This window comes from Channa argus, chromosome 17 (genome assembly GCF_033026475.1).
Source record: "Channa argus isolate prfri chromosome 17, Channa argus male v1.0, whole genome shotgun sequence".
Lineage (NCBI taxonomy): Eukaryota > Metazoa > Chordata > Actinopteri > Anabantiformes > Channidae > Channa > Channa argus.
Window position 1 is genome coordinate 2,153,827 of NC_090213.1, and position 56,407 is coordinate 2,210,233.

Genomic DNA, 56,407 nt, shown 5'->3' on the forward strand with positions numbered 1-56,407 from the left:
TTCTGGGGTCCATAAAGACGCCGTCACTGATTTTGAACTGGCTTCTTTTGGCTCTGGTTTAAGTAGTATATGCCAATAAACTTCCCTCTAGTTTGAGCTAAAAAACGCCTCCAGATGACATCACTTGGAGGAACCCTCAGTTCAGATTATGTCATCTTGTTGCTCACAATGTGGAGTTTGTAATCGTGGCCGATCTGCTCCTCCAGGTGACATCATCTAAACTCATAATGATGAAAAACTCCGCTAGAAGCAGAGACATTTTTTTTATTCAGTGAAGTCAGAGGGACGTTCAAAAACCATTCATGTACATTTACACCATAAAATAAAGCCATAGAAAGCGAGTTGAAAATTAGTGAAGTCGCCCTTTAAGTGGGTTTCATAAAGCCGTTAAATAAACAGAGCATCAGTTAACTACACGTTGTTACAAATAAAATTCTATTAAAACTCACAATACATTATTCTGGACAGTGTTATTCTTTCAGAAATATATTCTTCTAGAAATCTTGTAAAATGTGCAATTTGTCATCAGAAAGTGTTTATACAACTCCAGCATTTTAATACTCGATGTAATTTTGCATGATATCATCAGTGCCAAAGCCCAAAAGGTCAGTGTAGCACTGCTAACTTTAGTCTGGCGTTTTATTTATGAGTTTTATAATAATTTATCTGATCTGTCCGATAAAGAGAAGCCCAAACCTGTTGGTGCATCCTTGAAATGTATAAAAATGTAATATAAATTTCACAAGCAGCCCCCCCAAATCATAATCCCAGTTTGTGTCCTGTGCCCATGAAACCACCCCCAAAATAGGATAAAATACATCTTCACAGAGTGATTATATGTTTGTAGCTTTCTCCTTTCATTTCTTTTTTGAATAACCACAGTTTGTTTAATCTGCCTCCAAATTTGTTGCCACAGCCCAAACCCCAAAATGTTGCTGTCTGAACCTCCTAAAACCACAACATCGATACAATGTTACATGCATGTTACATGCATCGCTTTATTGAACTTTAACACATTTTTGACAAAGACATTAACAGTCAGACCATGTGGCGCCCCCTGCTGTAGCTCAATTGGTGAGGCAGTCGTCCACGGGGTCCGGGGTTCGATCCCCGAACCGCCCATTCCCATCCCCAGGTGTGCAGTGCTGGTCCAAGCCCGGCAGATATTGGGGAGGGTTGCGTCAGGAAGGGCATCCGGCGTAAAAACTGTGCCAAATCAACATGTGATCCGCTGTGGAGACACTGAACTCACAGGATAAGCCGAAAGGACAAAAAAAAAAAAAAACGTGAGACGTCTCCTGCCAGCGTTCAGCGGCATGTAGTGGAATTTTATATATATATTAATAAAATCAACACAGCTCTGTCAGAGGTATGTTAGATTATACAGCAGACAAGCTTTGTTTTTAATTTCTGAGTAGACATTACAGTGTTAAATAATCAGGGGAGGGTGTGGACTGATAGCACAACAGGCCTGGAGCTGTCTCCTTGTTCACTCTGAGGTCAATTAAAACAGACAACAGAGAAGAACCCACCCAAGACATTAAACTATATATAGATATAATATGAGGCCAAATAATCATATATATGCTGTAAGCATTTGTGTGTGTTTTCTGTTCTGCACTTAATAACATCTGGGCAGGTTTAAGACTGTGATGTTTAAAGGCATCAATCATTAAATTCTGTGAGCTGGTCCCAGAGTCTCTGGGATTTCTTTGGAAACACTTCCCTCTAGTGACGGGAACCTCCACATTCACACAGCGAAGGCTTCGGTTTATTTTGGACCTGGCACCTTTGCAGCTTTTGTTCAAAAATTATTTAACATTTTCTTACACACAATGTTTAAAAAATATTACACTTATGTATTATAAGTATTTTATTAGCATCTTGCTTGTTTTGGATAAATACCAGAATAAATTTTAGCCATACAGGCAAGAAAGTATGTCCTAAGATCCATAATCAAGTCCGTAAATTTACTGGCATTTTACATGCCCTTTTCAGAACAGTGTTACCCAAAGATCTAAATTTAAGGTTATTAAAATAAGAGAACGGAATCAACACAACTGTAGATTTTCCATACATTTTGAAAAATCTCACATAGAAACATACATATAGCAACATTATTCTCGCCTTCAGAGTGACTGTTGGCTTCTTCCATTCCACATGTACTGGGGCCGACCTGCTCATGGGAGAACTCAAAGCTTTAGAAATGGCTCTACATCCTTTCTTTGATTTTGTTTTCAATTTGCAACATGTGGAAAGTCGAGTTCTAGATTGATCCGGAGGCAATTTACAGCAAACAGGATGCACCTGCTCAAAGTTTGGAACCACATTGAACTGTCTACATAGTTTTTGTAAATGACAGCTTCTAAAAATATGTTTTCACTTTCACGTTATGTGATGTTGTGTGTGGATGATAAGCAGAAATTGTAATTTGGTAATGGCAGCAAAGTTTGCAAATAATGACCGACTGTTTATTGATCCGTTCAATGGTAGAGTATTGGTTTGGGAAGCAGAAGGCAGCAGGTTTGAATCCAAGCCCACCAGGTGTGGCCCCGCCCAGCCATCACCCTTGGGAGGGTTGCAGCAGGAAGGGCGTCTGGTGTAAAAACACATGTCAAATCAATATGCAGAACACATTCTGCTGTGGTGACCCCTGAAGGGACAAGCTCAACGGCATTGATCCATTGATCTGTTTACAGGACATGTCCTAGATTTTGTGTTCTGTCAAACAGTGTTTCTCAGATCAAATCAGCTATAGTGGATTTTTGCAGTTGAGAAAAGTCCTACAGCATTGTGACATTAGGCCTTTAATGATTATAGTGGAAACCTTTGTGGGGGGAAAAATTGCCTTTTTGACTTTTATCAAATCCCAAAAAAAGAACTATTGAGGAAATTCCCTTCAATAATTCACATTCTATTTTTGAAGATTTTCTCCCAGTTAAACAGTTAAACTCAGTGAGAGTTTTCCACTACATTAGAAAATACTGTTATTCTTTATATTTTACTAATAGTCTTTATCCTAAACACAACCAAGTTTAGTTTTTGCTTATGATAATGAAGGTGTGGCACATGACATGGAGCCGATGAGCACAGAGGAGCTGCAGAGTGGCTCTGCTGATGGAGTGATAACATTCAAAACAGGTGCTTGAATAGTTGTCTGCACGTCAGCCTCCACTTTGAATATAAGGGCGTGTACTGATACTACTTACCTGCCACTCAAACGCACCCTTCATCTTCATTTGCCTCTGAAAGTCAACGTTTAAAGTTTCGCCTTTAAATTCAAAAAGAAGGCCACGCCCACAAACCGTGCTGCATTTACGTGCTGTCGCACATATCAACAAGTGAGACCTACTGATTGGTTCCCAAACTTTACATACCACGTGAAAAGTCCACACGCAATAAAATATCACGATGAGTAAGACTACGATATATTCATAACTCACGGTAATGTTCTCTGTAACACTTTCAAATTGTGGATTGCGTCAAGATGTCACCCTCTGGGTTGGACTTTCATAGAGCTACACAGCTTTAGTGTAACCACACTGTCATAGACTGTTATTAGCAACAATCCAGACATACATAACTGTACTTTTGTGTTTTTGTCCTACTGACCCTAACAGCCCAGGGGTTGCACCTAGTTTGAGTTTGTTTTTCAGCTAATTACTTCCCCGTTTCCATTTCTGAGCCGTCTCGCATGTGAGCAGAGTAAAATATCCTTCCCATGGGAAACATCTGCAGACCCTAAAAAAGCTTAACAAGCCAACACCCTGCACACATGACAGAGCTGCTGCAGAGCCCAGAAGATGAAAGATCTGATTAGAGACGACATGCGATAAAATCCCACTTGAAGGCCTTGTTTGATACACAAGTCTGGAGGAGGACAGCTTGGATAAACACTTTACCTCAGTGATACTTAAATTCAACTTACTCAACAAGTACTCAACAAGAAATACTTGCTTTAAAAAAAAACCCTTCCAATTTTGTAGTCTGCAAAAGCAGTAAATACAATTTTACTTTAAGAACAGATGCAATGTATTTCAAACATACTGAAATTGATGGTGTGAACAACATAACCAAATCTAGTCCAGATTTGTATGAAAAATTCCCAAAGTTGAAAAATATGGTGAACATTGTAGAATGAAAAAAAAATCTCAGGTTCCTATGACTTAAAGAACAAGCGCAGCAGTCAATAAAAGCCAAATGATTACACCTTTATATTCTGACGTATGGTTCATTCATAACAATACATACACTTCTAAAGTTTAGTTTTTATGTTAGAAATACAAATTCCACAGCTAAATTGAAGTCGGATTGGATCGACAATTTGTTTGTGTCGTTTTTTTGGCTGCTGTTAAAAATAAAGTCCAGATGTTTGGGTTTCAGAGCGTTTTAGTCGCATTAGCCGCACATCCTAATTTTATCTATATGATTTGTATTTGGTTATTTTCTTAGTTTAGTTTTTCTTTTAAACTTGAAGATTCTTCTAAGTGCACAGCCTTTTAGGACTAATGCAATTTACTGGTGCACATTGTATTGTTGGAAATAGAAACCTGCTTGTAGCTGTCGTGTGACCCTTTATATGAGACATTATTTATACAGAAATATTACTAAAACCCAAACCGTGTTTTGGAATTACTACAATAACAGCGTATGGATACACTCACGTCGTTCCCTCAGCACGTAAAGGCAGCATGCGCACGTGATTGGGGGTGACAGGGGAGAGGGGCGTGGTCAGAGTTTTGGTAACTCGACACCTTTCCCACGCGCTGCTCGCCTCGCGTGTTCTTCGTTTGCTTATAAACTTTCTGCTCGAGACCGACAGTCAGTGAGCAAGCGACGGCCCGCGCGGTCTGCGTGTGAGTGTTTGTTGCCGCGTTGTACCGACTTTCTTCGGATTCCACAATGAACCTGTGACGTTTGGATAATGAGCTCATTCTAAGGTTCAGACAGGTGACAGTCGGGTTGTATAAATAAGGGAAAAGCCGCTGGTCGCTGCGTTTTGAAGAAATGGAGTCAGTGAGGACGTGGACTCCGCAGCAAGTGCTGGACTGGATGCGAGGTAACGTGTCCAAATGTTCCCTGTTGATTTCTGCACCGTTTGTGTCTGAGAGGAAACGAGCTCCCGCTTCGCGAAGTGAACCGCGACTAACGAACGTGATCCTGCGCGTTTGCCGGTGCGTTTTTTTTTCCTCCAGCGCAGAAATAACACCGTGACTTTACAACTGAAACGACCAGTTAACAGTCGATTAGTCTATAAGTTATTTAGTGACTTTGGAGCAGTTCTACTTATCAATAATATTTCACTGTCAGAACCAACTTTTTGCTTGTTTAGTAGTTTACATTTTTACTTAACCCATTATTTTGGGAAATGTTTTAATAGGCTTCGATCTATCAGTCGATCAGCATGAAAACTGCTGAGTTGTGTGGATGTTGGTGTAACCAGTGTGTCTAACATGAGGATGATGAAGGCTGCATTACATCTGTTTTAGGACTGGATGTCTTTGGGAATTGTATTTATTGGTATTATTTCTTAAACAATATTGGACAGTAGCAGTTGTAAAATGTTATTGTTTGACTCTTTCTTTGACACATGTAAATGCGTTCTTATTTTTATTCCGCAAAATTGACGAAATTGAAAGTTGAATGTTGTCTGAACATATAAATGCTTCCAAGGGCTTTGCCTAAACCTATTCAGTATAAAATTCAGAGCACAATTCCAATATTTATGAGAAAATATCATAGAATGACAATAAGGGAGTAAACTGTGTGAATTACAGTCCAGGTTCATAAGTCAAGTGTGACTTCATGATTATAAACCTCCATCATTATAAATGTGTCATATTCATCAGTTGCACAGCTGATGGTAAAAAACTTTACCCACACAGCACTGTGCCAACTATTCATCTTCATTATGGTGTCGCTAAGCAATAAACAGGTTTGACCAGTTAACAGGCCGTAAAATGACAATCGAGCAGATTATTCTAGTTTGATAAGCACCTGTTTTTTAATTACAACAAGGTTTGGACAAGCAGCTGCAGCAGGATAAGAATTGTTTGTAGTTGAGTGCGTGAAGCTACTGTTTGTGTCTCTGTGTGATCACCGTTTTTAATATCTGAATTTCTGCCCAGCTGTCATCAGAAATAAATGGGAAGCTATGTAATCACATTCACAATGTTCCTATGCAGTGTGGACTGGAAAACCTTACCAACAATAACATGGAAACTATTGAAAGGGCCCCAAAATGATGATGGTTAAAAAATGCATCTTGTGAATATTGTTTTTAGTGTTCTTGCTCCCAGGGGCAGTCGGTAGTGGCTTGGTGAAACAAATGTGTTTTTACAAATTAAATGAAAGTAGATGGTGGGCCGATTATTTCAAGCAGTAAATGTCTATACATATGGTCTTGCAAGTGTCCTGTTGGAAAATAAATTAAATTGGTGAACAATTGAACCAGGACAATTGAAGTGATTTTGCTTTCTCTTGACACAGCCGAAGACGGCAGCTAGAAATGCTTACGCTCTTTCGGAGCCCGAGTTTTGCTATTAAACAGAGAAAACTTGTTTGCTCAGATAAATGTGTTTACACTGCAAGTGAACCACTGATGTTGATACACCAACAGGCTACTGTTGAGTAACAGAAAAGCCCTTATTTCCTTTCTGAAAAGCATTGAATCTTAAGTCTCTTGTTCATTGTGGATCCCTGACCGTCAGCGTGTGTCTCTGCAGCTTTATTCTCCCTTTGTAGGAGTTTAATTTACTGTAGGGAGGAGGTTTGCATTCACTCAGCCCCGCTTGGCCTCCAGCAGCACACACTAGAAGCATAGTAATACATGTAATTTAGCAGCGGAGACAATGCAGAGCTGAGGAATAAAGACCCAGACAACAAATGCCCTTCACAAAGGTCTTCTGCTGGTTTTAAAAGGTCAAAAGTCAAAGTGACACTTGTCTGGGGTCACGCCGCCACCATTTTATCAGATCTAGCTTTTGTTCTGCGTGAAATGAGAGACAAACACACATTGGTCAGTCACATGATGTCGATGTTAATTGTTTTTATTTATTGTGGCTTATTAAAGTAGGATTTTTTTAAAAGTAGGATAAAAGAGCCCGAATTGTTAAATGATGTCTCAGCACCATCTCTCTTTCTAATTGCTCTGCGTGGACGTCTATAGAAAACAAATCTACAGTATATTTTTGTTAGAAAACGTCATCTTTTGAAACCTGTCACTGTGGTAGGGAACAAACAGGAAGACGTTTTGCCATCGTTGGCAACTGTCTCTCAAACCAGATTTTCGTTGTTAAATGCTGAATTTTCTGTTTGCACTTGTGGTTTTATGAGGGAAAGTAGAAGTTGTCCTGTTGTCCAATCAGGTATAATCTGAAACTTTTCACTCACCATTAAAAGTATTTTCAAAGTGATAAACAGACACCATTAAAAATGTTCTTTGAGACTCCAGGTTACATTTTAAACTTGTTTGTTCTGATGCATTGTGCCTCTTTGTCATTGAAACTAAATGTGTCATTGACCCATATGCTGCTGTGGTGTTTACAGTGTAAATGGTGTGTGTGTGTGTGTGTGTGTGTGTGTGTGTGGTCTCATATGACTCCAGTAACGGCGTGTTTTGTTTTTTTTTTTTTTCATGGGAGTTTCAGTCAGTCACATTACATTACTTCTGTTTGATCTGAAGCTGGTTCCCACAAGTCGACTGTCACTGGGACTCTCCAGCTGACCAGAAACACCTAAGCTCAGACTGGACTGAAAATAAATCTGGAGGTATATTCCAGGGGAGGGAAGTTTCCCCATTTCAGATGAGAATGTCATAAATGTCCAGTACAAAAATAAATAGTTTTGGTTCTCTAGTGTGGAAAGTCCTCTTTCACCTTTTTACAAAGACAGCCAGACAGAAAGGATCAATAACAATGGTTAAAAGAATGAGACCCCAGTACTGGGATTGTCCCACAGCTTGCAACAATCCTTCCTTGAATGAACAATGCTTGCTGTTATTTGTTTCATGTGGGCCTGTTTAGGTCCCATTAGTCGGTCCCTGAGTAGGTCAACAGAGGGTAGAGTAGGTGTTGCAGGAAGAATGCTGGTTCCAGCTTCTCAGCTGATGAAGATTCGACGCTTTTGTTAGTCCTGTTTTCATAAAGTCAATTTATGTATCTTTAAAGGTGTAATTATTCGAGTACATATCAGCTTCATTAATAATGGACGTAGCTGTCAGTTGTTGCCCTATTTTAATGACCAACTTTTTATAGATTGTTTTGCATCAGTCTCTTAATCTTTTCTCCATGCAGGCAGCTCTACAACGTTGTCACAACAAATGTCATGTAAAATTAGAATAGAACTTTATTAATCCCTTGGGCAAATGCGTAGTGTAGCACCATGCAGTGCATGTATACGTCATTAATAACAACAGTTAAATACCGTCACTAGTAAAATATTTGCTCAATAAATTAAGGGAGCAATAATCGCTCAAAGAGATGGAAGAAGTGTTTGGTGCCAGCTTCTGACGCTGGACAGCTTTGGTACACGGTGCTTTAGGCGAGTGTTTAGGTTTGACGCTGTCAGAATTAGGACACCGTGTAGGTCTTTAAGTTTAGTGAGAGTCTTGCTGTGACTAAGCCCTGGGGCATTTTATAGTTGTCTGGTGTGACTGCACCGAGCCGCTCGGGGGTAAACGCATACATCTCAGGGACTGAACCAGACATGTTTGGACAGATCCACATTCTTCTGTGCTCACTTGGCAGGTGCATTTGCACATCACAACATAAATGACAACAAGCTGCTTGAGGTAAGGCAGCAACAAGAGTGCATCCAGTTTTCTGTGTGGAAAAGAGGAAAATACACAAGTGCAAGAACATTAAGTGAACAAGTTTGTTTTTTACTGGGTTATTCAAGTTAGGAAGATGTTGAACGGATGCACTGAGTGTTATTACAAGATATGGTGTTTGTTAGAAATATTAAACTTGACTGTCCTGTCCCTCCCGCTTGATGCCGTTTTGCCAAAATAAACTAGTTTTATTTCTCATAAATATCTTCAAAACAGCAGAGAATGCTCAGCATCACTGTGCTCTCAGATTGAGGAATTGTATATAACAAAGACCTTTTTTGAGGAAGGAAGGTCAAAGATGTGGGGGACAAACACTTTTTCATTTCGGTTAAGAGCCACATGGCTATAAATATTTGTCATCTTTAATTTCTTCATTTCACAGATTGTACAGTGTCCTGTTCACCACAAAGTGATCAGACCTGGAACTTGTTTTTATTGGTTAAGAGTGGGAAAGTTCTCTTTTAGTCAACACTGAGTTTGGAGGCATCCAGAGTCTTTTAAAAAGTCCCCCGATTCACTGGAAGACTTGTTCTGTCTGTTTATCAAGTCTGCAGAAACTGAAAGCATTCTCAACGGCATCGGTCTTCTTCTCCCCATTGTTCTGCATCCTGTATCTGAATCCACCTGAGTGAAGGTAGAAGCAGGAAAGCTGAGGTTTGTGGACTGGTGTCGTGCAAGAGGCAGAACAAGGGACTCAGTGTTTGGACTTTCAATAGCTTGTTTTGTTCCACAAATGCTCAGAAATATTCAGTGCCATCGTGTATGATGAAGAAAAGCATATAATCCTCCTATGATTACCATGAAACTGTACTAATTGAGCTGTAATGTGATTTTGATGCTGGCAGATATGTAGGTCTGACACCCAGAGTTTGTCTTATCGGTGAGTTCGCCGACAGAGCTCGATGAATCAGAGGAAGCGGCCGGATTCTCTCCACTGAGCGCCTCTTCCTGCTTTTATTCCATTTGTGAGCAACAGAGATATCGATCAAGCTAAGTTCTCGCCGGACCAACATAGATCCAAAAGTATGTCCCATTTGAAAGCTACGTGACATAAACAAATATAAACTATATTTTACGCAAACATGAGGTGAACATATGAATCAGTTCACAGCCCTAGACTGAATTTTTAGTTGTGATTTGGTGATAAATAAAATTAAATTGAAAGTCAACAGATCTGCCTACTGTATTATCTTACAGCACTTACAACAGCGATGCCATGAAAAGAATCACTAAGAAAAAAACACAAAAGTATTTAATGCGTGTAAGCATTTTTATTGTTAATGAGAAAGGGGTAGTTTGGAACCATAGAACCATAGAACTCCATAGTAAAAAAAGTAAAGAAATTCCTTCTAATGTGCGTCAGGGATCTTTTCCTTCATTAATATCCCCATGTTTCCAGTAATGCCTCATTAATGGACACCAGTAACCCCAGATCGGGGCATTTGTTCAGCTTGCCTCAGAGCTAATTCCTCCAGCAGCTTGAACGTCATAAAGAATTAAAACCTGCAGAGCTAGTCTTTGTGAAATAACCAAATATAGTGATGTAATAGAAGGAAACGGCAGGATCACGAAGATGGTAACAGATGTTCACAGCAGCAGGATAAATATCTTTTCACTTTATCACTTTGGTCTTTTCTTTCCTTGCTACCTTTTGAGACAGTGGGCTGTTGGATGAGTTTGTCTCTGTCTTCCTTTTCTGTCTCTGGTTTAATGTATTAGTTATCATGCAAACGTATATGAGGAGCTAAGTGCCACTTGGGGCTGTGGGGTCACAGCTCAGCTCAGCTCAGCTCTGCACACAGTGAACTCCAACAATTCCTGTTTGTTTAGTTTTATAAGACTGCTGAGCACAGATCTGCAGAGTGCTCAAGGAAATCCTTTTTCCTCTTGAATAGTGTTTGTTTGGCACAGTGTGCCCCCCCCCCCCCAAACACACCACCAGCCATGTAACAATGAGATGAATGGTGTGTGTGTGTGAGAGAGAGACGAACAAAAGCCAAATGTAGCTATGAATAGTCTCACTAGTCTTTTACCACTTTTCCTTTTTGCTCTCCACCTTTGTCCTGTTGTGATGCACGGGGGCAAAACATTTCTTTTGTTGCCCCCCAGCAGGGGAGTGTCGGGTCCGCACTCCGTCTTTGTGCTTCAATAACACACCTGCTAAAATGGACTGTTAATGCAGAATTCAGCTGGGACCACAAAGCAGGATCATTTCAACAGAGCAGAAAATGTCCGCCAACACCAAGTCAAACTAGACATGTGATGTTTCGCTTTAGCGAGAAGCATTTTTAGGGTGTGGAGTCTTGTCATAGCTAAGAATGGACATCTTGCTTGTTTTGAACTTTATGATAAATGTTTAACTTGACTGTTTATGAGCAGCTGGAGTTTTACCTGCAGCTCATTTTAATGACTTCCTCAAGTGCCACTGATAATGGGCAGGCTTCACGATGACCACTCATAAATACCTTTTAGGAATGTGGGAGATGATTCATAACAAAGAATATTTAAGAGATAAAACCTTTTGAATACCCCTCGTTTTGCACGAGCGCCGGAAGGTAAAACACGAAAGTTTTTTAAAAGTATTTTTGCAGCTAATGTTAATAAAAGTGTAGTTGCTTGAATTGGTTTGTGGTTGGTTGATAATGTCAGTTGGTAGAAAGACAACTTCAACATCTAGCTGTGCTAATGTGGTGACAGTGTCTGGAGCAGGGTTCCGTGTTCAACCACTGGTTTTTGTTGCTGCGCTATGAAGTCAAACTTTCTCACCCGGAGCTGCTGCTGCCTGCCGGTACACAGAGACTTTCCCACCAGCTGTTGACTGACAAGAGGGCAGAGGTCCAGAGTCATCTGCAAATACAAGGCTGGATGGAGACAAGACCGGAGACGGCGAAATTAACTTTTGTTACATCTGTGACTAAGGCAAACTGTGGAAACTGGGCCTCTGGAAGTGTACTGCAAAAATCTACGTCCTTTAGAACAGTTTAAAGACCTCTACTCACAAATGCCTGTGATTCTTAAGAGTATGAGGCTTGGTCAGTTCGCCGATGTGTGATCGGCTTCACTTTAAGGTATTTGTGAGAAAGGACTCAGCATTTAATGACTTGTGCAGGAAGTCTGTGGGAAAGTCGTCAGGGTGTCTTAGCACTCAGTCTCTGACTCGCTTTCATGTTGGGTCAAATTTATTCTGTCAACAAACTGGTTGCGTTCAAAAAGCTTTACAGAGGGCAAAGTGCTGAGATCCCGATTAAAACTCATGTTTTCTCATTTGAACTGTACTGTAATGTTAGTGACCTTGAATCTGGTTAGATTAAGAATAAGGAACATAAACAGAAGATAATACATCAAAAAGATAATTGTTTAAATGTATATACATTAACTAAATAAAAATTGGCAAATTAAAAAGTTTTCATTTTCTCATTATGCATGTAGTAGAATTCCACTTTGGTTTTTCATTTTTTTACAATGCTGTAAAATGTGCAAACTGTAAAAGTATAAATATAAAAATAATTTTGCAGGTTATATGATTTACTGTGTAAAATGTATTCAACATCCAGGCAATCAAATCAGCTGTAGACAAGAAGATGTGGCATCTGGTTCACTTCTAAAGATTTAGCAGCTAATTCTCTTGCCTTTCTAGCAGCAGAACTAGCTTGAATATTAAGTTGGATATAACAAAGGCACAACATGTGTAGATACTGTAAGAACATGATTTAAAAACATTTGGAACATGCAGATTTCTCTCTCTTTGTGTCTGTCTCACAGTTATTGAATATTTGTTGCAGTATTTGTGCAAATCACCCCAGTTTGACAGCTGATCCTGCTTGATTTTGCTTTCTTCCAGCTGCTTAAAGCCATTAACACGTTTGGGCCGAGCTCCAAAACCTAAATCAATGTTTAAGATGCAGGAAACTCTCAAATAGTTACATTTTTAATTCTCATGAAAACACTAGATCAAGCTCTGAATGTTTGGTACTGTGTGGAACTTATGAAGGATATTAATATACTGTTATTATCAGGTACTGGGATGAAGTCTCTTATTTAAACTGTAACTACACATTAAACCATGTTTTCAGTTTTAAAAGTGGACACGGCGATTTCAAAACAAGTGACTAAAGCCAAAAGTCTGTTTGAACATGAAACAGTGAATTTAATCCCCTCGGTTTGTGTTAAAGCCCCCACACACTAAAGAGTCCTATCTGATGGTCAGGCTGGTCATTTGCTGCAGTGTGCTCGGGAGCAAGGTGTGGCCCCCATGTTTTCATTAGCAGGTGATTTGCCTGCTGACTTACATTTAGCCGACCCTGCTATGCAGATGAGATTATTTGCCCCCTCAGCTGTCAGTAATGGGATCCAGGCTGTGGCTTACACATTCCTGTGGACCACAGACTTTCACCAACCATCCAACTTTGGTTTACCAGTGAAAGGAGTTTGGGAATTTTCATATTTGTGGCTTTTTCAGGACTTGGCATGTGGTTTGACTAATACCATGGAAATTTTTTACTTTGCATCTTTTCAGGAACAAAACAGAAGAGAACGTCAACTTACATTGACAGAACAAAACAAACCAAACTAATAAAGAAGGTATTGTTTGGTGTAGAGGTTCAAGGCTCCCGATGTATAGAAGTATTTAGCACAACACATGGCAAATGACAAAGTTAAGTGTAATTGAGATTAAAATAAAATTTGAAATGTTGCATAATATTTGTTATTGCCCGACGTTACTGGCACATATGAAAAATCTATTGATAAATGTATGTTCAGGTTTTCCCAGTAGATATTTTTCTTTTGAATGAATGACTGTGTGTTCATTGTAAATTGAACTAACTATAATTAAAATGTACCAGCTGTGCTGTTCTTTGTTCCTATACAATCAGTGCATTTATATAGAGTTAAGTAAGCTGCTAACAGTTAGCTTCCTCCATTAAGCCAATTTTATGTAAATGATACACCTGGTTCCTGTGACCAGAATTGGGGATTAGAAAAACCTGATTTCCACAGTTTTTCTTTTTTTGATTTGTCTGTAATGGTTAAACACTAACCAGGTTTTTATACATTTTTCTTTTTTACAACAGTGAAAGTGCAGCACAAAAAGCTGCAAACGGGCCAATCAGTGGACAGAGAGGCTGATCATTATGATGATGCCTCTTCGTTTATTAACCAAAGCCCCACCACCAGTCCAATTAAAACTAACACCACTCTCTATAATAAACTTTCGACATTATTTCAAATCGAGATGTTTGTGCTGTGAGAAGAAGCTCAGTTGTGTCTGTGTCTTGTTCTCTGTTGTTAATAAGTCATGGATTTTTAAAACTGTTCCCACTGTGAATCAGCCATGTGAACGCTGCTCCCCGATTGCTCAAGACAGCCGAGTTCTCCCGGTTACTTAAGTGCATGTCAACACAGTCTGTGCTATCAGTCTGGTTTGATACACAGCAAAAGACTAAAAGTCAGAGAGCAGTCTCTTGTGTTACTGTACACTGAAAATCTGTGAGCCAAGCTTTCGAAATACATTTTGGGTAGAAGAGAAATCAGATTTACTGATCTGCTGCGGCTGTTTGGCTATTTACAGTAACTTTAGCTTTTAGGTGCAGACAAACACAGTGAATGACTTACCCATAAAAAGTAAGGCTGCAATAATAAGAAATAACCTACTACATATTTTTTCAGGTAACTGTCTTATCATTTTGACCTTATTAGATCCAAAAACAGTTAAAAACATCAAGTTCACTGAACCTGAAGAAACATGTTCTCATGGTCTGTTTTGTCTGGTGTCAGAAACCTTTTATTTAGGACACAAAAGCGACAAGAGTCAGAACCAGAGCATGTTTGGCGTTTTTTTTTCCTTTTTTAGTGACTGAAATGGTTGGTTGCGTTGCCAAATTGGTTGCACAATGTTTATCTTTCTGTCAACTAATGCTTTTGTTGACAAAATCCTTTTCTTTTTTTTTTTTTTTTATGTATTTATTTAGGAAACATTTCAAATATCAAAATGTCCAAAAGAAAAAGTGTTAATTTTAACCCTTTGCAGAGCAACTTAGTTTAATAGTCTAACAATGTAAGGTTCTTGGTGTCTGCTGTGTCAGAGGTGTTAGCTGGTGAAAACAAAGAGGTGACACATCACCAGTTACTTAAGGAGGAATGTTCCTCCCTGCTGTCAGAGCAAGTGTCGGCCATCTGTCGTGCTACGTGTCCGTCCTAAAGACAAACAGGAGTCTGACTTTCTGGGGACACTTTAATGACCACATACAGGGGCAGTTGTTTTCTTCTCCACTGTTCACACCAGCTCAGCCATCCTGTTGGACAGTTGCTGGAGCGCTTCACAACATCTGCCATTTGGTGGATGCTTGTTTCCAAAAGCTTTTCTCAGTGAAGCGTGTTTTTGGTCGTCTTGTAGAGTCAAACACAGATCCCCCAGGACTTCCTGTCCCTCTCTACAAAGTTGAGTATATAGAAATAGCTTGTTTCTGAATCAATACTTTATCGAGAATTTCCTTCAGAAACACATCTCAAAACAGAGGCTGAAGATTTTGTTTGGATTTTACTGAAGTGTCAGTAGAAATATGTGGTGGATGAATGTTTGTGCTCGTCCATTGATCCAGCTACAGGAGATCTTTTATCTTGTCCCCTGCTGCTGTCCCTCACAGAGAGGTTAGAGGTCAAAGTTCAGGGTGTTGCGCAGAATGGCGCCACTGGACCTAGTGGTGTCTTGCTCAAGATCAAAAGGTCAGGCCGACTGAAGCTGCGATTCTGGTCCAGGGTCCTCGTGTTTTATCTGCTGATAGTATAGAATGTAATAATTCAAGGGCTGCAATAATAATAATTATTATTATTATTTATACATTTTTTTTAATCACTTAATCTGCAGACTTTTTGTTGCTTGTTTATTCATAGTACGGCAGAAAATAGTAATGAAAATAATTCAAAATTCTTCTTTTGTGTGACAACAGTCCAAAGCCCAGAAATAATAAGTTACATCAAAATGTCCTTAGAGGCTGGAATTAACAAATTAACAAATGTTTGGCTAAATTGCAAAGCTAATTATTCATATCCAAATAGTGAATAACTAAAAGATTAATCAATTGATTATTGCAGCTCAATTTTAAGAAAGTACTGCATTTTCCTGCATGTTTACAGAGAAAGCAACAGGTTCATTGTACAAAGTATTATAAAGTACTAATTAACAACATGTTAATGAGGAAGAACTAAACATGTAAAATGTTCATTAATGTAATTTCAGATTATCACTAGTTTTTAAAGTCTTTTATTTCTGTGAATCTTAATGTTTGATATGATATTGAAGTCATGACAAACCTGTAAATTCAGAAATGTAGAAAACTGAAAGCTGTGGTTTTGCTGTAATATTATAGGACATCAAGCTCTTATTAATAAGGAGATACAGCACAGTGGATGTTGATGACTGTAACACATCAAAGTGGAAGCGGCATCGCTGACCGACTGCTGCGTCGGCTCATGTGGCTTTTTGTCTGAACTTGAACACACGGCAGAGACAACAACTGACAAGCATGTAGCCATCATGCTCTGCACTTGTGTGCGAGGACGAGAGGGTGGGAAACCTGTTGCCGTTTGTATAAAAAAATGTAAACAAAGCAGCGTTGGATTAGTATTTTCATGCCACTCTCGCTCATGGCAGATGGTTTATAGCTGCTTCCACTTAAGGCAAGAAGAAGTTGCAAATTGTACTGGTGTTAAAACACGGTTTACTCTCGGGAACTGATTTGCTGAAAGGTCAATCACAGCGGTCGCTCGCATCAATGGGAGCAGTTAGTGCTGACTGTGCGCGGCTAAAACCAGGTGGACAGCTGACCGCTTGTGTGTCGGTCTGCACAGAGCCACAGTGAAAGTCACTGTTCCAGGGCAGAGGCGTGGTGAGGTCGCAGGGCAGCGTGAGCTGTCGGCCATCACAGTGGCAGGATCAGCAGGAAGAGTCAATGAGTTGCTGTTGACTCAGCAGTTATTTGCTGTCACGCTTGAATGGACTATTGAAAAGCCACTTTCACTGAAACTGAGTGAAGGAAAGGAAATTCAGTCTAAATATCATTTACTCTTTATATATTGTACTTTCTGTCTCCTATAGCTGAATGACTTTATTACTTTTCCTAATGAACTCGAAACATGGAGGGGGCCTGGTGGCTCAGTGGTAGAGCATTCTGTTTAGCTGCAGAAGGCCGCTGGCTCAAATCACACACCACCAGATGTGGCCCCCCAGCAGCTCCCAAACCTGGATAAAATGGGAGGGTAGCGACGTAAAAACTCGAGCCAAATCAACGTGCGGAACCCGTGGTGACCCCTTAAGGGACAAGCCGAAAGCCGTTGATCTTGCTGTTGGGTTGTCTCTCTTTACCTCTCTGTGTCTTGTCTGTGTCTCCGTCCCTCAGGTCTGGATGACAGCCTGCAGCAGTACATCCCGTCTTTCCAGCTGCAGCAGGTGGACGGGGAGAAGCTGCTTAGGATGTCCCACCAGGAGCTACTGTGTCTGGGTATGTCGCGTGTTGGGCATCAGGAGCTGCTGCTGGAGGCTGTGGATCTGCTCTGCGCGTTGGTCAGTAACACATCACAGCATCACATGACAAAGTGGATTTTAATTATGAAAATGTGCAATATTATGCAATATTTTTTATTCCCATTATTAACTCACGAAGAAAGTATCAGTGTAACAAGGACATTAACAAGCTGATGGGGCAATAATGGTAAACAACACTTTTATTTGTATACGTTACATTTTTATTGGAGCTGAAGATCGTGTTTATGAATTATAAACCTTTATTCAGTTTCATTGCCCCCAGTTGTTGACGTGTTATCTGCTAATATTTAATATTTAGACTGTTACTATCAGGAGCCGCTGTGGTAACAGCCGAGCAGGGCGCTGCCATTTTCAAACGAATATAAAAAGAAATACGTCACGCTCAGTCTGAATACGTGTGTTTAATTTTGGGAGGACTTTACGCTATAATTAAGCTCAAACCTTGTGATCTCAGCAACAGTTGTCACACACTCGCTGTGAAAAGTCGTTTGATGTGTCCCACTAACAGATGCTCTCTGTAATGCTGTAATGCCAGTATGTTTGATGAAGGTGTTTACGGAGAAATACTGTTTCAGGAGTTTATTTGGACAATGTTGACTCACAGTTTCTGTCCAGTCCAATGTTCCTTGTTCCGTGTTAATGTAATTTACTGTCAGTTTATTGTACAGGCGTCGTTATAATAACCAAGACGGTGACAGAAAATTCAGGGAGGATCTGATAGTCCTGTTTACCAAATTCTAAGCTCTGCATTAAGCATGTTCCCAAATACTGCGGTTAGACTTAACTGGTCCAGTACTCCAGTATCAAATCATCTTAGTGGGCGTTATTTATGCATTTCCAGCAGCGATGAAGCATCGCTGTGTTAATAGTCGTGTTAATATATGAACATTACTCCAGATAATCTTTTGGTCACATCCCAATTCTGTCAGCATGCTCCAGTTTGTAGTTGCTCTCTGCTACTCGGTGGACAAACGGTCTTTGCTTCCACTGTGTCAATCTTTGTAAATCAAAGATCGTGAAGCTGGACAAAGTAATTACATGCAAAAAGAAAAACCAAACGGAATTTAATAAAATTGTCTGTCACCCAAAAGTATTTGATATTTTAAATATGAGGGCACCAAAATATGTGTGCATGTCCCTGCATGTCTAATGAAGCTCTCCTCATCTTTACATACTGTCAATGTGTAGATATGTAGACTGTGAGCCATGAAGTTGCTTCATTTCACTTTATGACATGTTCTGATAGCAGTGGTTTACTCTGGGCCAGGGAATGTGCTGATGTAAATAAACACCCGCAGTGCTGCTTTTATTGCTCCCACTCTAAAAAAGTGTGCAGTGACAGACTTAAACGAGCACATACATGAGTAGTATTACATTTCTTTATTACATACATTCAACACTTGATTTCTCAGGGTTGCAGTTATATTATATAGACAAAATTTGCAAAATGTCTTCATGTTTTATAAAATGTTCATTGCACAATATTTGTCCTCAGCTGAAACCAACTCTCCATAACTTAAACAGAACTTTTCTTTGTCCCAACAAAGTTCTTGTTTGTTTGAAACATAAGTGTTGAGCTGCAGACAGAGCCTCTCAGTCAGCTGTTTATGAGCTGCAACTGTGAAAAGGAGGATTTACAGTCAGCGCTGAGGTTTAATGGTGCAATCCAGTTAATCCAGCAGCCTTTTTAAATGAAGCCTGACAACAATGAAAATGAGAGACACCGACCACAGCAGTGAGACAGTTATGACAGGATACTGTATACTGTGACTACTGTATACAGCTGGATAATAAAGCTTCGACGGTTATTTACTCTTGTGTCCAGCAGCTTCGACAGTACGAATATGTAAAGTCAGGCTAGCTGGCAGAAGACAGGATAAAGATCTGCAACATATTTGATATCTGATTTCAAGTTACAACTAATTGAAAAGAGCAAAGGTCACATTTCTTGGATTTGTGCTCATGTTGTCAGTCTGTTTTTAATCAGTAAGTCCAAAGTCTTCTAATGGGGTGAAATAAGCTCAGCTTGTTGGAAATTAAATTATTAGTCACAGGTCACATTGAAGTAGTGGTGCAGGAGGTAGAGCGGTAGTCCATCAATCCCACAGTATTGTTGGTTCGATCCCTGGCTCCTCCAGTCAAATGTCGAACTTCGCTCGAGCAAGACATTGAACCACTACTCAGTTGCTCCTGGTGAGTGTTGACCAGCTGCATAGTGTGTGTGTGTGTGTGTGTGTGTGTGAGTAATTTTGAGTGTGAATGAGAAGCAGTGTAAACCACCAATAGGTAGAAAAGCGCTATAGAAGTGCAGACCATTTACCATTGATCACCAAAGTTTAATCAGCGATTTAATCAGCTCATCCTAGAGTCCAAGTTGACTTTAGTTCTAAAGTTGAAGATGAGATTTCACATTCATGAGAACTGGACAGACGGAAAACCTGAAAACAATGCTTCAGACCACGGACCAGCGTGGAAACATGACAATAAAATGTCATGTAATTCCATTCAGATTTAAACAATCATTTATCCCTAATCAAACATCAATCTAATCTAATCAAACTCCCTAATTCTATTTACATTGTTCTCTGTTTCACAATCAATTAAATGAAATCTAAACATCTGTTTTATTACATCAATTTTCATTAAAACGCCACATCACCAAAGCTGAGCGGCGTCTGCGTCGGGATGAGGGACGTGAGAGACGGTGGGCTCATGTTCTTAGGACTTCACAGTGAATGTGACGTCCTCACATGTTATTGTGCATTTACTTGGGACAATTTTCTTTTAATCCTTTGATCATATTCACATGGTGGCCTCTGTAACAATATGGATATGACTTCATAAAGAAGAGAGTCGTGAATAGAGAACACAACAACAGTAGCTTGTGTGTTTTAGGGAGAGTTTTCCTGTAAGACTGAAATGAAGGTCAAGTGACGTGTTGTGGGTATTTTTTGCATTGGAGAGCTGCGTTTACTGCTCTCCGGTGTGGACCAGGAAACAGATGTGACCCCACCCTCCTCTCAGAGAGACCCCCCACCCTTCCTCTGACACACACACAAACATACAAGCATTCAAGCACAGTGTAGAAGCATGTAGCTGAGGAGCCATCGCACTTTTGTTCCTGCAGTTTTATGCTTTATGTCAGATGCTCGGCTTTTCATCTGAGGCTTCATAGTTCAAAATTTTTTTTACCTAATTCACTTCAGGTTTATTATCATAAAGGAGTTGTTTATAGAGGTTTGCTACAATATCTGCTCATCAGCCCAGGGAGACTCCAGGGAGAATGGAGGAAACGGAGCACCTTTTAAGTTGGGGCCTTTATTTTGAAAAGAAGCCTAAAAGATAAATAAATCTCCTGTTCATGTGTGATGTCTCTCTGCCATCACTCTGTTCAGCTTTACAATGTAGCCATAACACGTTCGGCCAAATCAGACTCATTCACTCATGTTGTAGAGCTGAAGGTCCAACAACGTAACTGCACAAATGTCTGTCACAACGGATATGACCACCGAGCCAAAATGTAATGTTATTAACTATGGACTGTGATTCAAATGTCAACCTCCTGTAAATCGTCATTTTCTTTTCACTGACTTGCTTGTTGACATACAAGTCGATTCCAGTGATTAGTTGAAAGATGATTATTTTGATTATCATGTCATGTTTCAAACAAAAATGCCAAACTTTGGGGTTTATTCTATTGGTTGGAGAAATCAAAGACATTTAAAAGGTTTTTTGGACTTTAGCTCCGATGTTTTTATAGATGATTACACAAGTACAAGAAAATGACGACCATATGACTTAGAAAAGTTATTAAAATAATCAGTAGTTGCAGCTGTAAAGTTGCATTTCTGTAATTTAGAATGAAGTTTTTCTTTTGTTTTATTGGAAATGAGATTGAAACTTGTGTTTAGTCCGATTAACACTTTGATTCCACGTTCATCTTTGTTTGTTCTGTTAATGTGAATGTCCTTTTTTTACAGTGCTGTCAGTCAACAGGTTAAATGTTGGTTTGGCTGCAGGTGCTTTAATTCTCCTATTTCAATTTATTTGGTGTAAATGGCTTTACGCAATTAAGAAATATGGACAAACCATGTCTGATTATTGAATAAGTTTAATGTTTTTGTTGATGTCAAATTTGGGCATCCAGAGCTGATGGGGCTGGTGGGAAATGTTTGGATGTACAGGAACATCATGCTACTGATGGAACATGAGAAAACTACAGCAGCACAGCTTCCAACCCTGCACACTACAGCTGTTACAGTCCCGTAGATTGATAATGTGCAGATTATGTTTAAAATGTAGCATCTGATATTTTTTAGAACTACGGCGTGGAGTCGGACAACCTCAAGACCATGGTGGGAAAGATGAGAGCGGCTTACCACAACCTGAACAGCGCTGTGTCGCAGCGTCGGAAGAACCCGGCATATCACAACAAAAACTCCCATCAGCCATCCAACGAATTCCTGACCGCCGTGGTTGAGCTGATTGGGGCTGCCAAGAACCTGCTGGCCTGGTTGGACAGGTAGACACAAGATCATTCATGAGGTCATCTTATTCTGTCTCCTTATACCCACGTAGTGTAATAATTCCAAGATGCCCAACATTATTTATCATTTGTATGTGTTCAGTTTGTGAATCCTAGATCTGTGTGTCCTGACTGGCTGCGAGTGAGATTTACATGAGTGTAACAGTGCATCACCACATACAGTCTCACACAGTTACAGTATGAGTGCTGGTCCTCGATGAAGCGTCTGTCAGCTGTAGATGCGTTTCTCTGTCTGCAGGAACTTGTATCAGCTTGGGGAACATTCCTGCTTCACTGCAGCTGTTACAATCTCTGACACGCACAACACACCTGACATCTGAAAGACACACATCTGAATCCGCTATTGAATCTGTTTGTTACAAATGGATTATTTTAAATCAGACCAATTTCAGCTTTCAACATGTGAGGATTCAAAGCTAATGAAAACATGCAACGATTAAATTCAGATGTGTAAGGCAACAAAAGCATTACACATTAATCAGTCTCTCCAGGATTTTTCAGACCTTTTTTTGTGACTGGTGTGGTGTAAAACGCCTAATAGCTTTACTTAAAAAACAAGAGAAAAAAACGATACATTTTCCAATGGTTTTTGATGTTCTGCATTGCAAGGCCATGCAGAATTCAAGGGGGCTAATTGCTCCAAATCCTGAAGGTCCTGAGTCAAAACTATTAACCTGATTATCTTAGATTTGGTGTATGATATGCTGATTGTTTCACCTGAGAGGCTTTATCAGTGTCGTGGCTCAAAATGTACAAAGTGACGCTTCTTTTCGCCAAATTGATTCTGATATGCAGAGTACAGGCTTGGAGAAAGTAGATTAATGAGACAGTGGCCAAGCTGACAAAATCTGCTGCTGGTGGCATTTGTCATTGCAACAAGCGAAAGCAATTTTCCTTTGATGCTATTGGAGCAAAGCTCTGATGGCAGAAAATAAGTACAACATACTGGATTTCGTTTAAAGTTCTTGGCTGCGCTGTGGATATACCCACTCATCTAAACGTTACTATTTAATATTTACTCATTTAAAAAAAGACTCATGGATTAAGCATCTCCTGTTGCATTAGCAAGTAGCCGCAAGTCCAATGTCAATTTACTCTAAGTGCATTGGCTTATTTGACAGAAGGTTCAACTCGAGTACACAACTGGACCAGGGTTTGAACAGATTTGGCTACTTGTTACCCTGTATCTTAGCAACCAGAGTGGAGCAGGCTTTTACAGCTCAGCCCTCTGAACTCCTGAACCACCAAACAGGGTCCATGGTTCATGGTTTCTTTACCCATCACTCCACTATAGCAATAACATCCTCTCTTTCCAGGACCCCACTGACGAGTGCCAACGACTTCACCTCCACCAAAAGTAGAATCATCCAACTGTGCCTGGAGCTCACCTCAACTGTCCAGAAGGTCAGTAAGGCTCTAATACCACTGTGCTTTCGTCAGCGTTATTGGGTGTTTGACCTGCTGACCTTCATTAACATCATGGCTACATGACGCCTTGACGACCAAGGTTGTGAACTGAAATGAAACTTCTTATCTCACTATCTCTGTTATTCTTAAGCTTTGATGTTGTACCAGACAGTTGCTGTTTACATGAACAAAGTCCTTTTGATGATGAAGCTTTCAGATATAAGTTTATGTACAGGTCCATAATTTTACAGATAATATCTTGGAAACCCTTCTCATACTTTTTAATGAATAAACTGGTATAGATCTGTTAATTAGCAGGGTTAAGGTTAACAAACAGAAAGAAACTGTTGCGACAAACGTATAAATATAAAATGTTAAAAATATGTAACTCATATATAATGAGCTGGTAGTTAACAACTAAAGCAATTTACACTTTGCCTCATATTCAAATTAACAACTAAATAACAGCAAAGATTTAAAAAATGCTTACTATGTTAGAAAATGATTAGGCCAATGTAGAATGTGTGAAATAAAAGTGTTGCTCTCATTTTTTTAAGTTTAAAAATAACTTGTGCATTATTCTAAAAGCCTTTTGTTAAACTTCCCTAAGATATTAGCTAGAATTCAAATGTAAACACCAAATATTTCGCTGATAAGAACCAATTCAAGGGCAGTGGTAAATGTCCGATCACATTGTCATTCTCCGTGCGTTTGAAGTAATTCCACCAGTTTGCAGTTTAGTCCATAAGCATCACTTCGATTGAAGATTTTAGTTTCTAATATCCGCTGGGTTTTCAGCTGGACTCCACCACAGGTGGGAATTCTCCTTCACTCATCACCACCTTCCTGACAACACACGTCCATGCAAACGCACACACTGCAGCTGACAAGCTGCGACATGGAAAACCTGGAGACAAGCGGGCGAATGCAGAAAGAAGCTCTTTGAACAGTTGTTTTAGTAAATCTTACAGTCTGTGGCTTTCAGCTCCAGGCTCATTGTTCATATCAAAGACTTTATTACTTTTATTTTTAAAAAATGCTCTCATCTGTTTTTTTTTTTTTTTTTATCAAACAGGAGGATGGTGTATTTTCAGTGGCCATATTACCACTAGGGAAAAAGCAAAAGGGGAAATGTAAAGATTTTGTATTAGGCGTCATGGTTGAAGTGAAGTTTTTGTAGCGTTGTCACTTCCCTCCATGTGACTGCAGGGTTCTCGTGCAGTGTTGAGGCGTCGCCCTGCCGCACTGTCATGCAATCAACCTGTCAGCGTGTTTACAGGCAGCTGTTATTTCACCAGCCACAGGAGGAATCCTCAGTGTCTCTGGGAGGCGTTTGCTGTCACTCCCTCGGGTTTCACTCTCCTGTAGGCTGTCATTTCTCAAATATTTGTTTTCCCGCTGTTTCCCTTTGTGTTTTTTTTTTTTTCAATTCCTCTCTGTTTACCACACTCACAGTTCTACAAACTAATTACTGAAGAGGAAAACTGCCTCAGTTCACAACAAAATGTGTCTTAGTTGGTCTCTGGTGTTTGGACAACTTGAACTCTGTTTCCATTTTCTTTTAAAATTCTTCTTGAATTATCTTCAACCATTTTCCAAAGGGAATTAAAAATGTCATTAGCATAAAACACCACAAATGGTAATATAACACGTGAAGGTCCTACGTAGGTTCCTACATGGTGTCACTGAATCTCCTTTATTCCCTGAAATACTAACGACGACATGACAGTGACGGCTACAACCCTATATTTCTGTAGGTTTCCTTCAACTAGACCCTGAAGTCATTTTGAACATTTGTTCAGCTCTCGTTTGAAATGAGGAAACAGTTTCTTTCTTTTCCTCATTTTCATGGCTTGTTTAGTGCCGTCAGTTATCCCTTGTTTGTTTCAGTGCTGCTGTAAGAAATTTTTAGATACAAGCTGCACGCTCAAGAAATAAATCATGTTATTGATTTAACTACAAACCTACCTGTGTTTCACGTGTTTTAATTGTGCTCCCTATGACCTGGTACTGGTTGTGTGACATCTCTGTGTGTCTCTTTAATTACAGGACTGTACTGTTTATGAGATGGAGGAGAAGATTCTGGAAGTGGTGAGTTCGGCTTCTAGTTCTGATGCTAGAGATGCTAACACACATTTTCCTTTTCCTGTCTTGTACTGTTTCCCATAGTGTTGGTTACTGTGTGTGTGTGTGTGTGTGTGTGTGTGTGTGTGTGGCTGCAGGTTTGTTTATTCAGCTCAGGGCCTTCTACTTCCTGTCTTAGATAACACTTCCTGTTGGTTGCTCAGTTGTTCCCAGAATACTGAATCAGCTGATGGTCACTCACTTTCCAAGCTTTCGGTTTTTAACTGCCCTTATGTCCTCTGAGTTTCCCATCACGCTTCTTTATCTGTACCCACTTTTTGCAGGGTGACAGGTTTTAATGTCTAGTCAGTGTAATGAGATGAGACTGCGGTGTGTTTGTGCAGGCCTCAGGCTCCTGGAGGATCCTGCTGCTGGTTGATCAACAGAACAGTCTAAGACCCCAGCACTGCAACATTTAGACCCTTTTAGGGGACCCTGTTCTGATGTGGTTGATTTGGTTTTGACTTTAAATTGCTCATTTACCAAAGCCACATAAATACATAAAAATATCTCACAAAACATAACAAGGTCCCCCTCAATCTGTAACTGAATGTATTTAGCATTTTTAATTGAGGGGAAATGTTTCCCCAATCAAACCATTTAGTCATTGATCTTTTTTTTTTCCCCTGTGTGTTTCAGTCACGAGCACTAAATGGCGTCTGTGAGAAGACGGTCCAGGAAACCTCTGACCCCTCAAAAAATGAGATGGCCTGTCTGGAGGAGGTTCACATCACCAACATCAAGCCTGGAGAGGGACTGGTGAGCCCACACAATGTTACATTCAAACCAAACAGAGAATGCAAAGACACGACGGACATTATTTACGTTCAGACCACATCAGCAGCAACTACTGTAAAAAGATAAACCCATTTAACCCGACTTCCAGTGAGAAACACTAACAGGTATTTCATTACTGCACCATAAACCACAATCAGCACAAGACAGAAACAGAAACAGATGTGGGTACAAAAGGAAAACCCCACAACCACCACTGTAGCTAGGAATGACAGAGAAACCACGACATGTTTTTATACAGAAAGATTCACATGTACATCCTCAAACACTGAGCGCTTTAAATGTGTTTAATTCTACAGGGAATTTACATCAAATCCACCTACGACGGACTTCATGTTATTACAGGAACAACAGAGAATGTGAGTGTTTAGTCGTTAACCTAGTTTTGTGACACTTTCAATTTCTACAGTTTGCTTTTCAAACATTAAATCTCTGTCTGCCCTTCAGTCACCTGCAGACAAAACCCAGAGAATTCACGCTGGAGATGAAGTCATTCAAGTCAACAAACAGACAGTGGTAAAGCCAAACATCCAAACAAACAGTTTAACATTTGGAAAATGAACCTACGTATGTATGTTCTCATTAAGATTTATAGGACATACATGTAGTATTGCCATCTTGCTCTCGCCAACAAAGTGAACAGGAATAATTACTATTCTTTTTAATGTATGTGATTTGTCCAGGTTGGCTGGCAGCTGAAGCACCTGGTGGGGAAGCTGAGGACAGAGTCTGGAAGTGTCGCCCTGGTGGTGAAGAAGAGACCATCTGGGACCTTTGGCAACTTTGCACCGGCTCCTCTAAAAAACCTGCGCTGGAGACCACCGCTCGTACAGGTGAGCTGCCCCGACCGCAGGTCAAACATCGAGCCTTTTCTCCTCGGTGGAGAAGTCTCATGTCTCATGAGATTTCTCATGTTTCTGCGAAGCACTCAAACCCACCACACAGATGCACAAGCAGCTGCATATTTTGCTTTTAATTTTTTCTTTCAGTTTTATTTTAGTCACTGATAAAGCACTATCTTGGGGCTTCAGCCGTCACCTCCATACATCTGCAGCCCAATATGGAATCCTCATCTGTTTGAAAACAGCATTAGTCATGAAAACCTTCAGTCCCTTCAGCTTGGTGCTATTGAGCCAGGCCCTAAACCTGTGGAGCAGATTATTTCATTAACCCTTCTCTTAGTTACTGGTAGTCAGCGTAAACAGCACTGGACATGTTACAGTATCCACCCAGTGTGCTGCTCTGCTGAGCTGTGTGGGTGAACAATGGGCTCCTTCTTCCCATTTCCTCAAAGAAATAAAGGGTAGAAAACACTTGAAATATGAGGCTTTGTTGATGTCAGATGTTGGTGAACCATAAACTAACTACACTAATGTGACAATTCTGACTTCACCTAATTACCCCCAGGGGTTTTTGTACTAATGGAGGTCCAGGATGTGTGTGTTTGGAAAATATAGGGTCTTTAAATGCCACCTGACAGCCCGGTTGATGACCTCAGTGTCTAATCTTGGATATCAAAACGGTCCTTACCTCACCCGCACTCACATCATTCAGTTCAAAGGTCTCTTGCATCAGCATGTGCATCTCCATTGTTAGTACTCAGCCCAGTCATTACTTTATTATTGGACTGAAATCATTTTGGACGCAAAATAAACTTCCTCCAAATTCTGTAATTATTAGAGTTGGGTGAATAGATCATTCAAGTGAAATAAAGTATCAGTATCAGATGTGTTTTTACATCAAAGGCGAGACAAAGGTCTGTACGGCGAAACTCTTGAGGGGACAAAGGAAACAGAAGAGCTTCATAAGCTGTGTTCTGAGTTGCAATATCTTACTGTGGTTTTATAACACACTAAAAATGGCCTCATCACATCCTCCATCTGCTGTGTAAAATAAAAGCACTACAGAGTACAAAATTCACAGATTTGAAGTAAATGCAGCACATTTGTCTGCTTGGTTGCAATTAAGGAACACTGGGCATTTGAAAGGAGGGTTGGTTGGTTGGTTGTTCAAAGGGCATCTACCAGCTGCGCAGTAATATGTTCCCGGTCACTTTTTTTTTTTTTTAAATTCTAGACCTTTCAGGGAGCTCCGGGTCTCTACAGATCTCGACAGCCAGAAACCTCAGATGCTCCAGAGAAGAGAGAGAAGACACCCATCTTGGATTTGTACATCCCTCCTCCCCCCGCGGCACCGTACGAACCAGTGTGAGTGTCAGACCGATGTAACAGTGCTCCAAGGAAACTTGAGAAAAGCATGTGTAGTTTTACTCTTCTACTTATACATTGAAACACTGTTACTTAAAACAGGTTTCTTTAAAAGTCGTATTAGTAGTAGAAAAGTAGTTTTAAAGAAACTAAAGAGAAGTGCTGCAGTGGCTCAGTAAATCTGCACGATGAAATAATTTCCTGTTTTTCTTTCACAGAGATGGGAGCGTGAACACGTCTGCGGGTGTGAAAATAAGGCCAAAGTCTCCAAACTCTTGCCTGGATTCAGACGTCCGGCGACGCTTCACTTGTGAGGACAACAGAAGGACGCATGTGAGCCCTCCATCTGAACTAAACCAGGCAGGCCCTGTCCGCCTCCGACAGCGCCCCTCTGCACGCTGTAAGTGCACGAGCACGTAAATAGATGTATAAGTTCTCTCACTTGTAACTGCAACCCAAAAACCAACCTCCGTAAAATCACCATGTTTATACACAATAACCAAACGACATCATGCATGGTGATTTATAGATTTTAGAGGTGGGGGGGGGTCCGATAACGCTAGGGCTGGTAGTTTCTCCTTGTTTCCATGTTGGTGTTAAGTTATGCTAGTTTGCCGCTAATGTGCTATAGCTTCACATTCAATGTGCAGACATAAGAGGCTGATGATCTGTAACTGCTGGTACTTTTCAGGGTCTGGTTTCTGTGGAGAATGATTGTTTGTGTCCAGCGATTCCATTTTTAGATTTAAACATGTTAATGATCTGAATATAAATGTAATGATATGGGTAAAATCATAAAAATATGAAACTTCTTAGAGAACTTCATGGAGGTTACATAGAACAGAAGTGGTGCTGCACACTAAAAAAATATTAGTGAAACATTGTGAAAAGGCTCATGTTAACACGATGCTGAGTGGGAGCAGGAGGGAGAACGTTTCAATGTAAACACACAAACAACATGGCGGCATTTAAAACTCTGCTGTGTCTGCAGGTAAAGCTCGACCCGTCTCCATGCCGGTGGAGTCGTTTTCAGGTGCGTCGGACTCGTCCTCCAGGCCGGGGGCTCCGGGGTGTAAAGGTAAGCTCCACCTGTCCATCTGAACCAGACGCAGCCGAGCGCCTGTAATCTGACCGTTATCAGTTACAGCCGCCCGTTGGCCTTATTAAAGGTCGGGAGCTGCGTGCTTTGAATTTTTACCTTGTCGATAATTAACCCAGGAGGCTGATGCTGCGTTGCTGGAGCTGATTTCAGTCACATTTCAGTTTGGTTTCTACAGAGTTTCACCTTGATGAACAAACTGTGGGTTTTCAATCTGTGTGTGTTGGCAGTTTATCCAAGATAAGAAGCTGTTAATGGGTTTTAAGTTAAAGACACATTAAGGACCGTGTTAAAGTCAGTCTATAACTTAATATATGCCAGGATTTCTTTGTTCTAGAAGTGAAGAACTTTAGTTTTGTTTAGAGATTAGAGCAGAGCCAGTGGCCACCATAGTTGGAGGAATGGCTACTCAAAAATGTACACGCAGAGTAGGACCCCATGTTAGGACCCCAGGCAAAAACCGGAGGGGATTTCTACATGTATTTGATTTTGGAATGTGATTGATAAAATTGTGTTTTCTCCTACGCGTTTCTAATGCAAGGCAAGATTTTCATCACCACTGCTTTAACGTATGAAAAAACATACACTGGCTCATCAAACAGCTGGATCCCTGCATCGTAGTTTCTAGCACAAAATGAGTGAAAGGGTTTTAACACTTACTGTAGGCAGTTTTGTCTGGTAGGCTTTTTAAAAATCTGAACAGTCCACTGTGTTTCTCAGCATTTGTTTTTTTTAAAGCCAACATTTCTTTCACAACATGTTGTGCTGTGACTTCCAGACGTAAAAAGGTATAAGCTGACTCTGAGTCAGCCAAAGCTTATACGCATGGTTTGCTATTTACTCACGCAACTTGCTGTTATACTGCTTGGTCACACACAACTTCGTAACCCATCAAGGCTCAGTTCAAAAAACGCTGAAAATTGTAGACAGCAAACCGCTACATTTGCGTTATTGTAAAAACCTGATTAAGTGTAACATTTTAGACTTGGACAGTTACTTTCCCCACCACCATTTAACCAATTTTATACAGAAAAACTATGGATTACTATGGACAATGAATTAAATACTAGAACATTATAGGGGATATACGACATACAATATACAACAGCACAGGACTTAATTTAGCTAAATGGTGGTTTTGGTCACATCGACAGAGTCTTAGATTACACTGCCAGCTCACATGCAAGTTTATTAATTTATTGATCTAACTGGGGAAGTTTCTAAGTGACCCCCAAACTTTTACAGATGTCTACTTAAACTGTATGTTTAAGTAACACAAATCAATAAAATGTGTCTACATGCAGTTTTTAACTATAATGCAGTTATACTTTAAAATATGGAAGTCAAACAAAACATTTCTAGGTTTGAAGATGGATCATCGAATGAATCATTAACTTTTCTGCTCCCGTGCCTCCTGAACAGGGCAGGACATTCTGCACCGATACCTGAGTAACGAGGGGATCAGCACCATCATAGAGGAGGAGCCGTGCTTCCCTCTGCCGTACCGAGGACACCCGTCTGCCCGCGGCGTCGACCACATCAGGGGCAGCCAGTGCTTCATCAACGCCGACCTGCACAACAGCGCCACCATCCCGTACCAGGAGGCAGGATCCAGAAAGTCTCCTGCCTCCACCTCTGCTGCTGTTTCTCCACCTCAGGCCAAACATTCAACGTCGCTGCTCAGCGGCTGGCTGGCACGTCTCAGGCTGCTTAGTCACTGACGGAGGAAAAACCTGCTTTAAATTGTATTAGATCAGACAAGTTCTTGTGGTCTGGCTCATTCAGGGGGAGGTTTATTCTCAGCCTGTTCCACAGGATCTTTGTTTTTAAAAAGTTTACTCTATCAAGTCCAGGACCTTCAGCAGCTGAAAAAAATTGTGTTTGTGGATCTAGATGGAAGTACTACTGGAAAACCAGCTTCCAGATTGGACCCAAAAATATTTTGGTGAGAAGGGTCTAATGTCTGCAAAGAATGAAAAGATTACGAACATCAGAGACCCTCATCTTTGTGAACTTTATGCTGGAAGGTCAATTTCATTCCTATGAGTTTAATTGTCCATTTAATAAATTACCAGGAAAAAGATTTGTTTTTGTTTTCTTATTCCACTTTGTAGTTTTCCACCTTTGAACTGTTGGATTGAAAAGTAGAAAAGGTCAAAACATCTGAATAGTTTTCATTTCTACTGTATTTATTCCTATTCCGTTTTTTACTTTCCAGAATGACCAGTTCCTCATTTGGGGCTAATAACCAGCATCCGAGTTAAGATTCCAACCCTGAATGCGGTTTGTGTGGAAAGCTGCCATTCAGTATGTCCACCTTGCTCTTTAATAACTAAGACACATGGACGTCACAGATGAACCATGACAAACAAACCAAAACCCAATGGAAATGGTTCTATTTAGTCCGTGCTCTGTATCTGGTTGAGTCATGTAAGCTGACATTTATTCTAACGAGCAAATACTTCAGTTGACATGACTGAACTGTCGGATGATTGCACCTGGATGTATACATGTTTTTCTTTCCTATACTGACTGGATCCAGTTGAAGACCGGTTGACGGTTTAGTGGAGTGGACTGGTCCTGCACCTGCTCCTTTTACAGAGTGATTGAATGATCAACACTGACAACGCATCTCAGAAAAATTACAAGCTGCTGAAATGTCTACATCTTTTTATTGACTTTGTAAATATGAAGAAAATGTAGACATTTTTTTCTTTTTAAATAAAACTCAATCACAGTCAAATATTAAATATTTGGACCAGCTCTGAGTTTGAACCTAATGTATGGAAACTAAGGCTTTGGTAAAACACATTTAAATGACACGCTGAACTACAAGGACTTCAAACCCAAGAGAAAATGTGAAAACATTCAACTTTTCTCTGTGCATGAAAACATTGGTTTGTTTTTGCTCACTGAAAAAATCCCTCACGGTCTTTATATTGCAGCCTGAATCTACTGAAGAATGAAGCGGTTTTTTGTTTGCAGCAGATTTTGTTTCATACTGAATCAATAAACCGATTTAGAATTAGTTATATCAAAATGATTCCAAAACTCCCAGAAACTGGGCAGTTCTGAGCATCAGAGCACCTTCTCTGTTCAATCTCAGGAGCTGGTAGTGTCTTCTAAACTTTCACATTTGTAAATATGGAGATTTTGTAATGTTGAAACAAGCACTGCAGAACTGATTTTAACCATTTATGTAAGAAAACTGCTTTTCAAGGTATCAGATAAGTGCTACACTTACTACTTCACAAGGCTTTGTAACATATTAGTAACCTATAAATGTATTTATTTTTTTAATACACTTAGTGCATTAACAGTCAGAATGGACCATAGTCTTCATAACATGTTTACCAGCAGGATATGTTGTATTTTTTTATTTTTGTGGGTAAAGTAAATTGAGATTTATTGAGGCTTTATTGCCGTTTTGTCATTTTAAGGATTTTCTTTTCCTGAAATTCAAGTTTAAATCTCAAATGTGCTTTACACTTAACTATTGCTGTTAGTCTGCTGGAAGCTGCTTAAAATTTCAGGTAAAACTAACCAGTAGTATTTCAGTGTGGATTACTGCACTCAGGAGAAAAACAAACATCAGTGGTTCCTCTAAAGGCTGTTTGAGGAACTCTCATATTTGAGGTTGAAGGAGTTCCTCAGGGAAATGGCATAGATCTCCTGATGTTTACAATTGAAGGAGCTCTTTAAGGGTCCTCCTCTAACATCTTTTACTTTTGGAAAGTGTTCCTGGTTCATCTTGAGTGCCTTTATACTAACAAAGCAATATGCAAGAGCGCTGACGCTTGTACAATTTTGTTTTTCCGACTTGATGAGCTGCTCATGACCTCCCTCCCAATCTGACGATAATTATGGGAAAAGTAGTGACAGACAGAGCTCAGCAAACCAGTATCACTTGTATAGAAGAAAAAATCCATCATTTGCTTGTTGTTCAGAATATTAAAAATGTGGATAATCTTGTTTGTAAAGCTCCATGTTACCATGTTATTAGGCAGTGTTTTTTTTGTCACAGTGTAATTGTTCTCATTGGAGCTCTTGAGTTTGGCGCCTCTGTAATGCTTTGTCGAAAAAACACAAAAATAAAGTGCAATTTATTTTAAAATATTACTTTATGTCAGAATACCTGCCTGTCAGTGCAAACATTTTTATAATGTGGACTTTTCTTTTAAACTGGTAAGAATCTCATTAACACACAGATTCATTGTTTGAATTAATAGCTTTGATAAAGGTTTAGTGAGTCTTATAATAGTGATTTAAAGTCATCAATGTATAAGTTTGCTTTGGTCACATTTTTAGGCTCTGCTGCTTGAAATGAGTCCGGCTTCACAGCTTTTGCTACTAGACAAGAGAGTTGAATGTCCTTGAATTGTCCTCAACTATGTTTACTTTGTTTTCCACATTTAACAGTGTCATGACAATTGAGCAAAGCTCATATACTGATGAAGACTCACATGGTGGAAACCTCTGGAACAAGTGAGTGAAATACAAGTTGCAACTCAGCTGCATTTTTGCCCCTTTTTGCACAGTTTATTGTCTTGTATTTTTCATTTTAAATGTAAGATTTTCAACTATTATTAAAAACATTTAAGGCCCACATTTTTGCAAGGTTATTAAAAACAAAAACCCTTATTAGAAGAGTAATTAATTGTTTTATTTATAATCACACTTTAGACAAAATTGTATTATAACTGGTCAGAAAGCTAATTAAAGTCATCCACAATTTGCAACTTTGATTTCATTACTTTTCAGATATCGAAAACCCCTTAAAAGGTGTAAGGGGCCATTTTAATAATTAATAACTAGGCTGGGTATATATTGCAAATATCCATAATTAAAATGTTTCTGGTCTAAAGGAACATAGTTGTGATTTTAGACATTTACAATCACTGTTTTGCGATGTGCAATAGCATCATTTCTTAGAGAAACTCCCGGATCCAGTTGTTACTAGTCCACAAAACATTTGTAGATTGTTGCAGCATTGTTGTTACTCATAATCCTAATCGTAAATATCTCAAGTTGGATTTTGACTAGTCATAATAGAAATTGTGGATATTCGCATTGACACTTTTACCAGTCACAATGTACGTTGGATATTCAAAATGACGTTTTAGATATCAGGAATGTTTTTGTCACTCTGAATTTCTGCTGGTAACATCATGTCTAGTACATAATGGATGTAGATCTCTAAAATGGGACTTTGTCCTTGTAGGATTCTATTGTAGGTATCCAGAAGACTTATTATCTAAAATGACGTTGTGGATAAATGAAATTAAAAGCAAAAGCATGAAGGGCAAAAGTGACGTCATTTGTCTTAGGAATAGCGCCCCGCTGATTTTTGAGAACGTCTGTTTTGACTAGAAAGAAATGAATGACGGACATCTGCAACACAGATCCAGTCCAGCGATTTCACGTTGAAACAGTTCGCCACATTTAGTTGCTTCTCCTTCTCTGACGTTAGCACGTACGCTGCACGTAGCCCGCTGACGCTTGGCGGTAGTGACGTAACACCGGAAGCAGATGAGTCGAACGAGTACCGAGGTTTTGAAGCAGAAGCATCGCGACGAGACTGTTCGAAGCTTTGCTTCATTGCTCGAAAAATCTAAGTTTTTAATTTGTTTTTTTACTTTACTGTCAATAAAGTTTATTTACATTATGATTTATAATTGATAAACAGATGAATCATCAATAATAGAACTGACCGGTGCTGGGGGGGAGTATTTCAAACCAAAACTTTTAACTTAAAATTTATTATTATATTATATTATAATCGAAGTCTACAGAGAGATTGTGATTAACTATTAATTTTCAACATTTGAAAAATGCACGTGCCCACCCCGAAGAGATCGGATCTACTTCATATCCTGCTCGTTCTGAGCTAAAGATTCGATTTGAATAAATCAACAACGGCTGCGTAGAAACAGCTGGGATTCAAACACGCTCCTTTAGTTTAGCCCCTCGCGTGTAATACCAAGAATCTGACGGCAGGTGTCGCCATTTTGAGCGTGTGAAATGCTTGTTGAGATGGATTCAGAGCGTCACTGAGCATCGGTTTTCCCACCGCCACTCGGCAGTTCACCTGCTCTTTCACTTTTTTTTTTTACCGTTTCTTTTACAAACGTTAGTTTGTCATCCACGTTGTTCCCGCGCTGATGTCCAAACAGTAACAACAGGATTTTAATGTACATTAAAACGTCATTGTTTCATTTAAATGTATATTGTTGAAAATGTTGATACACATACACACAAAGAAGAACAAAGTGTCCTTGAACGCCACTGGAAATATCGATCTTTAATAGCAGGTGGTGACATTTGATTAGAGTTTCCACAATATCTTCAACCTCCTGATTCCCCAAGGTCATTAAATAGTGCAGCTGATATGGAACTTTTGGCAGATAAATCCCCAAGTTCAAAGGTGAAGGCTTTTTAAAAAAAAATGTAACGTCTCCATCTACTGGAGAAAGCCAGTAATTGTTTTACCTTATGTTCAATACTAAACGTTTAAACCTGGGAGGAAAAAAAGGGAAAGTGCTGCATTCTGCATCATTGCACAGGGTTTAGTCTGGTCAAACATGCATGCAGCAACATTTTATTAGTGCTTTTTTTTTATATTAAGTTTTCCACTATAACCCCCCCCCGCCCTTCATTTTTCCGCTATTGTGACATTTACAGTAGACACGTTTGCATGTCTCCGTGCTGTGGTGGACAGCTGGTTCACTTGTAGACGACAAAGCAAAGAGGTTTCTGTGAACAGACGTTTCTGCGAAGTAACTCAAGGATCATAAAACACATGCGAAACAGGAAGGATGCTGCGGGGTCAGCGTGGCATCTGTATGCGTCTATGTGTGAGTGTGATTTTTGACGTGTGGTCTCCTTCTGGGCTGTTGTATGAAGTCTCTCACGCAGAGCTGACGCGACGTAGTTCCTCCTCCGCTGAGCACCAGTCTGCTGCGTGCACAGCCAACCGCTGGACGTCCAGGCTGCAGGTAAGAGCTCACGTAGGTTGTGTCCCTTCAGTTTATGCACTTTCTACTAACATAGTTTAGAGTTTGTCTATGTGTTGTATTGTTAGTAAGTCGCAGTGAAAGATATTCTATTATCTGGACAAATAAAACTTAAGCTATGATTAGAGGAAGTACAGTCATTGTGATAACGGTGCAGATTTGACTGATGATTGATGTGCAGACATGAGACATGTCCTTCTCTATGAAAAGCCGTGAAACAAGTGTCCAAACAGTAAAGTGCAATGAAAACACACATACACACTATTGTTTTATGGTGAGACAGGTGTTTCCGTCCATGTGTGTTTCTAGGACACATCTGTACCTCGAGACAATTGTAGCGAGCAGAATTGAGGCCAGAGTCCTGTTTAAAATTGGAAAAACTAAACAAATAGATGATGACTCTCAGTTCTATTGTTATTATTCTTTGTCTTCTAGTGAATTTCCCTCGCGGGATTATTAAAGTCTTATGTTGTTTCGTCTGAGGTTTTAAGCTTCGGTTCCCTTCGCGTCTTGGACTGTGTTAAAATAAAAAAAGTTAAATGCAGTATCAGTACTTGTGGGCTTTCAACCAGTAATTGCTCATGTTTAGGCAACACTTTGCCAAATTGTTGATCAGAAGTTCCGGTTTGCCTTTTATTCGTCAGGGATGTTCTGCAAATTAAATCAAATTAAAGCTAATAGTCTGTGATCAGGTGCGAGGATCTGAACCTGACCCTGTGACACAGTTTGATCCAAGCTGCTGCCTTTGCTTCAGGTTCCACCGCTGCCATGAGTCGGCGGCGTGTTTCAGTCAAGCAGCTGGGTGTGGTGGACTGTCAGGGCTGGCTGCTCCGCAGGAAGGAGGGTCGCAGTTTCCTGGGGAGTAAATGGAAGAGATCCTGGTTCGTCCTGCAGAAGAGCTGTCTGTACTGGTACACAGACAACGTGGTGAGTCGTCCCAACAGACATTCTGCTTATAAAGTCAAGACGTGTTTGCATCTTCTTACTCTGATTAAACAGCGCAGGTGAGATAAACACTACGAGCAGATGCTGCAGGAGCCAATTGAGACAAGTGGCTCGTGCATTTGCTAATCGGTTGCGTGGAGCCTCCTTGTTGTTGGAAACCTTTCTGCATCCTTTACCTGCAGCAGGGATCCTACTGCGAGCTCTCATCCACCGCAGCCACGTGCCCCGGGGGGTTTTTCTTAAGCTGCTTTGGGTCCAAACCCGTCTCCTTCATCAAATGGCTCACTGATGCTGCCGGCTGTTTCCATAGGGAACGGGGCTGCGTACCATCCTCCTATTGGATGAGAGGGGGCAAAGAGCACGTGTAATAGAGTACACATGACCCATATTAACACGATATGTTATTTGTGATTTGGTGAGTGTTTATCTGATGGTAACTACGGGAAAGACAACAAAGAGACACCAAATGAGCAAAAATGGATACAGTCATCACAAATGTACCAAAGAAGAAACGAAACTAACAGAAAGAAGTGCTAAGTGACCACAGAGGCGTAAAATTACCATAAAGACACAACAAGTCAAACCTAACGCAAACGATCACAACTTGACATGAATTCATGTAAAGTAACCAAATAGACTGTATTAAAAAAATGCTAAATGAGAACAGACACAAAAAGACACAAATGAGAGTAAACTAACAAAACCCAAAGAAATGTCAAATGGCTGCAGAGGAAGATAGAAGGACCATAAATAGACAGTTACCACAAGTACACATGAAATGACCCTGAGAGGTTGTTGTGTGATTGTTAGCTATAAACGGGGAATCACAGGAAATGGTTTTGGAAGCATGTGGTGTAGCTGGAAATGGTTTTAGCTCTCAGCTTTAGAAAGAGTGTCCTAAATTAACCTCGTCAGTGACTTCTCAGGCCACCAGCAGGTCCAAATGTGGACACTTCAGCAGGTCACAGTGAAGTGGAGGGTTTGCTGACAGTGTTTCTGAGCGGAGGCTTTTTGTTCTCTCTCTCTCTCTCTCTCTCTCATCTGTGCAGGCGGAGAAAGCAGAAGGATTCATCAACCTGTCCGGCTTCACCATCGAACAGGCCAAACAGTGCAGGAAGAAACAGTACGACATGGTGGTTTTTTGTTTTGCCCTGTGCGACGCTTAGCGAAGGCCGGCGTGTGTGTGTGTGTGTGTGTGTGTGTGTGTGTGTGTGTTTGGGAGAGAAAAACCACAAACAGTATGATTCTGCAGCTAAAGGCTCCTTCACACTGACTGCAATCAGACTTTCTGTTAAATGTCAGAGAAAGGAGCTAATCTGCAGAGCGAGTCTGATCTACGACCTCCACATGCAGAAGTTTCACACATGCAGCTTCTCAGTAGAATGATCTCAACTTAACTCATTCTCATTAGTTTATCTCTTGTTACAGTTAACTGGCCACAGTGGGTCTGTTTCAAACTAAATGGGACACGCCCCAAAATGTAAAAAGCAAAGTGCATGTACAAGGCACAGACTCGCACAGATAAACCTGAGGCCAGTGCAACACCCCCCCCCCCCCAAGACATCAGCCCCTGCCTTGAGCTGTCTGAGTCTAACAAGAGCTCGTGCTGCTCTTCACAATAAGTAACTTTCAGCTTTCTGTGTTGTGCTTCAGTGCCATAACAGCCACTCATCCTCTGATTGTGACCATTTTCATCGCCGCCGAAAGCTTCACCGACATGAATAAGTGAGTATTTGATTTCGTTTTGTTCAAGGCAACATGTTTTGTCCACTCTGCGATGCTCTTTTAGTTTTTAGTGCTGCTAACAACATGGATGTTTGGTGCGGATTGACAGGAACAGCTTTCAGAAGGACTGATGCCCCAGTGATACCTTTTTAGCACCACTGTCAGGTGGCCACTCACCTACCGGACACAGACCGTCAGTTTATTAGGAACAGCCAGCAGTAAATCCTCCTTCAGGCAGTGAAAATGTTCAGAGGGAAGGACGTGATTCGGCGGTAGGATCACTCTGGAGCTGATTGAACTGGCTACTTATCAGTTTCGATCAGTCCGTGCGGTTTGGTTGGTCGCCCACTACCTACTGGCGTAGGCGTTATGAGTGAGAAGTGTGGGGAAACTGGCAACACCCGGAGGCTGCAGTAACTCCTCCAGGCACTAGAGGTCCATTTGAGGATGTGGACGGGTGGTGAACTGGACGGGACTTTGAGACGTTAACATATCGCTAGCATGTGGAGCAGCCGCCTACTGGCCCACTGCTATGGTGCTGATAACAACAGCCAACATCCAGCGAATGCTGCGATGGAGGACAGGCCACATCTTCCAAAATGACTGGACAGGTGAATCAAACCCCTCCCCAAAACATTTGAAACCTGAACATTATCACTTTCCTGAAGGAGGATTTATTGCACCACTGTTTGATCCAACTGACTTAGTTTTGGACAGCTGTGCCTAATAAACTGACAGCTTCACGTCAGGACATTAACACCCAATTTCCTCTCTGTAATTCGGTGACTTAACCTCCAGTTTGTCCCGGACTCATGTTTCAAAACTTTTACTTCCATTTGGTTCATCGTTCTGTTACAGTTAAGTTACAGTTTTGCTCTGCACGGACGCTCGATGCTTTTCTTTTTCACCCCTTTGAGTTTAGTTCCACTTCCTGTTTGTCTTATTGTGCTTTTCACAACTTCTTTCTTTTTTTCAGTTTTTCACAGTAGCAAAGTGTTGAAATGTTTAGTCACTGGTGTCGATTGTGGCGTTGCTGACTGCAAGCGTGTGTGTTTGCAGGTGGATCAGCAAGCTGTCAGAAGCTGCTGGGCTGTGTGACGCGATCAGCGCTGAAGGTCAGACTCCTCTGCAACGGAAAACCAACACACACACACACACAGAGAAAAAAGCTAAACCACGACAAAGTGACACACAAAACTATTACAATGAGCCACAAAATGCAAAGAGCTCTACACTCAAACATTAAACAAAACTCTGCTAAAGGGCCAGAAATGAAACATGTTCATTAAATATAAACTGACCGCAAATACACTCGACCAAAAAGGAAGTGAAAACTAATTCAAAAAATGACATCTGACTAAAAGACCCCCCACCCAAAACCGAATGGGCCACAAAGATTCTGTGTGTCATTTTTAACTTGCTTGTATGATGTGTGAGCATCCTGTTGTTGTTATGTCACATTTCTTCCTTTTTTTTTTTTTCAAAGTTCCTTTTCACTTCTGTGTTCTTGCAGAGTGCTACAGTGAGGGCAGCGATCAGGACGGAGAAGAGTGTGTGTCCACGTGTTCTCAGGACTCCGAGCAGGAAACGGCAGAATGTGAAAATGTGAGTAACAAAGTATGATCCCTGACTCTGCCACTGTCTCCAAGCTGCCTGTGAAACCTGCTGTGGTTCTCACAGGGCGACATCGCTCAGCCTCTCTGCGGGTCTTCACCTTGCACCTCGAGCCCCACTTCTGCAGGACCCTCTGACAACCCACGCGGAAGCAGCTCAGAGACGAGAACCGTCAGCGGAAGAAGAAGAGCAGCGTCTGACGGTGGCGAGCGCCTGTCGTGGGCGAACCCCCCCAGGTGGGATGAAGCTGATGAAGCAGCATCCCTCCCCCTGATCCACGTGGGAGAGGAAACAGAAGGGGAGGTGGTCACCAAAGGTAACCAGTCGCTGTTTGAATGTAGTTTAACTAATTCGGTTTTAAATGATCCTGTTAACTTTTCTGTTCAGTGCTTTTATTGTGAAATTAAATCTAAACGAGTGGAGAGTTGACGCTTAAGTCAATTCAGATTTTTAGACCAAAGACTTGATGCTGATCTAAAGAGGGTTCGACATGTCAACAAAGGAGAGAATTGTAGAATTAAACTAATTCATAATAGCACTGAAGGAACAATACAATAAATAGACAAAGTACCAAAATCTTGTTGCAGCTTATTTGAATAATGTTAAATACAAAAGATTACTAAGATCTGAGGTTCAGGAAAAACTCAAGAAAAGTACAAAAAAACAACTATTCGAATATCCTACGTGATCCACCTGTCAGATCAGAAGACGTAAGAATTACTAAGTGTGTTCAGGGACACAGAAGTTGACAAGAAGAGACAAGAAAGCTCTAAATAATTTCACTTTAGACCAGCAAAGTGAGTTGTGCAGTTAAACTGTGGCGTCGAAATGGCCGAAAAATCCCCAATTTAAACAAAACGGGTAAAGAACATGGTGCTAAACCAACTGTTTAAACCAAGTGAACTGCACATTCTCATAGTTGACCTTACGAGCAAAGCTTATTAAGTGTTGCTCACACAACTAAATACAATTTTGCAGTACTTAAAAATGTACTGTACAGAGTGACGTACTCTGAATTACTATTTCTAACAACACTAAAACCAGACACTTGTTTAATTTGGAACAACTGCTGTGACCCGTCTCTCAACTTCAAATGTCATGATTTGAACTTTGCTGGATGACAATCACATAAACCTGTGAACACCCACCGACCATCCACCTTAAAAAGGGAACTAAAAGTTACTTGTGTAACTTTAGGATTTGTAGCATCTGTTACATGACTCCCCCAGATCGCTTCTTGCGTCAATTACATTTACATGTAGTCATTTCTCAGACGCTTTTATCTCAAGTGACTTACAAGTGAGATACAAGGCACAAGAATCTAAGTCAAGGAGAAAACACCAAAGCAAAGTCCTGTCAGAAAAGTGTTCACATTTCACGACATGCAGGTGCGAGACAGATTTATTTTTATTTTTTTTTAAAGAGATTTAAGTGCATAGGAAGCTGCGGAAGACTTCTGTTTTCAGCAGTTTTTTGAATATTGGGAGTGATTTTGCTGAGTGTGCAGAGTTTGGTAGCTCGTTCCACCATCGTGGGATCATTGCGCTGAACAGTTTTGCTTGGTGTCTTCTATGCGGTGCTCGGACACCAGACGTCGTTCGTTGGCAGATCGCGGCGGGCGGGAAGGATCGTAGACTTGAGTAAGGGAGTTGAGGTCAGCGGGAGCTGTCGAGTTAACCACCCTGTGAGCAAGAGACAGAGCTTTGACCCTGATGCGAGCAGCTGCAGGAAGCCAGTGCAGAGATCTGAACAGTGGTTTGACGTGGGTCTTTTTTGGCTGATTGAACATGAGGCGAGCTGCTGCATTTTGGATCATCTGCAAGGGTTTGATGGTGGATACTAATAACCCCATCAACAAGTAATTATCTGTAATTATCCAGAGTTCAGATCCGTCCTACTATAGGGGAGAATGTAACTGCATGGACATGAAACGTAACTATAAATGCAGCTGTAAACTCTCAAAACAATGGAACCTACTTCTGGCCTAAGCAAATGCCGGCAGAGGACGTCTAAAGGAAAATCAAACGCCCCATTAACCTGCCTACACACTATCTGTCTCCCACTGCTGTAACGGACTATGTGTGTGTGCGCAGAGAAGCCGGCTGATGAGATGGAGCGTCTCTACAAGCACCTGAAGGACGCCAGCTTGTCTCTGCTGGGACAGTCCTGCCGCAGGGACTTCCGAGCGTCGTTTTTTAGACGCTGTCAGAATGACAGCGTCAACGAGAAGCTTCACCTGCTCAGGATCCTCAGCAGCACGTTAAAGGTGAGTCCCAGCGTTTCAGGGCCGAAGGCAAACCGGCTCAGACGAGGAACAACGACAAGAGAAGTTAAGTTTGTGTGGATTTGTTTTGCAAAGCGGAGCCACTAGAAATGTCTCGGAAATATCCCGAAATTGTAAAAACAAAAAAATCTGACTTTAATTTGTGACAAGCATTAAAATATTTGGTCCACTCTCTGCTCCAGCTGTGTCCACTTGACAGGGGGCTGCAGGGTTAAATGATTACTTATTGCTGTGGTAAGTAAGTAAAACGGCTTCACTTTTAATTGGTGAACGTGCAGAAACATTTCACATGTAGTTTTTAAGTTAAATGGCATCAATGCAAAACAAAGTGAAACTTTTGCAGCACTTCAATAAAACATACCTCTGTTTTCATTCATGCTAATTTAACTAAGTTTTTGCAGCTTTTTAAAAAAATACTGTGACATGTGTCATATCTTGAATTATGCTCTGTTGGTTTTCTCGAATGTCTGTCTCACATAACCCGTCTGACCTTCAGGCCAAAGAGTCGGAGCTGCTGGTGGTGGAGCAGGTTCTGACTGAAGCGGCTCTGACGCCACCAGCTTACAGGGAGTGGAGACTCTCCAACTGCAGCCTGCTGCAGGACATCAGTAGACGCAGCCAGGCAGCAGGGGGGGCTGCACAGCCAAGCCCCCCGTCCCCATCGACAGCTGAGTGACTGAGCTGTTCATAACCTATATGTCATAAACAGTCTCCACTAGTGTTTTCAGATTTTCTCTAAGTCTGTTTCACACTGAGGCACCAGAACTGTTCTGCCATGACCTGGACAGAAGTGAACCGCAGCAGGTCACTGTGTTGGATCTTGTGGCAGTGGTGCCAGATGTTCTGTACATAGATTAAATGGACTCCAGAATCACAATTTTCTAAATTATAACAAGTTCTACACATTGAGGTACGATGCAGCAAAAATCCCAGTCGAGGAGAAAACACCAAAGCAAGAAGTCTTCATGTCACAAGTGGTGGAAAACTTGTATCTAGTCATCAGCACAGCGTCATCCAGCTCAAGAAATGAGATGCTTCCACTGGCTGATGGACTTTGTACAAATTGAATTGTCTCACTTTTACCTTTGTTGTGTACAGTAAACCATGAACACTGCTCATTTGTCCTTTCTACTTTCCCACCAGTAGGTTTTACAGAATTAAGTTCTTGCAGGGGTTTTTGTGCAATTAATAAAACTGCTGCATGGTTTCCTGCCCAAGTCTGTTCATCCTCTTTAAAAAAAAAAAAAAGAAAACCAAACAAACTGACAGTAAACAAATTTATTTTGTCATCTGCATTTACAGCTGGAATTCAGGGAATTCGAACACGACGTCCTTGCCTGTGAGCTTCTTGTAGACACCAGAGAATGTCTCCACCTGAAAGACAGCAGTTAGCACACGTTAGCATCAGTATCAGATTTAGGTGTCAATATTTTTTCCTTGTCATTGTGGAACTTAGTGCAAATATAGTGTTAACTTAGGATTTAATCAATTTGTGATGAATAAATGCTGTTTCCTGAACCTAATATGCATTTCTTCAACTTTTATTAATAAAAACATGTCTAACAATCCGGTGCCCATGTAAACAGGAAATTAGCTTTTTAATGCTCCGAGCACACTGGAGTTTCCTCAAGCCTTTACATTGGTGCTAACCGAGGTCAGAATCCACAGTTCTGTGCAGGAAACTTGGGGGCTTCTGTAGAATGAGTTCATTACAGGTCAAGTGGGGGGATTCATAAGTGATGATGATAATGAGGTAAATAAAGTGAAATTTTCTAAAAAACAAATGTGTCAGTATCAAATGTCCTGCTTGTCTGGAAGTTGTCATGTCAACAGGAAAAATCTTGCTACTCATCCAAAGAGCTTCTTCCGTCTGAGGAGAGTTTCTTACAAAGAAGTTAGTCCAGTTGACTCAACTCCAGATAAACATACATCTGGGTGTATCTGCTTAGGTGCAAAGAAAACAAAAGTAATAAAGCTTAAAGAAATAAAATTGCTGCACCTTTGGAAGACATCTGTTCACATGCACATTCTGGGGATAACGGTTAGAAAAACCTGGTTGAGTTCAAATAGAAAAACCAAACTCATCCTTTAAAATCGACAATCATTTCACAGGTGAGTTCACAGTTCAGCTACAGCCAATTGCCTGAGTCACATCGGAGGTTTGTGACCACAGTTGGATCAGCACCGCTGCTACTGTAAGTTCTGTACTGTGAGATCAGGAGCCGAGAGTTGACTTTGTGCACTGCATGGTTTAGCTCCCCAGTAACGGCCCCAAAGGGACTCTGGGAAGATGTAGGAATATGCAGGACGCTCGTCCTCACCGACCAGCGGCCGGGGACAGAGCTTTCTCTCCAACGTTGTGGAACGGGACTGTACGTCTCGGCTCAGGGCTACGCTCCCATACGCCACGAGGACAGAGCCAGGAGAGCAACTCGCTGGGTGTCCACGTCGGATCAAAACCACCAGACAGTAACTGCACAGATGTGGGGAAAACTCACACCTGTTTTTATTCTTTTGACTTACTTTGTGTTCAACGTTGTTCTGCTGCGCCTTGTCCAGGTGGACCTTGATGAGCCTGCTGCTGTCCTGTTTGACTCTGATCCTCTTACCCACGATCTCGCTGGGGAACACCAGGTCCTCCAAGATGGCGTCGTGGACCGCAGTCAGAGTGCGGCTGGAGAATAAGACAAAGCCAACAACTCAACATCCACGTTTAAAGGCTCAGTTTAGAGTTAGTCACTAAATGAATCTAATCAAACCACGATGATCATGTACATGACAATTTGTTGCTTTTCCGTTTCACATTGTTGGAGATGAAAACAGGCTGAACTCAGTCACAATAAGCTGAAACCTTTTGGTTACAAATGTTTTGCTGAACCAGTTCGAAACACAGAGATTCAATTTGCTTTGACACAAGACCAAAAGCAGCACATTCAAGAAGCTGAAAGCAGAGAACCACTCTGAAGTGACCTCAACGCCTCCAATCAAAAGATGGAGTTACATGTCTGCGGATGGCATCAACCCCCTGATTAGTCTTTAGTGAAGCATTTCTAGATTTTTTAGACTGAATGATGAAGCCACACTCAGAAAGCAGATATGAATGGAAAAATTTGGGTATTTAGTGAGACTTGCTTATTGCCTCAACAAGTCTTAATATTTAAAAATAATTTTTAGAGTTAACATTTTATTTTGAAGCATCACTTTGCCCATTTATACAAATGCCATCGGATTTTACACTTGTATGCAACAGTTCAATCATTTGCCAATGAAAAAAACCTCAGCTTCTGGATCACTTTGTCCATCTGTGCCGCAGACCTCCAGTGTTGTCCAAAAACAAAATCATCACCAAGACGTGCAGCTCTACCAGCACATTTAAGAAACAACCAGAAATGTTCAGGTTCTTCCTAACACCGTCGTACTTCAGACCACGGCAGAGGCAACTGCACAGAGGCAGCACCTCCAGTGGAATTATGCTGATTCACAGCATTTATGGCAACGTAAGAAGTGTCCACAAAGTGCTAAGAAAATAAAGACCAAATGTCACGTGATGTAGCGAGCTGATGCGTCCTTAATTTTTTGGACAATTATGGAGAAACCCTGTAGACTGACAGACACGAAAGGCGAATGAAAGATCTTTACGGTGGTTTTATTGTCTGTATGAGGTTGTTGAAATGACAATTCATTTCAAAAAGTTAACTTCAAAAATTCCATTTTCTGGGGGCTAAACGTTTTCAGCAAGTTCTAAAATGCGCTTTGATTTTATGCTTATATTTGTATCCATTTATGTGTAATTATTATTTTCTGACTAATCTGTCAAGGTCATTTATTTAAATTACTTCAAATATTCAACACCCCCCCCCCCCCCCAAAAAATATTCAGAGCTGCAAATATTTCTTATTTTTTCTTTAGTCAGTTTTGAGTTATTTTAGAGAAGTGTCAGTTTGATAAGTTTTTGAGGCCCCAATTTCACCTTCATTCATCTACAACTGTACTTCAGTTTCTCTAAACTCTTTGTGTAAATGGACTTTGTGCACTGCATGGTTTAGCTCCCCAGTAACGGCCCCAAAAGGACTCTGGGAAGATGTAGGAATATGCAGGACGCTCGTCCTCACCGACCAGCGGCCGGGGACAGAGCTTTCTCTCCAACGTTGTGGAACGGGACTGTACGTCTCGGCTCAGGGCTACGCTCCCATACGCCACGAGGACAGAGCCAGGAGAGCAACTCGCTGGGTGTCCACGTCGGATCAGATGAACTTTATGGTCTGGATGATTTTCTATGCATTGATGATACGACAGCCCTTCGCAGGCTGTTTCAATTGAGCTGTGCATTTCTGTAGCCAACACAGATGAATTGTGCTGCTTTAAAGTCTTATACATTTTTAAAATCAGTTTCTTTAGCGTGTTGAACGATTCCAATTATTAGTGAAATGCAATTGATAAACTACCCACATCTTTGACTCAGCTGAAGACCTGACAATTAAAACATCACATGTAAAACCAAAAACATCAAGTATATTAATTCAATTCCTAATCCAACAATTTGGTCCAAGTCCGAAAATATGGTCCTTTTAATGTTTCTTACTAAGCCTTATATTGCTCATCGAGCAAATTCAACCCATTTCAACTCGATATTTCCCCATTGAACGGCGTTTAATCCTAATGTATAATAACCCAATGCAAGCAGAACTACAACCCACTGTTAGCGTTGTATAGTGTCACTCTCTGGTCCTGCTGTTGGCTTTATTTGGCTGAATCACAGCATAGGAGTCGCATCACGGATCACTCAATTTTCTCCAACGGTTGAATAAGTAAGAAGAAAATCACATCTAGTATATTAACATTAAGTAGCACAAAGATTCTCATGATCAGTTCTTTAATTAGCACAACTCTGCTCATGTTAAATTAAAAACTGCGTCTCCACTCACCTCCTGGGACGCTTCTGCTTATTCTTTGTGCGGCTTTTCCTGGTGGGTTTGGGCAGAATTCTCCTCTGAAAGTAAAACCAATCAAGCCTTTATCCATTTAGAATTCACAAACATTCAAATATGACAAATCACAGTCTGTCACAATACAAAGGGGGAAATTCTGTCATTTCACAGACGGAAAAAAAGTTTAATACATTAAAACAACTTATCAATAAACCGATTGTTGCACTTTACAAATCTATTTAAATAACCTTACTTTAGGTTTTAGGAAACACTGCCAAATATTTTCAGCTTTGCTCTATAAAATGTTTTGAAACCATTCATAATTATTACCATAACTGGATCAATCACAAAAAAAAAATTATCTTTAATTGTAGCAATAATCGACAAAACGATGAACCCAGATTTACTGAGGTGTGTAAATATAAAAACCTGCTGTCATGTCACACTGTACTTCAGTTTCTCAGTAAACTCTTGTGTAAATGGACTTTGTGCACTGCATGGTTTAGCTCCCCAGTAACGGCCCCAAAAGGACTCTGGGAAGATGTAGGAATATGCAGGACGCTCGTCCTCACCGACCAGCGGCCGGGGACAGAGCTTTCTCTCCAACGTTGTGGAACGGGACTGTACGTCTCGGCTCAGGGCTACGCTCCCATACGCCACGAGGACAGAGCCAGGAGAGCAACTCGCTGGGTGTCCACGTCGGATCAGATCTGGATCTGAATTCCTTCATCAGCTGTTTTTTCTTGTTACTGATTTCTAAAGTGAATATTTTCCACATCGTTAATTGTGCACTTTTTGTTTTAAGCCTTCACTCCTGTTTTCCGGGGAGTAACTGACCCCATTTTTAGTACACTTTTCCCTAAACCTGCGCAGGACTGAGTACGATCAACACACTTCAGCTTGCCCCTAAAAACAAACACGAAGTAGCTGAGTAGACTCCTTCTGACCATCTGACCTTCTTGCTGTATTTCACCACATGTGAAGAGCTGGGCTACAGAGTGCAGAAGTATCCACATCTACCTCTTAAATCTGAAGCGTACAGTCACAATCATCATCCTCACCTGTGCAATGAAGACCACGTGCTTTCCGCTAAACTTCTTCTCCAGCTCCCTCACCAGACGCACCTGAATCTTCTGGAAGGACTTCAGCTGAGGAACAGGGACGAAGATGATAATGGCTTTCCTGCTGCCACCAACCTCGATTTCCTACAACCCAAAAACAAAGAGTGAGGGCGACAGGAAGGAAAAATGCTGCGAGGTCCCAACAATTATACAGATCGAGACAATGTTTATTCAGGTAAAGCAGCTGCCATTTAAGATGTATATCTGAAATTAATTAATGACAACAGGACACTTTACAACAACTTTAACTCACTGCAGGAAAATCTCACAATAAATCTCACAAAAGATGTCTAATAGTGTGCACTGCATGGTTTAGCTCCCCAGTAACGGCCCCAAAAGGACTCTGGGAAGATGTAGGAATATGCAGGACGCTCGTCCTCACCGACCAGCGGCCGGGGACAGAGCTTTCTCTCCAACGTTGTGGAACGGGACTGTACGTCTCGGCTCAGGGCTACGCTCCCATACGCCACGAGGACAGAGCCAGGAGAGCAACTCGCTGGGTGTCCACGTCGGATCAGATTTCCACTGTTTAATATTTAACAAAACAGCTCCTCATAGTATTTCTAAAAAGAGTGGGAGTAACAGCAAACATTGTACTTTTCCAGAGATGGGACTGGTTTTTCCCCCCATAGGCAGATTCATGTAAAGTCCTACCTTTGCTGCAGTGATGTTCAGCTCCCTGAGCTGAGCCTTCAGATCAGAGTTCATCTCCAGCTCGAGAAGAGCCTGCAGAGCACACGAGACACATCACAATGAAGTATCTGGGACAGATTTAGGGAAAGGATGTTTCTAGCCACTTCATATTTCTGCTGGTATGCAACAGAGGAGCATCTCATTCCTATCATGATGTAGTTACCAAAACAGAAATTAAAAAATGCAATTGCTCAACAAGTACAAATGTATTGGGCCCAGTGTTATTCTGCAGTACATCTGTTCCAAACATGCAGCCAAAGTAACAAAAAATAAATTAAAAAACACACCATCAGAGTGTGTTTTGAAATATTACACAATAAAATCTTCTGAATAAGGTCATAAGGCAGGCAAATATACTTCCTAAGGCTTTTCTGGGTGATGTCTTACAGTCCAAGTCAATACAAGCCTCTTTGTCTCATTAAGAACACACGCAAAGTTTCTCAAATCAGGTTTCCATGCGACAGTTGAAGCGTTTATCCTTTTTTTGCAGTAATTATGGCCATTTAGATATCAATTTTAATGTGCTTTTGTATGTTAAAGAGATGAGAATCACTGTTCTACGTAGAAGTTTATCTGAAGTTGGTCTCAAAATGGTTCAACGGTCTAATGGACACAAATTGAACGGACCAAATTTTCCTGCTCATCATTATGCTTCTACTGACGCTCAGAACCAACATCTCAGGACAGAGAATTTTAGCGTGTGTTCATCATCTGACATCTATGGTTAAACACACATGAAAAACCAGGCTGTACAACCTGGTTCCATCTACAACAGATGGATTTGATTGTGTGAAACTGGTCTTTTTACCTGGGAGATTCCAGACTCAAACTCGTCTGGCTTTTCGCCATTGGGCTTCACTATTTTGGCGCTGGTACTGAACATGGCCTTTGTCTCTGCAAAGAGTGATACACACACGTGTTTAAGATGTTAAAAAAGCAGCCTGGCATCTTTTACTTAACATGACTGACGTGATTTCTACAGGAGCTCCAACACTAACCGCGCTTGGCTAAAGGCAAACATGCTTCAATCTAAGCCATAAGGATCATTTTAGCACGTTTAAGGCAGTTTTCGGACAAACAGTGTTTCGCAGCACACACAAACCTGAAGACATTAAACAAACAAAAAAAAAAAAACAGACTTAACTCGGAGACAACTGCAGCTCAGCAAGAACGTTAGCTTAAGGTCAGACGGAACCTGTTCTAGCTAACGTAAAGTAGCTGGCTGTCATTTGTCGCTTCTTTAGTTTAACTAGAACCAGAAATTACTTGCTAAATGTGGTATAAAACATCAAACTAAGCTAAATAAATTGAGCCCTGTACGTCCCCCTGTCGCCGCTAGCTGAACACATGCACGGCCTGCTAACTGCTCACTATTCCCAGAACCCTCTCACCGAGGCTGCTCTACTACGCTTTATTTTGTTTAAATAAATCGCCATCCGCACCCACAAATTATATAATCTAACGTATCAGAGACTTAACATGGTCTTTGGTGAGTAAATTTACCAATCGAACAAAAATAAAACCCATTTTAGCCAAGAAAAGGCAGTGCAGTGGAAAGTAGCACGACTAACCTCTGTCAACGACGGCCAAGGAAGAGGCCGGATCATCGCGAGAGTTGAATTAATCCAATGCGAGCGAGGCGCGCTAGTATCGCGGGACCTGCTGGTAAGCGCTCATGCTGCATTTACGTAACGTCGGCAAAGTGGGAAGAGAGGCCGAGACATCATTATCCTACTTGGATATTTGTAGTTCAGTTGCTTTTGATGTGATGCGAATTTGTTCCAGTTAATCCCCAAGCGAAGCCAAATATGAACAAACAATTAATAGCAGTAAGTCATAAACTGCAGATAAGATTATCAAATAATAGTCTTTGGTCAAAGCTGCCGTGAACGGTTTAGGTAATTAGATCTCAGCTACGTGGTTTAAATATGCGACTTGAATGCGACCTTCAAACAACGCGAGATCAAAGACCGGACAAGCTGTTCGTCAACATCACTTTGTTTTTTACTTTGTTGAGCGTCTTTTTCTAGGTGTTTAACGAACTCGTATACTAGAGTTAAATACCAACTCCGAAGGGAAAAAAAACCTCATTGTTGGATAATAACAACGTTTACGTTTTTAATAAAGACACGGGAAGCAGACTCGGAGCAGACTAGCTAGTACCTGCTAGTTTTGGCATCTTCGCTCGGTGCTGGTGCAGAGCAGCCAGTGCAGATCAGCCGGTTCCTCTTCCATCGCGTTCGTAGCCAAACACACCTTGTCCGGTCTGCTTTAATCTGTTTTACCGTGGTTGGGGTCTGTGACACGATGTTCGCCGCCTCGGCTTCACGGTTCTTTCCTGGCAAACAGTCATGCTAAGACTTACTGGTCTTCTCAGCGTAGTACGCAGGGCCGTTTGCAGCGCCGCCGACGACATGGCGAAGGGGAAGTTTTTCTACGCGGTCAGGAAAGGATTTAAACCCGGAGTCTACAGTTCATGGTGAGGCCGTGCACATCCAAGATGATCCCGATCATAGCTCCTGCAAAGAGCGTGGACACTCTCGCCACTTCCAGTCTGATGTTGGGAAATGTAATGTTTCTTTGAGCCTATTCCAAACGATAAGCCAGTTAAATACAGGTCAACCGTGTCCAGTAGTAATTAGTAGCAATTAGTAACAGGCCTCACTTTGTTTCGGCATAAGCACCTCTGGATTTTAATGTCACTCAGTTTGTGAGTGGACGTTGCTGAGTAGCCAACAATAGTATCTGGATGATATTGTGTAAATTGTAGATTTTGGCAAGATGTCAAACAAGACCTACACTCTTTGCTACCAAAACTGAAGATATAAATATGTATGAAATGTCTGGTGATTTTTTTTTGAACTCGTCCTCACATTTCCTGTTTTACTGCCATTTCAGGGATGAGTGTAAGAATCAGGTGGACAAATTTCCATCCGCCTCTTTTAAGAAGTTTGCATCAGAGAGAGATGCCTGGGCATTTGTCAGAGGAGTTGAACTTTCTGTACCTCCAGAATTGAAGACTGGTAAGCGGATTTACTGTTGGGATTCTCATTACAGTGTGACGACAGCCTAAATTGTACGAATTGGGAAATATACAAAGGTGTTTCTCAGATTGTAAATAAAGTGGCAGTAAATATCGTATTTTCTAACTTCAGCAGCTCAGAGTGTAGAGTCGGATGTCGCACTTCTGCCCAAAAGAGGCCCTGAACCTCTGGAGTACATCCCTCTTGGTAAGAAGAGATGCCATTCAAACGAGGAGGCTGAGTCCAGTCCCAAACGGGTTAAACCGTCAGAAAGCAGCTCGTCTTCTCAAAGCCCAGATGGCTTCACATACATGGGTAAGATGGCCACTCGAAGATAAGATCCGTATGCGTGGAGAGAATTTGTTAATGGAGAAATTTAAAACTTCAGTCACTTCTCCACATCGCACTGTCAGTGTCACTCAGACGTGTTGTGCCTCCGCACAGGTGACGCTGTGGTTGTTTACACCGATGGATGCTGCACAGGTAACGGAAAGAGTGGCGCTCGAGCCGGTATCGGAGTGTACTGGGGCCACAACCACCCACTGTGAGAAAACGCACAAGCTTCATAAAGAGTATAATTAAATTGAAAAGACACATTTAAATTCTTTATAAGAGAAATTTGTCACATTTGTTGCTGCTGCTCTCGTGCAGAAATGTTGCAGACCGGCTGCATGGACGACAAACCAACCAGCGCGCAGAGATACAGGTAAACCTCACATCTTAGCACGAGTGTTTGTTAAAGACGATCAATCCGATTCAAAGCACATTATTCAAGTGAAACTGCACCTTCTTTCACTCTAGATTGACTTTAGTTGTGAACCGTAATCACACAAATGTCACACAGGGAAAGTTAAGTTGCTGCATGTTCAGTGGTTAAATCAAAGGATAGAAAACCTGCATGCAGCAGCCAAATTGCACATGAATAAAACATAAAAGATGATATTATAGAATTTGGAGGTTCTAGAAGGATTATGAGGAGCTTAAAGGTTTTGTTTTTAATTATTGAAAGTCAGGGCGTCTTCAGGTCCTTATTACGTTGTTACAAATGAATTTCAATTAGAAAAATAACCATACAGTCCTAAATTTGAATCTGTGAAGGCTTCAATTTAATATAGAACTTTTTCGTCAGGTGTACATAGTTAATGTAACTGTGACTCAGAGTCACTCACCTGCTTCTTTTTGTAATGTAAAGGAACCTGATCTCCTGATGTTCCAAATAGTTTAAGAAAGTTTTTATAGTCTGTTATTCTTACATACTGAAAAGGTTGGAACTTTAATTTGTGTGTAAACCAGGCAGCCTGCAGAGCACTGGAGCAAGCCAAAGAAAACAACATCAAGAAGCTGGTTCTGTACACAGACAGCAAGTTTACAATTAACGGTGAGTCACTTTTTACAGCCAGGCTTCCAATTTTGATCCATTCATCCCCATCATGTATCAGTGTCAGGCTCCTGAATTTCACCACAGGAGAAGTTGAAAAGCTGAAGTTTGTGGTGTGTTTGCTGCAGGTGTGACCAGCTGGGTGAAGAACTGGAAGCTGAACGGCTGGAGGCTGAAATCTGGAGGCCAGATCACTAACAAAGACGATTTTGTGAAGCTGGACAGGCTGAACGGGGAGCTGGAAGTGGTCTGGGTAAATGTCCCTTCATCACGGCAGACCTTTGTTTTCCTGAAGAGAATTCATCCAGGTCCAGTTACTGAAATGAAAAGATTTTGTATATTATTATTATTATTATTATTATTATTATATTTTAAATAAATAAATACATACATACACATATAAATGAATGAATGATCGGCCAAGACTGTAACATGAACAACCTATAATAACAAAAGTACTACAGAACACAATCATACTAAATCTAAGGAAGGAATTTCTATAATATCCTAGATTTGTAAAAGTTTTTTTTAAATATAATGAATCCAGTATTTCTTCCATTTTTATTCCTGAAGTTCAGTCCAGGAAGTGCAACCTCAAACCTGAATGTTTTATTTTTCTAATACACACCCACTGGTGGACAGCGGTCAGAATGGTCATGCTGACCCCTGTCCACCATAACATTAAAACCACCAGGTGCTGTTTAGCTGAAACATCATACGAGATGTTTAACCTAGAGGTCAGACTTTATAGCTTGGATCTCTAATGCTTCCCTCTCGTCCTCCAGCTGCATATTCCAGGTCACGCCGGCTATAGAGGCAACGAGGAGGCCGACTTGCTTTCGAGAGAAGGAGCAGCGAAGCCTTTACAGCAACAGCATGAAGACGGATGATTACATTTAAAGAGGTTTCTTACAGGACTGTGTTTAAATCTGGTTTATCAACAGCTTGGATGTGGAGGTTTGTTCTTCCTTGTACATGGAGAGTCTATGTGAATATTTCAGTTTTTCTGTTAAATGTGCATTTTTAATTTGTGTTTCTGCTCTGAATAAAGTCCTGTCCTGTTAGTTTATCTCCTGTTTCTTTAAAAGGACTAAAGACGGAGCAAAAGGAAACAAATGAGGAAAGCTGCTTGGACAGAAGTACCAGACAAGTAGAAAAAGGTGAATGAGAAAGAGGAAAATGAAAGGGTAGGTGGTGTGGAAAGGACATCTCTGATTCTATTTGAAGGTTTTAGTAGGTTTGATCAGAAATGCAGTAATTGTTGAGCCAGCTTGTAATACAGTTGAGCCTCCAGAAGGAGGAGCTACAGATCAATATTTCAGCCCACACAAAGCTAAAAAACAAAGATTAAAGCTTTAAGCATCTGCCTGAGCACAGATGGAATCTGTGTGTGTGTGTGTGTGTACACTTATACACACGTTATTGTTGAAAGAATTTTTTTTTTCAAGCTGCATTTAAACAGATTTTACAGTGAAATTGAATCGGGTGATTTGGATCTACAGCCATAAAGATCCTTCTCTTCTGCCACAAAATTAAACTGGGAAATCTCTGCTCCCAGTTGGGCAAACAGACTCTAAACCAGTAATCATTATTACATTAAACCATATTAATGACCTTCAGGGTTTGAAGCTGTCCGTGTGTGTGTGCACTTGTATGCATTGCTTATTCCTAAATCAAGGTTTAAAATATTCTAATTATAAATGATGATGATAGAAAATCCTTTTGCTACTTTGGCAGATATGCTCATTTTAAAACCGGCTTCCTGCCAACTAGATAACTAGTACTAGATAAGGCTAAAACAAAACCTCCCTGTGGGAAAACTGCAACCAGAGTCAACGAATAATCACACAGTAAGAAGTAAGTCGGACTAGTGACACAACGGTAGCTGCAAAATGAGAGTTGCACTAAGACGAGTGACAGCCAAAACCAATATTATTAACCTACAGGCCCCTCAGAACTACAACTGACTCCTTTTACCACGTTGGAGCCGTTGTTATGACACGACGTATGAATTAGTGAAGGTGTGTGTGAGTGAGAAACCTCTTGTAAATTCAGCTGGATATTCTGATACTGTAAACTGAAGATACTGTGCATCCCTTGCTTTCCTCTCCCTCTGTGGTGGAAAGGAGTTAC

General features: G+C 40.8%; 3 protein-coding genes and 4 non-coding genes across 10 annotated transcripts; 2 read left to right on the top strand and 5 right to left on the bottom strand.

Moving 5' to 3' along the window:
• The first annotated feature begins 4,767 nt into the window (after window positions 1–4,767).
• Window positions 4,768–44,389, top strand: LOC137102888 (connector enhancer of kinase suppressor of ras 3-like). Its single transcript, XM_067482820.1, has 21 exons — window positions 4,768–5,059; window positions 17,227–17,390; window positions 21,692–21,894; window positions 23,235–23,322; window positions 25,375–25,416; window positions 26,089–26,208; window positions 26,544–26,603; window positions 26,692–26,760; window positions 26,928–27,077; window positions 28,321–28,451; window positions 28,670–28,851; window positions 29,443–29,529; window positions 30,973–31,269; window positions 37,318–37,490; window positions 38,558–38,631; window positions 39,162–39,233; window positions 40,293–40,348; window positions 40,747–40,838; window positions 40,914–41,163; window positions 42,941–43,113; window positions 43,628–44,389. The coding sequence occupies exons 1-21, from the start codon at window positions 5,008–5,010 to the stop codon at window positions 43,805–43,807; spliced, it is 2,715 nt and encodes a 904-aa protein (XP_067338921.1). The 5' UTR covers window positions 4,768–5,007; the 3' UTR covers window positions 43,808–44,389.
• Window positions 44,390–44,394: 5 nt separating this feature from the next.
• rps7 (ribosomal protein S7) lies at window positions 44,395–51,503 on the bottom strand. The gene is made up of 7 exons (XM_067481316.1): window positions 51,445–51,503; window positions 50,682–50,767; window positions 49,835–49,906; window positions 49,121–49,264; window positions 48,057–48,121; window positions 45,655–45,805; window positions 44,395–44,505 (listed from the first exon to the last, which is right to left on the bottom strand). The coding sequence occupies exons 2-7, from the start codon at window positions 50,754–50,756 to the stop codon at window positions 44,428–44,430; spliced, it is 585 nt and encodes a 194-aa protein (XP_067337417.1). The 5' UTR covers window positions 50,757–50,767; window positions 51,445–51,503; the 3' UTR covers window positions 44,395–44,427.
• LOC137103103 (small nucleolar RNA SNORA73 family) lies at window positions 45,365–45,583 on the bottom strand. Its single transcript, XR_010911364.1, has one exon. It is a non-coding gene; the product is annotated as a small nucleolar RNA SNORA73 family (small nucleolar RNA).
• LOC137103110 (small nucleolar RNA SNORA73 family) lies at window positions 47,156–47,374 on the bottom strand. Its single transcript, XR_010911370.1, has one exon. It is a non-coding gene; the product is annotated as a small nucleolar RNA SNORA73 family (small nucleolar RNA).
• Window positions 48,544–48,762, bottom strand: LOC137103111 (small nucleolar RNA SNORA73 family). Its single transcript, XR_010911371.1, has one exon. It is a non-coding gene; the product is annotated as a small nucleolar RNA SNORA73 family (small nucleolar RNA).
• LOC137103112 (small nucleolar RNA SNORA73 family) lies at window positions 49,475–49,693 on the bottom strand. Its single transcript, XR_010911372.1, has one exon. It is a non-coding gene; the product is annotated as a small nucleolar RNA SNORA73 family (small nucleolar RNA).
• Window positions 51,504–51,808: 305 nt separating the features above from the next.
• rnaseh1 (ribonuclease H1) lies at window positions 51,809–55,346 on the top strand. 4 transcript variants are annotated; one of them, XM_067481314.1, is made up of 8 exons: window positions 51,809–52,352; window positions 52,772–52,896; window positions 53,029–53,211; window positions 53,341–53,440; window positions 53,548–53,602; window positions 54,190–54,274; window positions 54,403–54,582; window positions 55,060–55,346. In XM_067481314.1, exons 1-8 carry the CDS (start codon window positions 52,225–52,227, stop codon window positions 55,086–55,088), a joined length of 885 nt encoding a protein of 294 aa, XP_067337415.1. In that variant the 5' UTR covers window positions 51,809–52,224; the 3' UTR covers window positions 55,089–55,346. The 4 variants fall into 4 exon arrangements, with proteins under 4 accessions (XP_067337415.1, XP_067337414.1, XP_067337413.1 ...); XM_067481313.1 differs by having other exon boundaries at window positions 51,810–52,352; window positions 53,032–53,211; window positions 54,403–54,527; window positions 55,060–55,345; XM_067481312.1 differs by having other exon boundaries at window positions 51,811–52,352; window positions 54,403–54,527; window positions 55,060–55,344.
• Window positions 55,347–56,407: the final 1,061 nt, after the last annotated feature.

Excerpts from the sequence above, each read along its gene's own strand:
- LOC137102888 (XM_067482820.1), top strand. The coding sequence starts at position 5,008 with ATGGAGTCAGTGAGGACGTGGACTCCGCAGCAAGTGCTGGACTGGATG. Across the intron at positions 5,060-17,226 it reads AGTGCTGGACTGGATGCGAG|GTCTGGATGACAGCCTGCAG; the intron begins GTAACGTGTCCA and ends TCCGTCCCTCAG. Across the intron at positions 17,391-21,691 it reads TGGATCTGCTCTGCGCGTTG|AACTACGGCGTGGAGTCGGA; the intron begins GTCAGTAACACA and ends GATATTTTTTAG.
- rps7 (XM_067481316.1), bottom strand. The coding sequence starts at position 50,756 with ATGTTCAGTACCAGCGCCAAAATAGTGAAGCCCAATGGCGAAAAGCCA. Across the intron at positions 48,122-49,120 it reads ACGTGGTCTTCATTGCACAG|AGGAGAATTCTGCCCAAACC; the intron begins GTGAGGATGATG and ends TTTTACTTTCAG. Across the intron at positions 44,506-45,654 it reads AGAACAACGTTGAACACAAA|GTGGAGACATTCTCTGGTGT; the intron begins GTAAGTCAAAAG and ends GCTGTCTTTCAG.
- rnaseh1 (XM_067481312.1), top strand. The coding sequence starts at position 52,225 with ATGCTAAGACTTACTGGTCTTCTCAGCGTAGTACGCAGGGCCGTTTGC. Across the intron at positions 52,897-53,028 it reads ACCTCCAGAATTGAAGACTG|CAGCTCAGAGTGTAGAGTCG; the intron begins GTAAGCGGATTT and ends TTCTAACTTCAG. Across the intron at positions 54,275-54,402 it reads CAGCAAGTTTACAATTAACG|GTGTGACCAGCTGGGTGAAG; the intron begins GTGAGTCACTTT and ends TGTTTGCTGCAG.